Here is a 62,840-nt window from a genome sequence, read left to right as displayed (position 1 = left end):
AGACCAGAGAAGAAGACACTGGACCCCAAAGTCAAAAAAGAAAGAAAGAAGGTTTCTGGAGTTGGCTCGAAGAAAGGCAGGGCAGCAGGTGAAGGGAAAGGGGCTCCTAGTTGATCTAAGGTCCTTCCACTCAACTCCACCTACCACCTCCCTCTGTCCTCCATGTAATTCTTTCTTCAACCTTCCCCATTTAACCACCTCACTTCTCTATCCTCGTCCCATTAGCTCAGCGCCAGATCCATCACTCCTCGTGCTGTATTTCACTTCCCTCCATGCCCCCCTCACCGCCATAACTGTCTCCCCATCCCTCTAACACCCCTCACTGTCCCTCTCATTCACCCTCTTCCATTACTCTAATCCCATAGAAGTCCCCATTCCCACCTGTTTCCTCCTCTTGTACCCTACCATCTACCCCCCCATTCCTACCTCTGTTTGGCCCAATCTTGAACCCTCCTTCTTTACCCCACATTCCATCTGTGTTCCCCTTCCCTCCACACACGGCTGATCCGATTCCCTCTAAACCTCCTCCTCAACGCCCGATGCCTGACTCTTCAACCAGAACCCCACACCATCTCTGTTTCCCCTTACGATCACCCACCCACCCGCACACCATCCCATTGGGGTTTCCCCGGCTACGGTTATCATCACAACCTTTTAAATTCCATGAAAACAAATAAAAAGATAAGAATAAAAGATTGAAAAAATAAATAAACAAATTGTGTGTATATGAATTTAGTCGAATTAAACTTGTAGGTAGTATATTTAAAAGATTTACAATTGTTGTCCTGTTATACAAAGAATCCTTCAATGTGTGAACAGAGATGTGACAGAGAGCTCGTGCAGTCATGGGATTAACAGGATTGGTAGTACATTGTAACTTCGCTCTAGTTCAATACACTGGACCATGCCTCTGGAGTGCTGTGGGTCTCAAAAGTCACCAAGGGACAACTCCTGGTAGAGAGGCAACCACCTGTTAGAGGCACACAACAGGTGAGGGACTCATCCACCTAGCAGCGTCCAAAACCCGACAGCACGAGAATTTAATGGAGCTGTAGCACAGCAGCACATGGCTTAAAACAGAGGCAGGAAATGTTACCATTTGGGCAGAATCGCCTTATGAATCGAGGGCAGTAGGAACAATTCTCCAAAAGTGTCACCTCTGGAGTAGGGAAACAATAACAGCTACTCCATGATCGAACGCCAAACCCACTGCAACACAGGGACAAAAGACAAGACAATAGGAACATCTGGATTAACCACAAGTAGCGAAATGGAGAACAGATGACGAATTTAGAGTGCATTTGTTTGCAATATCTGGTCGAAGTGAACGATGCAAGGTCGCATTGAAAGACCAAACATATCCATCAGAGAGTTGCTCAAGAGAGCAAGCACAAGTAGACAGTAGAGAGACCTAAAAAAGCACCAAGTTATGTCCCATCTCACTACATACAGACCTCCAACAGCAGGTCCACATTCTCCCTTCTCCCATTTCCACCACCTACTTCCAGTCCTTCCCAATATCCATGCGACATCTCATCACCCAGCCTACCTTTCCTCCAGCCCCACCCCGCAAACTGTCGCCCTCTAACAAAACCTACTCCTTTTCATTCTCTCCATACTCAATCTTAGAAGTCCCATTCGAGTTCCCTGTGACCTCTTTTCACCCCTCATTACGTACTCGTTCCCCCCTTATAACCCTTCTTTCCCCCCATTCTCTCTTATACGTCAACCCATTCCCACCTCGTTTCCCCCTAAAACCCCTCTTTCACCCCCATTCCTATCATTACTCTGTACTCTAATCCCCCACAACTCCCCAGCCTGAGGTTTCCCGGTCCTCGGTCACCCACCTTGTAAAGACCATAACATCGACATCTAAAAAAATGTGTGTGCATTCATTTGATTGCTTGTAGGAAATTACGAAATTTTTTTTATAAAGAATCCTTTTAATGTTGAAAGAACGTGTACAGGTCGTGACTATCACGATTACAGATTGTAGTTTATTTGAAAAGTGTGCCTTGTTATCTACTGACGTGTTATGCGATGGCCTATTAAGGACCAAATTACCATAGATAGAGGTCACTTCCTGTTAGGGCCACAACATGTCTAGATATCAATACCATCTCCAAAACTGAAACATATTTAATCAGCTGCAACACAGCACTGCTTAAAACAAGCAGTTGATCATTTGCTACCATGTAGATCGGATGGTGAATGGTAAACCCTCAATTGTAACCTTGATTTATTTAACAAACAAGTCTCAGTAGACAGCAAACAAAACAGTGAAAAAGACAAGATATTAAATCTGATAAATTACACCTCAGACACTGAGATCGATTTGGACTATTGGTTGCATTTAGTTTGATTTTCTTTGTGATGTGAGTAAGCAGGTCGCATAAGACCAGCTATATCCAACAGAGATGCTCCTGCACAAAAGTTTTCTCTTTTGTTCAAATAAAAAACATTACAATTAACCTGAAAAAAGCACCATAAGTTATGTCAATTCTCAAACAGTGCATACAGACCTCAAACAGCAGGCTCCACAGCATTCTTGCTGCCAGATTGTCCACCACTACGTCCAGCCATTCCCAAACCTGGAGGTCTGGCCCAGCCTCCTCGCCAGCCAACCATCCACACCTGCACACAGAACATAGGGGCTCAGGAAAAACCATCATCAACATACTTTGAATTTAAAAGAAGTCATAAATTTGTTGAAGTCCATTTTTTGAAGGCATGATAGGATGCAGCTCGGCCTATTAAAAGTAAACTATACCAAGCACCTTGACTTAGCAGTGAAGTGTTCTACTTTCTTTGTAATAAAATGAATAAAAATAAATAAAAAAACGACAAAAACAAAAATGTAGGCATTAATATTTTGTAAACATATAAACTCCATGACTGAAGAAAACATGCCTTGCTGCTCAGTGCTGACGGACCACTCCCCCTTAGCAGCGAAGATGGAGAGGCTCGAGCTGAGGAAAATGCACACAAGAACACTTTTATATGATGATACTAAGTATTAAATCCTTTACAGGTCGAATCCACTCAGTTTCCTTCTTGAAAAGTGGATCTTTTGTTTAGTGCGTATTATTGCACATGAAAAAAGGCGGAAAAGCTAAATAATAAGGTCCATACGTAGCGCTAAACAATATGTTTGAATATTTCTTCGTCTATAAAATTTTCCCTACACTACATCAGAAGAAACTCTCAGACAGTTACCACAAGGTACTGGGATGTCACATTAAAACAACATAATAAGACCTTATTAAAAGTGATTACATTATAACAAGTGGAAACACAATGAATCAACTGAGAAATATAAATGGACTTATGTGGTTTGACTACATGATAGAGTGTTTTTACAGTCTGATGTTGAAACTTTCTTTTAGTAAAATGTCACAATGCTTCTACCAAAACAGGAGTAAACACTGTGTATTATTTGAGAGGTTGTGCAGTTACAATAATTTAAAAAGTTTTCAAAAACCATGTTATGCTTTGAAACTGTTCAGTTGTCACAACAAATTGGAAAATGTGAACTTACAGCAGGGTCACAATTGCTGCACTTGGTCTTTGCCAAGCATTTTCAAATGTTGATTTGAAAGGTGAGGTAGAAATGAAGATCATTACAAAATTATGAAGTTGTCATAACAGAGGACAAACGCAGCTGGTGTTCATATTTGGGCCCAGAGAGCAAAGATAAGGCCAATCCTGATGTATCGAATCAGACACAAACCATTAGAACACAAGGCAGATGGCAGTCTGACAGCCCTTGAAGTGATAGTAATAACTCTGACCGAGACTCAGACAAATCAAAAATGGCTGTCAAAATAAACACCGTTCTAATCAATGTAATGACACTAAGGTGTCGTTTTGTGTTTATTTCGTAACAGTTCAAAAATTCACAAAAGAAAAATCTTATAACGATTTTTTTTCACCTTACTAAAAACGTAATATATATAGATTTAACTGTAGGTTACAGCATTTTGTCACTTTAAATTGACCACTTCAGCTGTAGAAAGTTCAAGTAAATGTTGCATTTCAGTTAAGAACACCCATGTCGGCCATGTTTAAGAGCAGTGCCTATGGAACCCCTGTTGCTAGCAACATCTTCAAGAGTAACAAGTGAATGTGGCCCTGACATCAAAGGCAAAATAAGTGTGGTCACATGATCGATTAAGGGTCAGATCAAAGGCAAATTGACGACATCACATGATGATCTCATGCTGCAGATTTCTTTATACTAGACCGTCCGCACATTTACTTAACTTGTTCGCATTATCGACTAACGATTAGTGAGACATAAAACTACCTGAGAGAGACTTCGATACTGTCTACATCAGACATCTACAGACTTCAAAAAGAGCGTTTAGCTAATTCTACATTGTCTTTGTTACCCGCATCAATGGCCCAAAGATACAACCCAACCCACAGACAGGATTCTTCAATGACTCCTGAAAATAACACCACCCCCCGATTCTTCGCCTTCACTGGGGACGAAACTGACATCGACATGTCCGTTGAGCAAGTGCGCGATCTGTGGCGCCAACTAAATTCATTGCGCGAGCAGAACGACAGGCTTGTCGCCGAAAAGAACAAGCTCCACAACGACTTCAGCTCCGTCAAGCGCGAGAATGAAAGACTGAAGAGCTGCTGCAGAAGCAGAGAAACACCACAGCCAACGAGCTGATGGTCAAGACACCTTCACGGAGTCACAACACCATGCTGGACAAGCTCCAGATGGAGGTCACCGACCTGAAGAAGGAGCTCAGCCAGAGAGACTCACAAATCCTTCAGAAGGAGAAGGACAGTTTGTCTGAGAGGACAGAGCTGCTGGCTGAGAAAGAAAGTTAGAGGAAGAGAAGAAGGATCTGGAGGAGCAGAAGAAAAAAGTGAGGAAGGAAGAGAGAGAGCTTTTTTCAAGGGAGCAGACAGGCAGGCTCAAGAACTTGAAGAAAAGAATAAGACAATAGAGGGAAAAATAAAGAGCTGGAGGGACTAGAAAGAAATGTTGAAAAACAGACGTGAGATGTGGGAGAAGACGCCGAGATGGAGCAAAGGATGAAAGAATTGGACAACAAGAACAAATACCTGGAGAGGCTAAGAGAGAAAAGGGGCGGAAAATGAAAGCTCTGAAAACCAGAGTGAAGACGTGGAGCGAGAAAACTTAGAGCTGAAGGAAAAGGTTAAACATCTGGAAGACACCGCGAAACAAATGAAAAACAGAAGCGAAAAACTGACAGAGAAGAACGAAAGTTGGAGCGGGAGAAGAACCCACCTGGAGACCAACAATAGAGCAATGGTGGAGAGAAGTGAAGAACTAAACAGTAAGTTGAAAGACTTAACTGAAGGGAAGAAGAAGAGCTGGAGGAGAAAATTAAAGACCTGGAGGAGAGTAGGAACAACATGCAGGAAACAGGTAAGACACCGAAAGAGGGGAACAGTGATTTGGAACAGGAGAAAAAAAGATCTGGAGGAGAATATGAAAGAGAAAATTGAACAAACTGAAGGAGAGGATCGGAGAAGGAAGAGGAAAAGGAAGAAACGGCAGAAGAGGAACAAAGATCTTGAAGTAAAGGAATGACACAGAGAAGGAAGACACTGAGCCCCCAAAGTCAAAAAAGAAAGAAAAGAAGGGTTTCTGGAGTTGGCTGCGAAGAAAGAGCAGAGGCAGCAAGTGAGAGTTGGAAGAGGAGGCTCCTAGTTGTTCAGCAGGTCCTTCCACCTCCACCTCCACCTCCACCCTCCCTCTGTCCTCATGTAACATCCTTTCTGTTCATCCTTCCTACAGTTTCAACCACCCTCACTTCTCTATCTCCTCATCATTAGCTCAGCGACCAATCTCCATCACCCTCCCTGCTCTTTTTTCCAACCGTGTCCTTCCTCAGTGCCAGCCCCCCCCCCGCCATAACTATCATCCCCTTCCTCTAACACAACCACTCACTAACTCTTCTCTATCACCCTCCTTCCATTACTCTAATCCCTTATAGAAGTCCCCATTCCCACCTGTTTCCTCCTCTTGTACCCTCCTTCTTCACCCCCCATTCCTACCTCTGTTTCCCCCTCTTATAACCCTCCTTCTTTACCCCCCCATTCCCACCTCTGTTTCCCCCTCTTATAACCCTCCTTCTTTACCCCCCCATTCCCTCCTCTTATACCCCCCCCATTCCCATCTCTGTTTCCTCCTCTTATACCCCCCCACCCCCCACCCCCACCCACCCCCCCACCCCATCCCTTGTGGGTTTTCCCCGGGTTACTCCGGTTTCATCCCACCTTTTAAATTACCATAAAAACAAATAAAAAAAAAATTAAAAAAAATTAAAAAAAGAAAAAATAAAAAAAAAATAAAAATAAAAAACATGTGTGTTTCTGCTTTTCATTCATTTTTTTGGTTTATTTCATATTATTTACAATTTTGTCCTGTTATACAAAGAATCCTTTTCAATGTGTGAACAGAGAGTGTGACAGAGAGCTCGTGCAGTCATCTGGGATTAACAGGATTGTAGTTACATTTGTAACTTTCGCTCTAGTTCATCCCTACTGACCACTGCCTCTGGAGTGCTGTGGTGTCTCAAATCTCCTCCAAGGGGACCTACATTCCTGGTAGAGAGGCACCTCTCCTGTTAGGGCCACCACACCAGGGCATAGACTCATCCAATCTACCGCGTCCAAAACCCTGACAGCACAGAGATTTATATGGAGCTGTGCAGCACAGCAGCACTGGCTTAAAAACAGAGGCAGGATTGTTACCATTTGCCATGATCGCCTGTATGAATCGAGGGCTGCTGGTGAAGCTGTTCTTCCAACGTTCACCTCTGGTGTTGTGGTTACACACAAACACGCACTACTCCAGTGCAGACACCAGCCAAACCCACTGCAACACAGTGGACAAAAGACAAGACAATATGAACACATCTGTATTAACTCCCCAAGTACGCATGGAGGCCACATTTAGACGTAGTTTGGGTTGCATTTGTTTGCATTTCTTTGGTCGAGTGAACGTAATGCAGGGTCGCATTGAAGACCAGCTATATCCAACAGAGATGCTCAAACATTACAATTACAGTAGAAACCGAAAAAAGCACCATAAGTTATGTCTATTCTTAACAGTGCATACAGACCTCAAACAGCAGGCTCCACAGCACCCTTCTTCCCAGATTGTCCACCACTACGTCCAGCCTTGCCCAAATGCAATCAAATGCCAAGTCTTGAATAATAAAACAATGACACAAAATCATTCATGCATACATTCATTCAATCGTTCATTTGTTCTTTTCACATTGATCAAATGAACAATCTTCAAACTGTCCAACAAAACGATGACCAAAGGACATTTGTATTTGCTGTCCATAAATTTGGAACTCGCCTTTGGTGCTTTGCCCCGCTGTGCCTGTTTTTTCCTCCCTCATACGTCATCGCGTACATTGCATATAACGTTGCTCTTACCCTGTTCATCGTGGAAAAGTCTCTCTCGTACCTGATTGCCTCGTCGTCGAGCGAAAAACCCGTGTCGACCCGAGTCACTGTCATCAGATACGGTGTCGCTGGATCGCGCCAAATGCAGCGAGGAAAGCTCCAGACACAGTGTGCGCACACCTGTGCGTGCGCGCTCGCTCGCTCGCGTGCTATAAGGAAGAGTACAGCTGTTGAGTGGGCTGGCTGGCAGATCAGATGGCAAAGTTATTTATTTATTTATTTTTTCTTGTTAATTAATGGGAAACACTGGTGTCAGTGCTGAGGAAGCCTAGACAAGTCTACAGTCTTTTTTTTTTTTTTCTCAAGGCAAAGGGGAAAGAGGCCTTGGGTGGAGGTCAGCAGGGTCCGTTAACTCAAACGATGCCTATTAAGCAATCAGAAGCTTTTACCATAGATAGTGTATGTTGTGTATGTAGTTGCCCACTGGAATTATGAATTACTGAATTAGAAGTGAAACAATCTGCAACTAGAGGAAACATTATGTGAATCATGAAGCATAAAGTAGACGTCTTAACACACTTTCTAAAAGTAGAGGTTGTTAACATGAGATCTGAGCAGTGGTAAATGGTTTTAACCCACATTTAGGTAAATGGTCTGTGCAATTTTATTTTATTTTTTTGGTATTTCAAGTGTTCGTTTAGAACTAGAAACAAAAACAGGAAAAACAGTCAATTTGATTATCCAATCCTGTAGTTTAATTCAAAAAAAGAGAATGGTCATATTAGAAGCAGCCTCATGGGTGTGGATCATAACAACCATATGTTTCTTGTGGAGAAATGTTTTTGTTTTATTTTAGAGTCTAAAACCAAACTAGAAATACCAAAAAACTGTAATCCCGCATTTTGACCACAAACGAAGCCTTCAACACAATAAAAATGGCAACTAATTTTTGGTCTTTTATTCAACTGCAATTGTCTTAATTTTCAAGTAAAACAATGTGGAATTACAAGTGGATCAAAGGAATGCAACAAAGAGACAAATCAAAAGTAGTAAGACCATCACCAGAAACTACCCCAACCCCCCTCCCCACCCTTGCCATATATATTTATATATATCACCTTTGCTCAAAATAGCTGCTTAGACAAGTCCAAAAGTAAATCGACAATTTACAGTCATCTGGAACTGTACCAGTAATTTTATTCACATATTTTGTCCAAGTATTTGATTTTTTTATTTTTATTTTTTTTACATAAATCAAGAGCAATGAAGTGATGGTGACAAAAAATCAGACAAGAAATAAAAATTTGGTAGCACTGATGCACGGGGTTCTTAATGTTTTGTCGAGGGGAACTGTTTACTTGTTTGGCTTTTTTTTTCTAAACCTTTTCTTTTCTTCTTTTTTTTTTTTTTTAAGTAACAAGAGAAGCTGAACACCCCTGCTCCAGGGCTTCACAAGGCAATCTGAGGTTCAAAACCATTTGGCCAAATAGGCACTCTTTAATTTCACTAACCTGCCCTTGTAATATAAATAACATGACAAAGTGGACTGTCAAGTTTGGGTAATAGATGGATTTTTGTGGCGCAAAGCAAAACGTCAATCATATACTTTTGGAACTCATCAAGAGGAACCAATTAATGGACTTATCCGGATGTACAAACATGTCACTACACTACAATGTAACCAGAAGCCGAGGGCCACATTATTAGATGTGCAAGACTGGATTTGAAATGAATCCAATGAACAAGGAACTGACATGAATAAAGGGGCCCAAGCAAAGACAAGCTCCAGCATAGTGCAGCAAAGATCACATTGACAGATCCATTTTTCTTCCCAATACCCTGGAAGAAATAATAAAATATGCATAACTTATCGACTGACTACAAAGAAACAATAGTCAGGACAGCTGAAAACCAAACTTTCTAAAACCTCCAACTTACAATACAACTGGTCACTCAAAAGGTTTAAATGTCACACAAATGACTTTTCATGTATGACCCTAGCAGAGGGTGCTGTATAATCCCATCTTAACACAGAGGATCTGAGTTCCAGTCTTTAATGGTTACAGTACATAATGTGAACTAACAACTTGCCTTTGTTACCTGTTGCACCTTTATCCCACCCCCCCTTCCCACCCCCCTCATAAGTCCCGGTGGTGAATTTATCCACTGCACCACCACTTTCTGTCCTGTTTACGGACGCACTACGACGGCGCCACTTTCTTTCCGTCAAGCCCAGCATCCCTGAGCCTTCCCCCAGCTGTTGATGGCTGAGCTGGTGAGGGGAACCAGCTCCAGGTAAAAAGGGAGAGGGCCCAAGAGGCGAGGAGGCCTCTGGCCTGTGCAGCACTCAGTTCCCTTGCTTTTCTTAAGAGTGCACTCAAAGCAGCAACCGTGACATGCTCTCGTAATATAACACTTGTTTTTTATTCCCCTTTAGGCGCTCCGGTGATCATGTCTTGTTGTGACGCTGTTGACTAGACGAGGAGCGGGTGCTCGCGGCTGGTGACCGGGCCTGAGCCGCCGCTAGCGCCGCCACGCTTCGCAGCACCCTCTCCTGCGTGCCCTCGGTCCTCGGCCCGCTCGTCACTTCCTGCGAGAGTTTCCGAGACCTCCTGCTGTCCCCTCGGCTCTCTCTCTGCTGGCCCTGCTTGTCTTTCCTGTCTCTTCTGTTGGCCCGGTCTGAGCTGCGGTCCCTTTCGCGCTCGCTGCCGGAGGAAGCGCCGCGGGAGCGAGAGCCCCTGTGCTCCGTGTTCTGGGAGCTGATGCTGTGGGTTCGCTGGCTGCTGTTGCTGCTGCTCCGGCTCCGGCTGCTGCGTCCGCCACAGTCGCCCTCGCCGTCGCTGCTCATGCTGCTGCAGGCGCTGTGGCCTCGCGACGACGTTTCACCCTCTCCTTCCTTCCCCCTCGATGATTTCCTGCTGCCGCTCTCTCTTTCCTCCAATTTGCACCTCTTGTACTCCGCTTCTAGGGGTGGAACCAGAGAACCGGGGCACTGCCTGGTGGATCGGGATGCAGAGCGGCTCATCTGACCGGGTGTTGAAGGTTTGCTGCCACCGGTTTTATTGTTGGTAAGCGTTACAGAGTTGCTCTGAGGGGAGGCTGGCACGCTTTTACTTTTAGGCTTTTGGTTTTTGTCAGAAGAGGAGGAGGAGGAGGTGGTGGTGGAAGAGGTTCCTGCCGCCTTTGTCCCAGAGTCTTTCCGAGTGGTGTGACCCGGGGTGTCCACCCTGCCCTTCATGGCTAGTAGCTTGGCTGCTGCATTGAGTGCCGAGCACCTTTTCCCCAAAACCTCTGGCTCGGGAGGCAACAAGGGAGCACTGTTTGTCTGAGCTTTACTGTCTTGTGAAGGCTGAGATCCCACAGACTTCCTGGTGATCCTGACAGAGGACGTATCGCTGCCCGACTCTCCTCCCGTGGAGGTGTTTGCATTGTTGGATGCATTTCTGTCTGAGCTGCGAGTAGATTTAGTTCCTTTTCTCTCCCTGTTGCCCTTTTCTGTCTCCTGACCTTGCAGCCTACGCTGGGCCGAGCGCGTCAGCCTGTGCTCCTTCCCGCCGTCGTCGTTTCCCGATTCAGAGGACGAGGAGGGAGACCTGGAACGTCTCCTTCGAGAGGAAGCGCCAGTGAGCTCTTCCTCCCTGCCTGCTTCTTTCTTCCCATCCTCTTCCTCGTCCTCCTCCTTCCCTGCGTCCGAGCTGCCGTCTACTCGCCTTCTCTTGGCAGGATGTCTGTTCTCATATGTCCTCTTGTGGTGAGCGTGACGAGTGAGTGTTGATGTAGAGCACCCAGATGACGGTGAAGAGGAGCGCGTGGACTCCTGGCTACTCTGTCGACTCAGAGACCTTTTCTGCTTAGAAGGGATCTGATCTTCAATAGTTTCCTCCTCTTCCTGTTCCCTTGATTCTTCTTTCTCTGTGGTGGCTGTAGTCATCGTTTCTCCTTCACCTGCTTTGTCGCTTCCTGGCTCCAAGTCTTTGGTCTCAGAGGGACTCTCTACCCTTCTCCTCTTAGGCTTACAGACATCCTGCTTTTTATCGTCCTTCTTGTCACTAGTCTTTGCGTCACCCTCCACGCCGTCTACTTCCATTGTTGTCTCGCTGTCTGGGTCTCTTTTAGAGATTTCCTCTGTTGGCTCCAAGGGTTGATTCTCCTGTGAACCACCAATGGAAGCAGAAGTTGGGGTCTGGGATGCGGTTTCAGCATGAGCTGGTGTAGACAGGTCTGTGGAAACACTTGTGGATTCAGAACTTTGGACTTGTGAGGAAACTACTGAATTGTCTTGGGTTGTAGACACAGGAGGGACTGTTGTTGAGGCAGCTGGCGACTCTGAGACTGTTGCTGTTGACACAGAAGTCACTGTGGTGGTGGTGGTGGATACTTGGGCAGTTGCCGTGTTTTCAGTGGCAGGCATAACAGCTTTATCTGGGAATGACGTAGTGGTGGTGACGAATGCTGGAGCTGGTGTAGCGTCTGTGACAGTTGTTACTGGAGATGGAGGCGATTTGACTATTGTTTCTGAAGTTGTTTCAGGGGCAGGAGGAGTAGAGGTGTGTACTCTGGAAGGAGCTTTGACTCCCTCTGTTGATGATGGAGTTGCTGCAACTGTCTTTGCCTCGTCAAGTGTAGCAACACTAGTTGCAATTGGGGTAGGAGAACAGGTTGGACTAGGTGGAGCAACAGATGTTGCAGAGGACTTAACAGGCTGGTCAGATACTTCTGTTGTTGATGATGGGGTTGAGACTGTGTTATTTTTGGCTGGAGAAGGTGGATCTGTATCTGCACCACACGGTGGAGCTGCTGTTACTAGTGGTGTTGTAGAAGCCTCGTCAGACATGTCTGAGTTTGAGTTTAACAAGCTTGTCTGCGGTTCTTCTAGAGGAGTAGTCGTTGCGACTACTGGGCTAGCTTGGACAGTTTTTAGCGGAGGTGTCACAGTTGTATTTAGGGAAATCAGTTTACATGAAACCCGGAACACAGGTGAGGTTGAGGTTACAGAAGCTGTGGTAGACGTCGGAGAGGATTGTAGAAAGTCGTTTACAGCAGTAGTTATATTTGTTGTGAGGGAGTTCACTGCTAACGTAATAGGAGCTGATGTGGTGGATGTGGAAAGTGATGGTTGAACACTTTCGACATGAGCCAAGGCTGCTGACACAGCGGGTTGAGTGGTAGCAACTGGTTTGTCAGCGGAGTTTAGTTCTGCTGTTGTGACATTTGGCTCAATGGCAGCTTCGGAAACTGTCAGAAGTGTTGTTTTCACAGCTGGAAGAGTCGATGAGACGGTGGTGGTGGTGGATGGCAACAAAGTTGTGGCAGTGACTGGGAGAGTGGCACACGAGGAGACTGTAACAGAGGAAACCTGGGTGGATGCAACTTGGGTGGAGACGGATGTGGAGGCAGCCACGGGTAAGGGTGCAGGTGCTGTTGGTGCTTGGTCTGAAGCTGGGACCGGTACGGAAGTCTTTGCTGTGAAGGCTGGATCTGAATCTGTCGGTGAAACTTCAGTCTTAGTGTCTATTTCCTCGGCCTTAGCCGACTGTGAGGCTTGACTTGTGTCCTCAGATGGGACAGTTGGTTCTGTGCTAGTGTCTGGTTTTGATATTGAAGAGTTATGCCCCTCAATAACAGCATCCATCGTTGTTGTGGAGTCTTTGCGGGGTCGTCCCCTCTTGCGTTTAGGGGACAGAGGGGGGTTCCCGTCCTCACGTGCTGACGTGGGCTGCAATGGAGGCGTCACTATGATGTCGCCCTCAGGTAGTCTAGGGGGAGTCTTAGGGGGCCGGCCCCTCTTTCTTTTCAAAGGTGTCACGAATGAATTCATACCGGACTCTGCGGAGGCTGTGGTGGCGTCCTTCCCTGGCGCTGGGTCTGTTTTCTTGAACAAGTTCCCTCCCCTCCCTCTGCCCAGATGTTGCTCTCCCAGCTGAGCAGCCATGCGAGATTCAGTTTCCAACCTGCGGCGCACAGGAAGATTCCTCAGCACGGGCATGTCAGGAGAAAGATGGGGGGGAGAATACGGCGGGTAACCTCTGACAGGCTGCGGGTGCAAAGATGGACTTGGGGTCGAGTCTTGGTCCTGAGGGGATTTGGTTTTGCTGTCGGGGCTTGGTGATGTGTTGTCTTTGTTTGGTTCATCAAGAAACCCAGCAGCATTCTCTTCAGCTGTCGTCTCTTCTGAAGAACCACCGCCCCCAGTGCCGCTGCATCGCCGCCTCCTCCTTCTCGGCTCCTTCTCCTCCACAACTGTGACCAGCCTACCTGGAAGCTTGCGTAGGACTTTGGCTGATGGGGAATCTTCAACTAGACCCCGCAGGACTTCGCCGTCAGCAGACTGGCGCTTGCGAGGCGATCTGGAGCAAGTGGAGGGAGGAGACATGGCGCTGTGCTCTTTACTGTCATCATCTTTTGTCTGATGGTCCTCGTGGCAGCTGGACTCTAGCGATAAGTCAGACACCGTCCTCTCATTCTCCCCTTCCTTCTCCTCTCTTGCGGCTTTGGAGTTCTTGCTGTCAGTCTCTCCAACACACTGCTTCCCTCCAGGGGGAGAGGTTGTAGGAGGGGAAGGCACTGGACTGGGATGGGAACGGTTTGACTGAGTCCTGGTTTTCGCAGACTGGTGATCTCTGGTAGGAGAGGACGCTTTTGAAGATTTGGAGGAATCCTGAAGCCTGCTTGAGGAGGAGGAGGAGGCTTTGTGATGGTCCGTGCGGGACGAGGTGGTAGACACAGTACCCGTGTCTTTGGCAGCTCCTCGTCCTCTCAGACCAATGCGGGGCCTTTCAGGCACTTCTCTAGGGCTCGTGGGCTCAGGCTCGGTGTCCGGTGAGGCCCCACGAAGTCGACCACTGGTCCTTGTGGAGGTGACATTCTTGTCCTTGGGTTTGCGACCCCGGCGGGCTGGAGCCGGCTGAGCCTCAGAGGAAGCTGGTGTCGTCAAAAAGTCGTCATCGTCGTCATCGGATGAAGCGTGGAGCTTGAGGCCCTCCTCCTTGGCCTGGTCCAGGCCCTTCCTCGCGGCCTCCACCTGCTCCTAAACACACAAACGAAACATGTTTCTGATTATTTTTTTTCCAGACTTGAATGTTTTCATATTTTTGTTTTGAGGGTCCTACAATATTTAAGATCATAATACTGCCCATGACAACTATGTTGTTTCTCAAAAATCAGGATTTGTTGCTTTTTCTCTTTAACTGGTTTTCACAGACAATTTTAGATTCGTTTAATGCATTGTTCATTAACAGGGTTGAGCTGGTAACATTTTATTTCATACGAAACTAATCAGTGGTGAAAGAGGTGTTCTTACCTCAGCCTGCTTCAGCTCTTCTTTGCACACATCTTCCAGTGAGGCTTCAAGGAAATTCATGGCGTAGCGTTCGATGGGGGTGAGCTAAAGAGAAGCAGAGAATGTGGTACAAGCTGTGTAATTCTGATAACAACTGACAGATCAACAACAATCTCCTCATTCTGCTAATGTTACATCCTCAGTTTCAAAACTGCATTATTCTTAATATTTACCTGTTCCACTAGAGCAGCTATTTCCTGCTCGGCTTTGGAAAGCTCCTCCACTTCTTCCTGTTCCACTCCGTCATCTAGCGGTATGTTCTCATTGAACTCTGCTAGTTCGGCCACCTGCTCTGCTTTGGCCTGAGAGGCTGCCACAATGTCCTCCTCATCCTCGGCACGACACAGCGCCTGCAGGAATGAAGACGATCAGTTCAACAAGTATTTAGCAAGGATACAATCCAGTTTAAATTTTAAAACAGCATGCTTTTCATAATTAGTAGTCCCTGGTAATAATAGAATAAGAAGAAGTTTGTATGTTACAGGGACGTGATTGTAGTTTATGGCAGAACAAACAAATAAATACACAAAATATCTACAAAAGATCAAGCTTGGCTGCAGCTTGATCAGACGGTTACTCCTGATAACTGATCTGGACATTCATAATAATCACCATAACATAATGGCTGAATTCATAATCACTAACCTGCTCCAGAATGGTGGTGCTCTGTTTGTTTACAGTTTCCTCCTCCTCAGCATGTGGCACCGAAAGCTCAATGGCCACCTCTCTCTTCTCTCCGTCATTCATATCAAACAGCTCTCTGATGGTTTGCTGAGGAACAAAGTGACAGTCAGAGACATTAAGCAAAGGTTAAAAGCATCGATGTGCTCGATGCAAGAAGAAAAACGAGAGGCACTCAAACTGCTTAATGTCACAATCATCAAGTGTCGTTCATGTACAAAAGTAGATCTGAACAAATTAAAGTGAAGGAGACTGATGAGTCAATTATGCATCTCAGTCATCAAGCACAAACCTACATGTTTGTGTCTGGATAAACCCGATGACTCATCAGATCAGCACAGTGATTAATAGGCCAATTATGAAAGATTAGAAAGAAGAGAGAAACTAATGTTAATTCTATGAAGTAGTAAATAAATAACAATTACTTGTTTGAAGAAGGCAGTGGTAAAGTTTCCTCCTTCAATCGCCATATCTCCCAGCATCCTCTTCTGGTTGGCTTTCTTTAAGATGTTCTCCTCCACTGTGCGTTCGCTGATCAACCTGAAGAAGAAGATGAACAAACCAAATGTAAAACCAAAAATGTGATGAGGCGGCCTGACCTGCTGTCAGGAAGCTGCTAAAAGGACAAGAAATAACTGTCACCTGTAGATGTGAACGTCTCTGGTTTGGCCGATGCGATGGCACCGGTCCTGAGCCTGAGCGTCCATGGTGGGGTTCCAGTCGCTGTCGTAGAAGACCACGGTGTCTGCCCCGGTCAGATTCACCCCGACACCTCCACTCCGAGTTGATAGGATGAAGCAGAAGATACGGCGATCAGCGTTGAAGCGCTCCATGAGGGCCTAGAGGAGAGTAAAGGTACAGAGAATAAGAAGAACCAGCAGCTTTCTTTTCTCTCCATGCATGAAGGCAGCTCAGGTAAAGAATATCAGCAAAGCGCCATTGGTACGAACCTGTCTCTGCTCCACACGTGTGCTGCCATCCAGACGGAGGTAAATGTGTCCGTGGTAGTTGAGGAACTGCTCCAGCACATCTAACATGCGCGTCATCTGAGTGAAGATCAGCACTCGGTGGCCTCCTGCCTTCAGCTTCCGGAGCAAAGTGTGGAGAGTCTGAAGTTTACCTTTACGAAGGATGAGACACACAGGGTTAAGTACTGGTCACCATGGAAACAGAGAGATAAACTAGAGGAGCGTACGATATAAAACTAATTAGAATAGTTGGAAAGTCATCAAGAGGAAAAGCATCTTGATGGGAAAGCAGAATATTTGATGTGATTGAAATTTTAAGTGTTATTTTCACATCTACCACTACAATTGTAGTAGTAGTTTTTAAATGAGTCATTTTGATATTTACTGCTTTATTTCAACAATGTCAACCATGAAAACTATTGCTAGGGCTGTGTTTGAATAAATAAATGAATCTTGATTTCAGTATCGATTAATAGGGAGATTCAAAACACGACAGAAGCTCCAACTTTGCGATTTAAAAAGTATGATGACAGGTTGAACTGGACAAAAGCAAAGACACATGAGGGATGTAAAAACTGGAGGAAGATTTGTGGAAATATCACAAATCTCTGGAACCACTGACAACATTTTTTGACAAGTAAAAAAATATATCAAAATATAAATGAATTGATATTGAATCAAAATTGAATAAATTCAGGAAACTAGTGGTGATACCCAGTCGAATTTATCTTGTAATTTGAAATAAAAAGATTGTTTATAGGTGCGTAAAATAAAGTGGAGCTCTGAAACCACTGACAGCAATAGTTTTGTGAATTTTTTTGTGAAAAACATGGCAGTAGATAAAACAGGAGACCACAGACCTGATCATGTCAAACGTCTTATCTAATCATTATGTCATCGTTACGTGAAATGTTTTATACGTGCGAATCATTTCTGCGTCTCGACTACTCACCACAGTCGTACTGTATGAGCCTCAGGTCGGGGAACTGAGTCCTCATGTTGCACTGGATGCGGTGGAGGCTGCGAGTGAGCGGAATGACCTGAGTTGACAACATGGAGGCGAAGACTGTCTGCTTGTGGCTCAGAGACGGAGGAGGATGGCAGCAGTGCATGGAGACCGGAGGAGCCTCCACTGGAGGAATCGCAAACGTAAATCTAAACAGACACAAGGAAAAACAAAACAAGAGTTGGCTCATGAATATTTCTGAAAGATTTTGTATGATGTCAAATAACAAACAAATCAAAATCAACTGCACAGATATGTACCCGTCTATGATATCACTGAGCAGCTCCGCCCGCTCCTCGATGCTGTGTATGGCTTCTCTTACAGCGTCGCTCTGAAACCAGTAGTCAGACTTGTTCTGCCACTGTGCGTACAGACAGCTGCTGTGGCCCGAGCGGCCCCATTCGCCCCCATTAGAGTTCAGGGCGGCTGGTGATGGACGGGGACCAGGGAGGAAAGTCAGAAAGTCCAAAACCTCGTAGCCGTACACTGGCTTTGCCCCGCAGTGGCGCTCGTTGACTCGAAAGATGAAGTCCAGTCGGCTGTCGCGCTGCTGTTTCAGACTGTCTGCCAGCCATGACTGTTAAGACAGAGGGATATAAATGCACAGGTGAGGAATCAGAGCACCTAACAGACCATTACAAACAGAAAAAGAGATGTAAATGACTGTTACAACCCTGACTGTTTAGGTGTATTAGCGGCTGCACAAACACAAAGTCTCATGTTCGGCCTCCTACAAACTATCTGCACAGACGTCGTCTATACGTTCTGTGCAGAGTGAAGAAAAATGTAACTCAACACATCAAATAACAGAACAATACCAACACACACAGGCAGAAATGCTTTCACCAGCTTAGCACCCTATACTTTTTTTATACTTTTTACTATTCAAACCAATCTTCATCAGATATCGAGTCAGTTTGGCCAGAAAACAGATCCAAAACATGACAGGAGCAGCAACTCTGCCACCCTCAACTCAGCTGAGGTTTGTTGACGATCACACCAACGCGCTTACCATATGGAAAGGAGAGCGAGGAGGTGGACGGGGCAACTTCCTGGGTGGAGGGTAAGCTCTCGCACCCAGACTGGGCCTCGATGTTGTGGTAGATTGTGTTTGATTGCTGCTGATAGTGTCCTGAGGTGTTGCTGAAGCCTTGGAAACAGACGACGAGGTGGTCACCTGAGCTGGAGCTGAAGAGAGGGCAGAGGAGAACCAATACACCATGAATAAGCTGATAATTAATATCATTGTTGGTGGGATTGGGATGATATGGTGGGAAAAATACTAATGATTAGCTGCAGTGCACGCTGACAGCGCCGCAGAGAGACAAACAGCTCAAGCTCGTTCTCTCACCTGGTTGCTCTGTGCTCGGTGGAGGGGGCTGCACTACTTTGAGGACAGGACGAAGGGGTTGGGGCTGGTTTGGGGTTGAGCTAGGGTGTCTGGGAGGCGCTATGGTGTAGTGGGCGGTAGCGGGGCCGGGTGTGCGCTGGGCAGTTTGCAGTGGAGCAGTGTTCCTGACAGGGGTCGTGTTGGCGTGGGGTTGCAGGGAAGGGGATGATGGAGGAGCTACACGGGGGGAAGGGGCCACTGCCAGGGTGGGCACAGGCCCGCCCTCCTTGCCTGTTGACTGACGCACTACGATCTTCACGACTCCAGGGCTGCTCACTATGGACGAGGCCACTGGAAAATAACGGATTATAGAAAATTATAAAGACAATACTTATACGTCATAGGATTTCAAGGAATCAAGGCTTGAAATAAATGATAAGGACGAAGGATTAAATACCCTGAGCGGTGGTGTTGTGCGGCAGTCGATTTCCAGGAGAGGGCGTGTTAGCAGCGGCCGTGCCCTGGACAGACACCTGGGCCGGTTGGGTGATGAGGTGATGCTGCACCCCACTGGACACCAGGTGCATCACATTACCTGAAGAGGGACAGTGAGTCAGACGTGCTTCCAGAAACCACATTATGAAATATAATCACCTACAAAGATTATAAATCTCATTAAGAGATTTAGTTCAGTATGATAAATTCAAGATGAGGCTGCAGAGAAATGATTTGATTCACTAAAGAAAATTAACATGTTTTAATTTAGGGATTAAACTAATTTCATAGTGCTTAATTTTTTTTGAGTCGTTCTTAAAGAAGCAGCAACATCTTCGATTAAAGGATTCCTCTAAATTCTGCATTTAAAAGCAGACAGACAAATACATCAATACACACACAAATCAGCCATAAAATTATGACCAGGTAAACAAACAGGCAAAGTAAGGTGGGTGGGATATATAAGGCAACAAGAGAATATTTTGTCCTCAAACTTGATGTTAGAAGCAATTGGAAGAAATTGTGTGACATTCACAAGGGACGAATTTTGACGGCTGGGTCAGAACATCTCCAAAACAGCAGCACATGTGGGATGTTCCTGGTCAGCAGCAGTCAGTACGGAAGGAAAAGAATCAAAGACTGAACCATGATTTGTTTTCTATGGGACTGCGTTGCACTGTCCACTGACAAAAGCTCCTAAAGTGGACATGTGAGAAGCAGAACTGGACCACATGGACATAGAAGAAGGTGGTCTGCTCTGATGAGGATTCTTTCGTTTATCCCGTGTATCAGTGTTTCTCAATTGCCGTCCTCAGGACCCACTGCCCTGCATGTTTTCGATATTTACTTCCACCACCACCACCACCACCACCACACCTGATTTAAATGATCAGCTCGTCATCAAGCTCTACAGTGGCCTGAAAAAGAGCCATTCATTTGAATCAGGTGTGTTGGAGGAGAGAAACATCGAAAGAGAGAAACATTCTCAATTGTGGTCCTGAGGACCACAATTGAGAAACACTGACGTAGATAACCAAGTGGGTCACTCACCTGGGGGACATGATGCAAGGAAGCATTGCTGCTTCATCTACAACAATGTTCAGGTGGTGGTACATATCAAAGTAACAGATGTTACATGGTAATGAGATCATCCATGTTATTCACTTCAAACGGTGGTGGTTTTAATGTTTTGGCTGATTAGTGTATAGAAGATAAGATAATCGTTTAATCCTTTGTCATGGTCTACTTAAGGTAGAATGTCTAAGCAGTAAACTAATAAATTTATGACTAATTTAAAAACAAGAACAAACATAAACCTTGAACTGGGCGTTGGGTTGCTGCTGGGACCTGGTGGATCTGGGCTCCAGACAGAGTCAGCTTGTTGCCCTGAAGCTGGAAGGTGACAGGTTTACTGCCCTGGCATGATGACGCGGGTCGTCCCGCCAAGGAGGCCAGCTGGGCTATGCTCACTACCTCACCAGCTGAGAAAGGTCAACAAAAAACATGTTAGTTCACTATAAACTATGGCTGCCAATAGATTCAAATATTTAACCATGATTAACTGTATGATTGAGAAGCATTAATGATAATTAAAGGATATTTTTCACATTTGTGTAACTCTTTGCAACATCTCAGCTGCTCAGAAAGCTGCTCAGGTCACATCAACAACAACAGGGAATACTACTGCCCTCCACAGGATGAAACCATTTACTACTATTTACCACACTTCTCACTGGTTTAACAAAAACAGAATCTGCACACTAAAAAGAACCGGGATTAATGCACATGTTTCTGCAGCCATGCTATAAACTGAGCCATTATTTATTTGAGTTGAGGACAATCTAGTCTTTATAGTTTTATAAAGAGCTTGTACTCAACATTCATTTATCTTGGTCATGAATGTACTGGTTTGGTGCTCATGTGGATATTGTGCACATTTCATTCTGTCAGTATTCTCTCCAGTGGACAGAATCTTTCCATGTTTTAAACCCAAAAAACACAGGATCATGCTGTGATTCATTTTTTTCTGTAAATGGTGCGACTACATACTACAATCCCCACAAGCCTCTGCAGCTGTTGTCATGGAGACAGTTCAAAGTGAACCGATTTGAGCTGCAGAGTGCACTTTCAGATTTCTCAGCAGCACAGTCTTCTTCTACCTGCAGTAAGCAGATCTAGAAACAGAATTTGGTTGGATATGCATCTTCTCCCCTTGAATATTTTATGTGCACAAGTGTTTTATCTTCAACTTTTTAACAAAAAAAAAGCTGATAGTTAGTGGTGGAGTTGCTCATCTTTTGGACTTGTAAGATATTAAATGGAGATTTAAGGTTTTGACAGATGCTAACGGTTCTGAAACCACGCCACAGTAAAGTATTTACTCACATGGTAGCCTAGCTTGCATATCCGGACTGAGCAGCACCCTCTGGGGCAGGACTGTGCCAGGGTTTGGACTTGGGTGAGCTGGAACGCTGGCTGTGCAGGGAGCACCAGGAGGACGTACTGTCAGCACAGGCTTGGGAGCGGTTGATCTGACCGCAGTTTGGGCGGTGGGATGCATCGACGGACGAGGAGGAGGTGTTGTTGCAACTGTACATACCACTAAAAAAAATTAAATAAATAAAATAAGGCATTAGAGAGGACATGAGTAGCAGTCATACTCATGTTTTTGTGTTTGTTTTTTTATTTCACTTGCCTTGCTGAACGACAGGAGCAGGTGGAGCAGGCGAGGCGACTTCAGTGACTGGAGAAGGTTTGGGGGTCTGAGCCGCAGGGGGAACGGAGCAGGTAGGTTTGTTCATCAGCAGGACTGGTCGGTTATCACCTTTAGGAGGAGGTTGGAACATCCTAAAACAGACACACAAACCAAGGCTTAAACAAGCAGTTCTTCACCTCCTCATCGAGTCTTCTTGTTAAGCTCCGGGTCCCCTCTAATATTTGGTCAGGAAACTTTAGGTACTAAGGTGCCAGAGGGGTAACAAATCCTGAACCTGGTCTGGAGGCTATTCGTTAGGAACCGATTAAGCTCTAGCTACGTAGTCATACATGGCATTAGTGTTACCAAACTTACATTCTGTTAAGAGTTTGCACTACACCAGGCTAACAAATAAATAAATACAACAACTCTGAACCGTAGTTAGTACCTGTTGACTTTCATGCGGACCGGTCTGGGTCTTGGAGGGGGTTCTGGGGACTCAGTGATCTCCTGGATTAATTGGCGGCTGACTTTGTGGCGCGGCAGGAAGACATCTGCCTGGTAACGTGACACTCGTCTCTCCAAACCAACCAGGTCAAACATAGAAAGATCGCAGCGCTGAGGAAGCAAAAACATAACATTTTTCAAGGTTTTTTTCGTTTTTCTTTTTGTTCAAAGTATTTTATAGGTTCTTAAGAATAAATAAAATGCAGTGTTCACAATTGTGGTTACACCGACACAACGTCCAACCCCCGTTCCCGTAACATTACTCCACCATTAGGTCAGCATTTTTTTTTTTTTTGACCAAATTGAAGTTTTTTGAGTTTCATTTAATGCTGACCTTCAACGGAGAAACATCCAGTACGTCTTGCACCAGGGAGGATGTATAGAAAACAATAGGATTTGTAATGAAGGGGGACTGGATGGGCCGAGGGTCAAACAGGTTGGGGTGGTTGCACACTTTGCGGAGCTGCATGAGGATGTTGATCACAGACATGAAGTGACCACTGGCCAGTGTTTCCCTGGTCCTGTAAATCAAACAGAGAAACCAGTGAGTACGGAGAACATTTATGGCTAAAAACACACAAGGCCAAACATCTTCCTGCTGAGTCTCATTTTCCCTTTATTTATCATTTAGTAACTTACGAGGCCTGTGCCATGAAGTCGTCGTAGAGGAACCTCTGTCTTTTGGAGAGGCGGCAGCGCACCACATGCTCGTATTTCTTGGGCATCTGCTTCTCCACATCAACCTTGATCCTCCTGAGCAGGAAAGGCCTCAGCACCTTGTGGAGCCTCTTGACCAGGCCTTCGTTGTACTCCTGACTGCCTTCGATCATTCCTGTTAGCGGGTTAGAGAACCACTCCTTGAACTCGCGGTGCGACTGGAAGACGTGGGGCATCAGGAAGTGCATGAGAGACCAAAGCTCCATCAGGCTGTTCTGGAGAGGGGTTCCTGTCAGCAGCAGTCGCCGGTGGCTGCATTTGATTAGAGGTTAGAGGAGAGGTTTATAAACATCCCAGCATAAAGGTTTCAAATTGCAATAAACAGCTCATGTGTGTCTGCAAAAAGAAACTGCATGTATGCATAATGTGTCCATATTTGTAGATCCACTAACTATTTGTTAAGCTCCTTCACTGTGCACAGGCTCTACTGACCTGTTAAAGTTCAGCAGGCTCTGCCAGCGCTGAGACTTGAAGTTCTTGATGTTCTGTGCCTCGTCTAGGATCAGATACCTCCAGGATTTCCGCCTGAAGGCCTGGTGATCCTGCAGCACCAGCTTGTATGAGGTGATGCACACGTGGAACGCATTAGGCTTCGTCCAGCCCTAAGAAAAGGAGAGCAAACACAGTGTGATTTCCATTTTTCAGACTTTTTCCCGGTTATATATTTTACAAAACCAGCCGTTCAATCAATCAGCCATAACATTATATAGTGTAGGTCCCCCAAAACAGCCCGACCCATTGAGGCATGGACTCCTCTAGATCTCTGAAGCTGTGCTGTGGTGGCACCAAGAAGTTCAGATTGGTTGGTTCAGACTTGTTTGTCCAGACAGATGTGGGATTTGATTTAGAGGCCAAGTCAACATCTCAAACTTGCGCTGTTCCTCAAACCATTCCTGAAGCAAGGAGCATTATCCTACTGACCAAACCAGCATGCTGCCTCCACTGGTTTGTATTCTTCATAATGCGTCCTGATGCATTCATTGTGTTCCCCAGTTAAACGAGGCAATCACATCAGTTACAGAAAGCGTGCTTCACTTGTCTGTTGGAGCAGCTTTTATCAGTGATGGGAGACCACTGCAGACCAGGAACACTCCACAAGAGCTGCATTTTTGATAGATCCTCTGAGCCACTTGTCTCTACATCACAGTCCGATCCTTGTCAAAGTCTCTGAAATCTTTCCACTTGAACGTTTTTCTTTCTTTTAACATCAACTTTGAAGACAAAGTGTTAGCTTACCGCCTGATCTGTGTCTCCCACTGACGGGAGTCATGATAATGAGATAATCAGTATCAGTCACTATATGGCTGATGTATATTTAATAAAGAACCTCCACAACCATTTAACGTGTTACCTGTCTCTTCAGCTTTCTTTCCTTTTGGCTGCCAAAGTAGGTGAGGATTTTAAAGCCTGGACACCAGCGCTTCAGCTCCATCTCCCAGTTCAACATCACACTGGTTGGCACGATGATGAGGTGAGGGCCCCAGTTACCTAAACACGACAGATAAACCAACAAACTATCAGCACCTGAAAATAAATCTTAAACTGCGGCATGGACTAAAAAGAACTACACCACTGAAGCACCATCTGTTACCTTTTTCACAGGCGAGGTGAGCTAGCAGAGCGATAGTCTGGATGGTTTTGCCCAGACCCATCTCATCAGCCAGGATGCCATTTAACTTCTTCTCATACATGGTGACCAGCCAGTCGAGTCCGATGTGCTGGTACTCTCGTAATGTGCCGTCAAGCAGAAAAGGAATGGGGGTCTTGACCTTATGATGGAAAAAGGGAAGAGGGAAATTACGGCCCAGAAATGCTCAGAAGAAAGAATTAACACTGATGTTTGAAGGGAGACTTACTAAAAAGGAGCTTTGGTTTTCATCGTCTAACAGAAAGGAAAACTCGTTATATTCGCAACTGACCTTTGTGGTCGCCAAAGTGTAGCCTTTAGGCTGCAGGCTCTCTGCAGTAGCAGCAATGTGGCTGATCTCTTTCTTTGGCCGTGAGCTGGAGGGAGGCGGGCTGTTGTCTCCCTCCTTTAGCAAAACCTCCATCCCTTCATCTCCCCCGTCATCGTCATCCTCTTCCTCTTCACTCTCGTCTTCTTCTGCACTGTCTCCTGGCGAATCTAAGAGAGGCACAGTTCAAAGATGAAGTCATTTAATATGAAATTTAAGTAGCAAAAGAAGGAAACACTTCCTAAACTCTCTTCTCCTTTTTGCTCGTTAAGAGTTGAATCAGATAAAGTATTCACACAGGATTATTCAGATTCTCTATGAGCAGGATAATACCTGAGGAAGAAGTGTTGCTTTCCACATCACTCTCATCTTCTTCGGTCTCCACCTCCTCGTCCCCAGACACCTCCGAATCTGAGCTCTCTTTAGAGCCAGAAGCAGAGGGGGCCTCGAAGTCTGAGGCATATGCTCCTTTGTACTTCTCCAGCAGCTCCTCCATGCTCATATCGCCTAGAAAAGATTTGTCAGAGTTAATTAAATTTTCCATGTCATTAATAATAAAAGAAACTCTACAACCACGGGGAAAACATTCTCAACCTGAGTGGGTCCTTTTTTTTTCTTTTCTTATCAAGAATATAAATGAAAATAAATTAAAAAAAAAAAAGTTCTTACCCTCCTTGGCTAATTCATCAAGTTCCTCTGTGTGATCTACATTTCCTTCTACCTTCTCCTGGGCTGCTATGGTGTCCTCCTCATCCTCAGCTGAAAACAGAAATTTTATTTCAGGGGCATTTAAAGAGGATACAATGTCATATCCCTACGTGAGTGAAATACTGGAGACAGTTCGTACCATCTTCTTCATTGGCAGTGAATTCTCCATCTTCCTCTTCTTCCTCCGACGATGAAGAGGTTTCGTCTGAGCATTCGTCGTCTGAGCCAGAGTCCTGCACAATCCAGTGATTCAGTGGTTACAGAAAATGCGAACAGCTGTTGTCCGTAGCGAAAATGCTCAAAAAAAAAAAAAATTAGTTGCACTGAGTCATGAAAGCAAATACGTCTTCAGTCAAATGAAATCATCTAATCATCGCTACGGATGAGTACAACCAATTTAAGGTCTATTGGGAATTTACAAAAAACTGTCTGGGTACTGGATCATTTTGATTTTTTTTTTTTTTTCCCAAACTCTGCACCAGAACCTGTTGCCACCTGTCCCTTGTTATCCGACAACAGTTACTGTTAATTTGGCCCACTGATTTGTCACACTCAGTTCACAGGCGTAGCCGTGATGCACAGGCAATGACGAAAACCAACGAGTGGTACAAGATTGTCTCAAGATTAAAACATCCTCCGTCAAATCTGAAGGGACAAATTACTTGCTCATGTTGTAAAGAGGGTTAGCAAAATCTAAAGAGTGAGGAAGGATGCTGCTTTTGATATTTGTGTTGAACGGGGGATGTAAAACCAGTCTGATTTCTGGATGTATACAGTGCTATGTTAAGACGCACCTGTGGCAGTTTGAGGGTGCTGAGGAGTTGATCGAGGGGCAACATGCCCTCTTCCTTCAGCAGTTCAATCTCCCTCCGATGGCTCTCTGCATCATTACCCTCCTGCTGTTCCTCCACTTCTATGGTCTCCTCATCATCCTCCTCTTCACACGGAGGCTCAAAGTCTCGGTCTGCATTAAGATGAGAGGTTGTGAGAGGTACTGAAAAACACTCGTTACCCAACTACACTGATGTAAAAACCACAACAACAACAACATTTGCTGATATCTCAGATGTACTTTGTGTCTCATATTTTCACTGGCTGATCCATATTGTACCACGCAGAAGTTTGGCTGCATGGTTTAAAGGAAAGAAGCGCTTTAGGAAACCATCTCGCCAATTTATTCTAGTGAAATTTTAAGTTTCAGTTACATGAAAATCCTGATGGCTAAGCAAACTGTACTTTAGCACCACAAAACCCAGTCAGGAGGTAATAAATTGAAGGTGGGACTAGACGACTGATGCAACAGCACAGAAATGCTGCCAAGTCTGCTCTTCCTTCGGCTGAGTAAGCGCTTCAAATTAAGTCGCTGTTCACCTTCCACGGTCTTAGGAATCAGATGCCACCGCTAACATGGCAGCAGACTGGTCTGACAGGTTTGAGAGGTTTCAAATTTGACGGTTGCCAAGTAGCAACAGAGATATAGTACGATGGATGCACCAAAAAAAAAATAATGAAAAATTCTACTGACAAATATTGGGACTTCTCGTTATCTTAAATCAAGCCAAAGTACATTTGAGTTCAGGTAGTCTGGGATTGTCACACATGCTCTACAAAAGATGCAGCGACCTTGATGGTGAAGAACAAGCTATCAAAAGACACCGTCTTCCGTTTGTAGTCATGACAACGCTCCTGTCCAAGCCAATGAAACAGCTCTGAAAGCTGCCTCCGCTCTCCAACAGTTTATCAGAATTTTATTCACGGAGAAACTTCTCACCGTCCTCGTCGACGGGAGCTGGCAGAGATTTTTGCTGAGTCGGGACAGGTTCAACAGGCTTGCTGGGTGCCAGAGACTTGCTGAGGAGGTCTGAGTATTTCTCTGTCTGGCCAACGATGAAGTCCAACTGTAGGTCCAAAGCCTTCTTCCGCTTTTCCTCCAGTCTGGACTGTTGCTTGTACTGAACCACCTGCAGGGACAAAACCCAAAACGTGACAAATCGTTAAAAAAAGAAGACTTTTACTTGAATTTTATCATTGGTTTAAAAAATAAAAATAATAATACACAGATGATGGTTGTTCATATACAACACTGAACCGGTTTCTGGGAATCATCTGTACCTTCTCAACGCTGCTCCAGAAAGCCCGCACTTCTTTAGCAATAGAAGAGGCAACTCTTCTGATTTTAGCGTGCTCGTCTCTCTTGGCCCTTTCTTCTTTTTGCCTCAGCTCCTCGTGGTGTCGCATGACCATTCGCACCACCTAACATCAACAGAGCACATATAGAACATTATGCAGCAAACTACATCAGAAATACACTTAAACAGCTCTAACACACAGACACACTCATTTCCCAAACAGATTTGATTGAGGTTCACAAGATCCTGCATAGGTCCTTGCTTGCGTTGCCACACTTTTTAATTCCACTCATCTTTCATGCTTGTCAGTGCTCTCGGAGATGTAATTTGTCATGTTTTGGATCTCCCTCACACATGGACTAATGGTGGCCGTCTTGAAACCTTGTAAAAGTTCTGATTAGAGAACCCAAGAAAATTAAACCCATCGATTGCTCCGTGGTCCAGTTCTGAACCAACTTTTTGAGCAATGTGAGCTACAGTCTCCTCTCCCCACATGCATCTATGAGTCCTGGTCATCCATGACCACGTCTCTGGTTCTTTCCTTTCTTTGCATCACTTTGATAAGTACTGACAGCTGCAGACCAGTAACACCTCATATTTAAACTCGAGGAAAAGTGTAGGAATTACAACAGTACTTCCAGGGACTCGAAAGAGACAGGCAGGACAAAAAACCCCAAGTATAAAACATCCCCCCATTGGGATCAGTGTTTTTTTTAGTTTCTGCCTCAGACCAGATCACACATATACATATGGACCTAAACATGTGTGAGCGGCCAGCACACCTGTATAATAATAAACATGTCCTACCTTTCTAGCCACCCCTCTTTTCCAGCGCCTCTCTTGCGCAAAGTCGGCAGAAAGCCACTGCATCTCCTCACACAGGTAGTCCCAGTGAACTTTGGGTCGCGGTGGCTCCGTCAGGCGGGTGAGACGCTTCATCGACCAGAAGCCTTCTCGCTTCAGCGCCTGGGTTCGATGCTCGATGTCCGCTTCCTGTAGGACACAGAAGACAGACCAGTCGGTGAATCCTGCTAAGACATTAATAGACTGCGAGGGTTTCTCAAAAATTGTGAGCCAGAATTAAATCATCACAAAGAGATCCATTGATTTTTGAGATATCACTAGTTACTTATGTCATGTTCATGAAACGAAACAGAAAAAATTGAAAAACTCAAACGCTGTCCGTGAAAAGCAAGTGTTTGAGCACATTTTGGGTTTAATGGCTTTTCAACAGAACAAACAAGACCGGCAGACCCACGCATATTGCAGCACTTCACCAAACAACTCTCATCAGCAAAGGGAAAATAACTGTAGCTGTCCTGGGTAAACAGGATGTTCCCCACTGCTGTCAAACTTGGATTTTATTGTGCTCATTCAGGTAGAACATTGAAACATGCTTTCAAATAAATGTAGGTTTTATTTTGTTTGTCAGACAGTGACATTCACCAGAACCACTCAGCTTAAAACTATGCGTCATCCGTTTCTCGATATATAAACAAAAATTTGTTAGGATTTGGTGTCCTGGAGAACTGATTCTAATCCTCGAGCATCCGTAGTAGAACCCATCAATAAAATGATGACAAGTCAAAAAGATGAAAAAAAGTGTTCATCCTCCCGATTATCTCCGATTATTGTTTGTAGATGTGTTACAAAATAATAAATACCAGATTACTTGACTGACACAGCATCAAATTAAGAATGAAAAATGTGTTTTTAAGGAGCCGACTTAAATTTTTCAAAGGTTTACGAGGTTTAAATTTCCAGCATTTGAGTGGAATGTTTACATTTCAAACTCCGAGAGCAGCCTATTCAAGGAAATACACAAAAATAACAGGTAGCACTGAATCATATCTATTTTTTTTAAATGGCCACTTTTCAACCCCATGTCACACTGACAGCATTTTGTGGTGCATAAAACTACCTAAAAATATCTGACCAGAGGCAGTTTCCACAGCAGACATCACCACTTATCACAATAGGAAAAGAATATATGCAGAACGCATTTTCACCATCAACTCAGTCGTCTTCTCTCAGTGAGTAGTTCAACATTTATTAGCTCCAACTCTAACATTAACCCCGACTTCCAGTTAAAGAAACTCAACGTAGTGGCACAGAAATCTCACCACCAGCTGGCATTTAAAAGATGTAATTACAGACTTATGCCGACACTTGTGGGCAACTTACGTAAGCTACGATTCAGACTGTGCGTACACGTGTTGCAGAAATATAAATCAAGCTTTGCTTTCCATCGCAAATCATTCTTGGCGTCCTAAATGACATGTCTCATGGCTCACTCACATGTTTCGCCAGCTCTGCCATGTCCGTGTGGCGCTCTCCGCGGGACCGCTGAGGGGTCGCCTGGTCCGGCGTGGAAAAGGAGGAACTATAGCCGCCGACCGACGACGGAGAGACGAACTTGCCGTGAGGACCCCGGAGAGGTGAGGGTCTCTCCCGGCGCGGCGTGGACCAGTCAGCGGTGGCTGAGGGGCCGGGGTAGGAGCAAGAAGAGGAGGTGGATGGAGAAACTGGGGATGAGTTCACCGTGACTCTGTCTGCGATCCACTGGCGTACCTAAGAGGCAAGGGACAAGGATGGAGAGGAAATAATCTTTAACAAGTATAAAGATTTACAAAGACAAAAGCAAAAAGACAGGCTCAACTGGTCATCAGCGACTTCCCGTCAGCCTCATGTAGTCATAAATTAGCTCAGGTTAAACACACGTCCCTTTGAATTAAAATCCTCCACGTGATTAACACTGACAGTGCCTGACTAGGATGTGCTTCTGGATGCCCTGCTAAATAGTGAGCCTATCTGTGTGACTGACAACCAGCGCTTACCTTCAGGAACAGTGCCTTTATGTCTGTCCTGCTCTGTCCATGCTGGAAAACACACATGGCTTAGCATGTGGTCAACTTAAAAGATATAAATCACTACATGATAATAGTACTACAATGATAACAGCAAAAACATGCAGGCATACATGAACACAGTGTGATAATACCTTTTGTTTTTATCCAAGATAAAATGTTAACATTGCTTTTTATAGGTTTAGGGAATTTATAACGAGTGTTGCTTATCACTGCAGCCTAAAAAGCTTCAGTTCTACCCAGTAAAGATGATAAAGGGAGTCTGATAACTGATGTAGGTACACTTTATGTGTGTGCTTAGTTAGATAAAATAAAAATCAGCTGACATATTTCATAGGTTCCAATTAGTTTTGATTATTTACATCTCAGCCTCCTGGGGTAGCCTATTGGAAAACAATAAGATGCACAAAATACAATTCGTGGATGCTCAGATATTGTTGGACAGGAGCATAGAGTTACGGCCTTGTTTAGCTGTGTTTGACACAAAAAGCTTACCTTGACTCTTTCGGCATAATGAGGCTAAAAGCTTCACCATTATGTTGCCCTACATGTGATGAAGCACTCTCCCTTTCCAAGACGCCTCTCTTTAAACTACTGCAGCTAGAACGGATTTCAATGAATATACCTTGTGTGGTGAGCTGGGTGTGTTCATCTCGCTTCTGTCCGTGTCAGGTTCTTCGTCGCTACCTTCCTCCGGACTGCTAACCTGTCCCGAGGTGACCTCCTGGCCTTCGGTCTCTCCCGGCGGCTCATCCTCGCTATCGTCCTCCGCGAGGAGGCAGTCGAGCTGGCCAAAAGCGGCGTTGGGGCTGGCGGACGCCGCGTCTGTACATTCCTTTTCCACTGATGCCATGTGAATGTCAAGGGTGTGAGGTGTAGCGAGTGGGGTGGCATTGGTAGGTGCGACAACACCGTGACGTGCAGGATCTGCTTTGTTTGGTAATGTTTTAGTAACGGATAAGGCCTCGGATTTGCTTGTTGAAGTCGTCTGTTGGAGCTGAAGGGAAACATCGCGGCTCGCTGTAGGCTGCTGTACTTTGATGTGAGCTGCTGCCACTAGAGTTTTATTGACAGAGCACTGCGTCTGATCTTTGTGGCTGCTAAGAGCCACTGACGCACACAAAGAGTCTGCTGCTGAGATAGTTTGGGGAAGGCACTCCTCAGACACCGTGCCAGAACAAGAGCTGTGGGCATTGGCCAACTTGCCGGCCACACCGAGTTGCTTGGACACCTGTGCCAAAAGGGAGGGTGGGTGTTTCAGGAGAGGAGTTTCTCCTTGTTTAAGAATGAGCAGCTTTGGGTTTATAAGACCAGAGGAGCCAGTGATGCAGTAAGCCTCCGGTTCGGTTTCTGTGGACACAATAATTTTCTGAATACTCTGTGATGAAGTCTCTGTCAAAGCAGAAGTTTCTTTGGTCCCTTCACAAGAAGAAACACAGACCTCAGGCTTCGTGGCACTTACAACAGTGACTCCTGTGGTCTGATTTAGAGAGGGCTGGTTTCCAACATGAGAAGCATGTACTGAAACAACAGCAGGCGAATGCATCCCCACACCGACACCGGTAACAGTAACAGTAACCACTGGGGATGAGAGGGATAGTGAACCAACTGCTGCTTCTGCTTCCTGTTTTGGGGGAACTGTTTGAATTATAGCAGAATCACTAACCTCTGTTTGTTCCGACTCGGCTAAACTCACCTCCGAACAATGTGTCTGAATTTGTGCACTGGCGTTTGTCTGTTCAACAATGAATGAGTCAGATGCAAGGGTAGCTACTTCAACTAAACAAACTTCACTGGAGTGTGCCACCTCGACAACTTGGTTACCATCTAAAACCAAATGCTGTCCGACCGCAGCCACTCCCGCGTTTTGTATCGACAATGTGTGGGAATTACTGTCAGAGCAAGTCTGTATTTGAGCTAGACCACTAGATGAGGGCAAGGGCTGCTGGGAAATTATGATGGTGTCACTTTCATTAACTGTGTGAATAGATGGTACCATGTCCTCTTTGATGGTGTACTCGTCAGAGTTTTCTAATAATGCGTTGAATAGGTTCACCTCGTATCCTGGGGAGGGCGGCATCTGTGCGCTACTAGTGGCACAGACCGTCTCCTCAGCAACCTCCTCTACAAGGCTGCAAAACTGATACACCTCCACAGGTTGCGAGCCCAACTCCATCTCCGCCTGAACGCTTCCTTCATACAGCTTTGGTTCAGAATTCAGCTCGTTAACAATGGCAGCTTCACAGACGCTGCCGTCTTCTCGTTGTAGGAGGTAATTCTGATTCAGGTGCATGTTGGACCAGTCCCCGCTGATGTGAGCCTCCTCTCTGACCACCACAATTTCTTGAGCTTCAGTAGAATGCACAAACTCAGCAATTAGTGACGCCTCCGTTGTGGGGACTTGATCAGAGGTTTGAGAAACAACTATGCCAGTGTCACAGAGGGGGGACTTGGCCGATGGCACTGAGGAACTATCCTGCGAGAAGGAGCTCTCTGGCAGCACTGTGAAGTCAGATAAGGAGGCGGTCGTGTCAGTTTGTTCTTCCCTCGCGTTGCTCTCCACCGGCTCTCCTTCAAAGGGATTGTTGCCCTCGTTGCTGTTGGACACTGAGCTCCGTTCTCCAGGAGAAGAGTATAATCCAGGAAGCAATTCACTTGCCTGTGGGGTCTCAAGTATTTCAGCTGAATGAGGCTGTGTTTCAACAAGTGCTTCAACATGCTCCAAGGTCTCAACTGATTCCAAAGAATTTTCTTTCTGCATTTCTCTGGCATCAATTGAGATCTCCTTGATGATTTTAGGTTGTGTTTTTGACAAGCCAATTTGTGTAATCTCTGTACTATCATCTGAAAACAGAGGGAGCGTAGACAATTTTGAGTCCTGGTGACCACCTGCTTGCTCCGCAGCACCTGATGGCGATATATGGCTGCCTTGATTAGCTTGGACAAGTGGGTCCCTGTCAAACTGCTCCACAGACCCAACACTTGATTGTGAGACAGAGGAAGATGAGACTGTGAAACAGACTTGAGACTGGGGTTGTGGGGGAATATTTCCGTCTGTGTGCTCCTTTCCACCGAGTTCCATATTTGTTGCAGTCTCTTTATATTCCAACCCTTTCTCCTTTGTCCCCGCGCTAACCACAAGTCCAGCAGCCTCTCTCGGTGGCTGAATCTGGTTTGTTGGACGATTTGAGTGTTTGCAAGTTTGTGACCTGTATTGCAGCTCTTGCACTGTGCTGTCAAGCTGTGGGGTGAGAGGAGGACATAGGGGAGCTGGAAGCCTTTGCATCTCAGCAGAGGTATTACAGTCCTCTGAGAGGGGTGATGGCAAGGATCCCGCGACTTCGGCAGCACCCTCCTCGGCGTGGACTTCTTTTGAGATGCCACTAATTGGGGCAGCCTCGAGCAAGGTTGTTGGAGCGGCGCTCTCGGCGGCAGGGAACGTCGAACTCTCCGGCAATGGCACAGTGGATGGATCGGGGAACAGAGGGACTGGGCGGGGGGCAGCTGCGACCGGCTGCGGGGCATGCTGAGGCGACTCCCCAGCCACATTCTGTGCAGCCTGGGGGTTGCCACCCAGCACATCCACAGCCGGAGAGGTGTGCTGCCGCACCGCCTCCTCCCCAGAGCTTCCTTCCTCTGTGCTATCCCGGCTACACACTGCACCTGCAAACGATACAGGTTGTTAACACAAAAAGCGATCTTTCATTTGCATACAGAGAATTGTATTCTCATCACCCACCAGCTGTCTGGCTCACTAACTTAATCAGGAGTCAAAACAATCAGTTATTATAAACAAAGTAATTGTCGAAAGACAAAGCACGCTCCTTAAGAGAGTCATAATTGAAGGCTGGGCATAATACACTCACTTTCAAGTTCATTAGGTCCACTAGTGATATCAATTGCCTTCTAATGTAACAGTCCTTCATTAAATCTTATCTTTGTTATTTTCAACAAGTGCAGAATACCAGAACTTTTACAGAGAGCTGTTGATTCAACTGTGTTTTCATTGTGGAGGCTGTGGTTTGCAGTACTATTTTTACTGTATTGTATCGATATGATTGTATTATTTTGAAATTTTGGTCAAATAAATAACAGAAACACTTTACTATTTAATACGATCCAGTTTAACAGCATCACAAAACACATCCTCCAAAATGATGATCCGGGTGAATGTGACCACCTTTCTGACACCGTTTCAGAATAAAGTGACCAACAGAGACTTTTATATACGAATGCATTTGTTTTCACTGGTGTATCTAATGAACTGGCAAGCGAGTGTAAAAGTTAAATTTGAGTACTGGAGTTAAAAACAAATCAAGTAAAAGCAGAGTTTAGGTCCAAGTAATCAAAAAATATTACGCATAAAATAATATGCATGAAAAAAAAAAAACAAGAAAGAAAAACAAAAGATGAGACTCGAGCAGTGGAGCAGACCATCAAACAACACAGCAATATAGTATCACCTGTCTGTGGTGTGAGACACAGATCTTCTGTGCTTTCTACTTCCAGGATGCTGAATTAGGGTCCCCTCCACATATTCTGTGGAATGCAGAAAACAGAAAATGTATTCATTAAATTAGATCGGCAGCTACATTTCTCTCTTTGCACAAAACAAGCTAAACTCGGTCTCACTATCTCTCTGATTTTAAACCCATGTTAGGAGTGCAGCACACAGTGTGCTAGGCTAGCCAGCAGTCGCTATGGCTGTAGCTGGTGTGTAAGGCTGTGTCTGAGTGGGTTATCTTGCAGCAGTAATACGAGGAAAATACCCCCACTGAGCTAGCAGTTGTTAGCTACCTCCAAGTTGCATTTTGCTGCAGTCAGTCGCCCACAGGAAGATGCTAGGGATCCTGCAGCACGCGCTCTCAAGCTAAAAGCCGGTGACCAAGCGCGCGGGCCTCCAGTCATTCAATCAATACTTAAAATGTTAATGTCGCCACATGGACTTGGACATATGATGAATTATTTCTTTATTCAGTAGCCGTGTGTGTGCGTGTGCGGGCTGGGTGGAAGATGTAGAATAAGACTTCTCATTTGAGAGTAGCAACGATAGCAGAAGCTCGGGCAGTTTTTTTTTCCTTCATAAAAAAACAGCACAATTTAAGAGGTTAACGCCTAACGTTGCCGGTTTGGCTATTGTGGTTAGCTGGCTAACGTTAGCCCCCACAATAACACTAGATGGGGAGCTAACTAGCAAGCTAGAAGAGTTAGTAGGGTGCGTTCATTTGATGCGCAGGCGCCCCCCATCCCACCCCGCAGTTATGTAATGCTCCGGCTTCCAAAGGGGCCCGTTTATGCCGACACATTTCATAAGTTACTTCGCGGAGGGACCAAAAACAAATGAAAAGTCGCATTAAACCCCTCTTCTGCATGCACTACAGAGGGGGACAATCACTCGTGACGTCACTGCGTGGGGTCAAATCTCGTTTTAAAAAAAAAAATCCGTATAAATTATTTCATTTCAAGCACCTCCGACGACTGTTTTCCACTTGAAAACACAAAATATGGAAAAAACAATGTTATAAAGTTCCATATAAATTTTGCAATGATTATACGGGGGATTTAGGGGGCGCATCAACGTCCCACAGCCGGCACTTGCGAAGCGACGGCTCGGAAATACGGCTTCAATAGTATTTTAATTCTCTAAGAACCGTTCAAATTTAAGTATGTTTTGTTGTATGACTTAGTGTTTCTGTGTCCCGTCTCACTTCAGTACACTGTCAGGGGATTTCAATGCAGCCCGCTCAATAAAACCGACCAAGTAACATGCAGTCCGATTGTCTCCTTTCGTTTGTCGGAACCCTCCTTAAGCCCCCCAATACTTCCTCCTAGCCCCCCTCCCTCTCAAGGCCGCCATCTTAAGTTCCCACCTACCTGAAATCTCCGACCAATTTACTTTTACTAAATTCTCGCTGAAGGAGTCGTCATCCGCGTAAAATCGCACTCAATCCGTGATGCCAGTAATCCAAACTGTCTCCCGGTACCCAACGAGGTACCACTAGGTCTGTGGGAAGAAGTTAAAATACGGACCGGGAGAGACTGGGTTTCGGCGCAGAATGTAGCGGTCGCGGGGAGGAGACTTTACGCAGCGAAATGGTGGCGCAGCGCTGACAAAGTACACAACACCGCGAAATCTCGCGAGATATCCTCAAGCGCGCCACTTGAAATGTTGACGCTTTTGATAGTTTACATGTGTTTTACCGGTGTTGGTGAGTGACTAATAAATATTAACATTGTACTGTTTGTTTATTAGAATGTAGTGTTACAAGTCGCAGTGGGTATTGTATCCACATTAACGGTTAGGGTACGGATTTGTTTTCTTGTCGCCCTGAGTTTGTGTTGTTTTTGCGTGTTAAGTGAACCGAATATGTATCTCGTTTTATACCCAAATAACAAACGGATACACTTCGTTTATATTTCTAGATGTATTTATTTCAGGACATTTAAATTTAAGTAATGTTTATGTAGAAAAAAAAAGAACGGGGAATAATACGTGGACCCCTTTTTCTTTTTATGTATAATTAATATTGTGACCCGTTTATATGTTCAAGTAAATAAAATAAGTAAGTAATAATTAAGTCCTCATGTAATAATAATGTGTCAGATAGTTTATAAAAGGTACCTCATCTTGGGCATTAATGCTTAACAAAGTGGAAAAGATTAATGGACAAAACATAAAAAAAAGGTGGAAAGTAGATAATGTGAGTTTTTCACAAATCATGTTGTGGAAAAAAAACAAGATTTTTCACTATTTTCGTACAAGTTCGAGAATAAACAGTCATATTAACCTAAAATAAAACGGCTTCTTTCACCAATATTTAAAGTTTTGGAATAAAATGACCCACACAACAGAGTAAACAACAATTCATTTAATAATTAATCTTTGTGGTCTCTAGGGGAGGGGTTTGAAAGGTATAAAATGGTCATATTAAAATAATCGACCCAGTCTTTTCCCTCTCAGGATACCCACTGTCTAGTTGTCTTTTCACAGAAGTCCTTATATTTTTTTTTTTTTTTCAGTTCTTCAGCAGATGTCCCACCTATCCGTGTACATGTATATAACTTATTTTTGTTGATCAAACAACTCGACAGTTCAATGTACAATGCTCCCGCAGTCCCAAATGGATATAACACACAACCAATGACACACGGGCAAACCTCTCCTCTCGGCATAATAGTCATCGATGAGATCCTTGAAGAGGCCAGAGGTTGCGATGGGTACGGCTCAATGTTCACAAGCATTAAAAAGTTTTCCGTGAAGCAAGCCTTTTTGTTTTATGCATGATTTGAAACATTACAACCTGGGGAGAGAGACTGGTTGATACCTGAAACAATGACAAATAACATAACAGTGAATATATTTATTATTATAGAAGATAATTAATGTTAAGAATTATAATTACAAAGGCAATTTCTCTAGACTACTATAATCTGGTCCTGCTCGTATAGTCAAGAGGAGACTGGGAAACAGAGGAAGCTCTAAAAACACTGTCATCACGCACAGTGTCTCACAGTTCATTTCGCCATTCATCCTTTGAAAACAAAAACAAGCCAAAAGAAAGGTTGAATCTCTTTAGAAGTGAAGCGGAGGGTTTGGAGTTAAGATTTTTGGGTAAAGCAGGGAACTGAGGTACGATGCTTACTGATCTTAATTTAATGGTCTCATCAGTAATCTGTCTTTTCACAATGACAAAAAGACACAAAAACAGAACAGAAAACACCACTTTACCACTGTATTTCTAACAACTCTCATTCTCAACACCTAAACAGGGTCGATTCATGTGATATCCCATAAGTTAACCAAGCTGAGGACGAACCCCGGTCAGGTTTTCTAGGCGTCCATCCCTCTGGAAATTGTTTCCAATCCACCCGGAAAAAGCCTTGCTTAAAATTATGGATCATAATTCTTCTGACGAATGAAAAAGCTGCCCTCTGCCTCTTCTTACAGGTTTCAAACAGAGCACTGTGATAACCAACAGCCAGTATAAAATAAAAATACACCAAGGATGCACAGAAACCATGTACCTTTAAATTGCACTGATAGAACCATTGGGCATATTCCGAGTCTTGCATTTCCCTCCCTTCCATCGCCTCCAGCCAGTAATGGTTACCCCCTTTTTTTTTTTGGAAGGGGGCAGTGGACTGGAGCTGGGGTGGTCGCGTAACCGGGAGGACAGGGTTTAGTAGTCCGCAAGAGGAAAAGGGAGCAGGTTGAGAGCAGCACAGTGATCCTGACATTTCCCTTAATCTCCTCCAGTGTTGTCCCTGTACTATCTGGACTCTCCATCTTTGTGGGCGCTGTACAGTGCCAGCTCGCCTGGCCCAAGTCTAGAACCGCGGGGGGGAGTGGACGACCGGTTGGTGACGGACGGAATGAGCGGCGGCGGTGCCCCCACTGACAGAGCTCCCACCAAGCCTGCAGTGGTCTTCGCCAGGATGCCGTTGGGCACTTGGTGTGGGTTGAGGTGGCCTAGACGGGAGAAGAGGCCTGCGTGGTGCTGGGAGGCGGCCGAGGCTCCTGGAGGGAGATGGCTGAGGTGGAGCTGCTCCAGGTGAGCGGCGGTAGCATTGTGAGAGGGGCTCGAGAGGTGAGAGCCGTGAGGGAGGTGTGCGTGCATGCCGAAGTAGTGTGCTCGCTCAAAGTCTTCCCTCAGGAACTGGGCGCGCTGCTCCTCCTCCATTAGCCTGCCGCCTGGGGGTCCGAGCTGATGAGGGCGTTCGAAGTGGTGGGCCATCAGGCTGAACTCCGGGCGCACACCAGAGGAGGAGGCGGTGGAGGTAGAAGTCGGAGGGTGGTGAGGGGCTGCCGCAGCTGCAGCCGCGGCCCTCTCTACCTCCATGAAGCGTTGCTGCTGCTGAAACAGCACCGCTGAACGAAGTGCCAGAGCTTCCCTGCGATGCTGATGTTGATGCTGAGCCGCCAGCTCCCTCCAGGGGTCCCAGGTGAAGCTGTGCGGACCCTGCGGCTGTCCTTGATGCGGACCGTGGGTGAAGCGTTCTCCCGCGCCCACCACCAACCCCGCAGCACCCGCCGGGCTTCCCAGGAACGCTTCGATGGCCCTTGAGTGGTCCAGGAGGGAAAGGTGTTGGTGGGCAGAGGGGTTTGGAGTCGGTGGTGGGAAAGAAACGCCGGGAGTGGAAGTCAGTGACAAAGAGGAAGAGGAAGGGGTGCCAGAACGGTGGTGGTGTGGATGGCTGTTGGGGCGGTCGAAGCTGTGGCCGGGTGCCGAGGGAGGGAGGGTGATGGGGATGAGCTCCGGCTCCTCTTTCCGCTCCTCCTTGACTTTAACCGGTGTGAGCAGCAGGGGAGGTTTGGAGACGGGCGTCGTGGTCCGGTCGGACTTCTTGGCCTGAGACAAAGACGAAGCAGAGCCAGAAGCTGCAGAGGAAGCAGGGAGGTTACCGTCCCTTTGGGAGTGCGAAGGTTCACTGTGGAGGCTGTGCGCCGTCGGGCCCAGCGAGCGAGGGTAAAGGTCCAAAGGAGACTGGGCTGAGCGGTTGGAGGGTGGGGGCGTGGTGAGCACAGAAGATGATGAAGATCGCGGTCGGTCTCTGTCTGCTACTAAAGATGACGGAGGCCCCCTTGAAGACACAGATGGCCCTGGCCTTTTGTCCCCATCTCTGTCTCGCTCACGCTCTCTGTCTCTGTCTCTGCTTAGGCTGCGTGTCAGGTCCTCAATGGGTCCAGTGCTTCCCCCCAGGGCACTGCTGTGGCCATTAATTTGGGAGACTGGGGTGCTACTTCTGGGCTTGAAGGAAGGGGCAACTGGAGACATTCTCACAGGTGGTCGACCGTACAGCATATTGTCTCTGCAAAACATAATGTGCACACATCAGGCTGTGATACATGTACAACTGTCAGAAGATATGGCATAGACATTTAGAGAAAAGCAATTAAGACGCTTTTGGTTTGTGTGTTAGTTGAAACAATTTAACGTTTGTTTTTAATGTTACTGTGAGAATATTATTGGTGCAGGAATGATGTTTTTACTAAACCTCATCAGCTTCATTTGACAAACAGAGCCGGCCTCTGCTGAATCGTGCTGATCAGCTGTTCTACAATTTATTTATTCTAGATGATCAACTACTGGTGTCAATGGTGCCAGACATGCCACAGAAGTAGGTCATAAGACACTCACAGATGTCCTGACTCTAGCGAACACCCATACCTGTCCTTTTCATCCTTGATGTGGGGGATGTCCCTCCTTTCTGCATCCTTCACGCGATCCCTCTCGTCCTTCCTGTCGGACCCTTTAGCCCAGTTGGGGCCAGGAGGGAACCCGGACGGGCCACCGTGCAGACGGTTCCACGGGTCGTGGCGGTTTGGCGGCGGCAAGCCCCCAACGACGCCGGCTGGGGAGTCTTTAGGGCCAAATACAGATCCTGCTGCGGGTAAAGAAGATTGTGTCAGGAAAAACAATGTTGCTGTTGCACAAAAGAAAAACAGCCACTGCCACGTAAGAAACGCATGCATTAAATCAGGTTATAACGATATAGTATGATTATTAACAGTTCAAGATTAAAAGTATTAAGTTACCTCTTAACAACCTCTACAGCATGTACACAAGAAATCCTGATCAAAATATGTCGGACCTTCAATTAATATAGTTCAGTGTTGGGTATTTTAATCATCTCCCCAAGCTTTATCTAGTTTTCCCAAACACAACGAAACAATGGGACCACCTCCCATAACTACGATTTCTCCAGTTGTTTTGATGGCAGAGTTTGGACTGTTTCCAGTCCTGATGGCTACTCAAGTTAATGCATCCAACCTTGTATTGTATATTAATGACAAAGCCCAGTACAGCCATCCACAGCATGTCTTAGCTGTGCTATGAGACAGAACAGAAAAGACATTAAGAGGGGAGAAAAGCAGAGAGAAATAACAGACAAGCACCTCTGTCAACGCTGAGATATGTTTATCTGCAACTGAGTGATTGGTCAGGTTCTAATGTACCTAAAACTGACCAAATTAGTGCAGATAATGAGGTGTTAACGGTATTTGTATTGAGTCGATGGTTGCCATGTATCACACACCTGCTATGTTTGTGCAGGGAATCAGTTGTTGTCTGAAAGCAATAATATGCTCACACAGTTATCCATTAAAGTTGATAAGAGGCGGCTTCAAGGCTACAATATTACACAACGCGTTTAAATCGGTACGCGTGAAACAACCGGGGCTCGCGCTTAACGTAGACAACAAAACTTTGTGCCGTCGTAAAGCACAAAGTTGTTGTAAAGGAATCGACTTCTGGCTTTAAAGGTTAACTTCAGTTATTTTTTTAATATTTGTGATGGTCATATTTGACACAAAAATGTTATTTAATGCGTTTTTTTTTGTTTTCTAACCCGACGAAAAGAAAAAAGCCCAATAATGATCTCAAAGCCAAGGTAAATACAGAACTATGAAAACTGTGAGCTGTTAAGCACCTTTTCTATATCACCCATTTAATAATTCAAGTAAATTAGCATAAATTAAAGTTATCAACCCATCTTCAAAACATCTTTATCACCGTCAAAAACGCCCCGCTTCAGTTAACAGTCTCACACCTTGCTAGTATGTTGAACCGATAGTGATAGTAAAGGCACGTAAGTATGCGCTCAAACCCAAATATCACTTCCACATCAAATATCTAGCGGCTTCGGGGGAAGGTAACAAGCCGCAGTCATCACACTGACATGCTATGGTGAATGTTTATCAGTTTCTCTACAATCATACACCTTTCCACTTCCCGCTTTCAATATTGGAGCTCCACACACACAATGTCGTTTCCCTCTCTCTGCTCTGATGGTCACAGTCGACCAGGACACTTGAGACGAAAACAGAACGAGCTCATGTTCGTGTCCCATTAAAAGAGTAAATGTGTAAATCTGTTCCACAAGACGCCCCCAAACTCAAAATAATGTTTAGTTGAAACAAAAACATAGTTCCACGCAGACGAGAGAATCGTTTTAATGCCCGCGTGCTCCAAACATACAAATAAATGTTAAAATAACACCAACAGCAAACAACAGATGGGTAAATATACTCCACGTAGCATTAACTCTAAAGTCAGAGCTCTTACATCGGGACGGTCTGTCTGAATTCAGTGCTCACGCTCCAAATGTACGCGGATTTATTGGCTAATTTATTTATTCCTTCGGTACATACCGGCCATCAAATGATCTCTTCTAGGCACCTCTTATAAAAGATTGGAGGAAAAGCTCAAAAGTGTATCTGAAGCAAACATAACAGCTCAGCTGTTCGCATCAGACAAGCAGGTCAAATATCTTAATATAAGTTGGTGCTCCCCCCCCAAATTGTATTTCCTTATCAAGGTGCATGGGCGAGATCGGTACTGATACAAAACACCTGTGGGGTGAAGACAACCATTTGATTTGACTACATCAGACTGCTGAAGTGTTACAAGTGTATCTGGTCGCCCATTTCTTCCCGAGGGTCGAGTTAATGAGGGATTTTTTTGTGCTGCAGCGACGGATGAAATGCGCCGTTGGGTCAAGAGATTTACAGCAAAGAAGATGAATGAAACTCCACTTTGTGTCATCTCCACAGCACTGGTCAACTAAATGGCTCCAATTCTATTCCGTGTGGCGTGTTGATGTTTGTGTAAGAGATCAGATTGCATCAAGGTTCAAGTGTGCGGGAGAAAATTAAATTTGAAAACCCGCATAGGCTCGATGTCCATGTGACTAAAGTGAAGACTGTGTCAATGCAGATTAGAGAAGCGGAGGAGAAGCGTCCTTTAATTATGTTTGTTTTAAGGGTAGACATACTGTAAGACCGACCCAAAGTTGGGCTGCCGAGTCCTCCAAAGGCACCAGAACCCAGGGCTCCCAGCGGGGGGAAGGGCGGAGATCGTCCATACGGATCTAAAACACACAAAAATAACACAAACACATTAGGATTTCTAATTGACTAATTTCTGAGGGTTTCAAATTGATTGCAATAACACGAAGCAAACAATGTACAGTCATGCAGTGAATTGGTATCATTTCCTTTATGTTTGTAGTGAAATTAAAATAAATATTACGTTTGAAGCTGCCCGTACCCAAGTGTGCGGTCGATGCTAGGAACGAGGAGTGTGGCGCTGACGGAGAGATGAAAGGAGATGAGGACGGATTGACTGGACCTGAGGGAAACATGTCACAAAACAAACAAAAGAAGGAAAAAAAAAAAACATAAAATCAGTCAAATCTAGATCAGGTTACTCACACACCAAACATGTTGGAAAATGCTACAGGAGCCGTGAACGATTAAGGGACAGAATAAACGAACGCAAGTAAGGAATAAACAGCACTGATGATTCGTATTAACCACGTGGATTTCTGACAGATTGTACCTGTAGCCGAGAACAGGCTCGGAGGTCTGGTCAGGTCGTGAGTGGGCGGCAGGGCCCCTCCCATTGGCCCCAGCTGACCCAGTCCTCCGCCTCCAGGGAAACGGGCGAGCAGGTCGTTGCGGAAGTCCAGCTTGTGAGGATCAGCCTGTATCAACGGAGAAATAAGCAGTTATTCATTGTGCGCGGCCATAAAGACGTCAATTATTTCAGCGAGATGAAAACTCACCTTTAATTTTTTCTGATGGCTTAGAATCATCCAGGCCACATGTACATGCATAGCACACCACTTTCCTGGTTTCTGCACAACAAAAACACACAGATTACTTTGTTATAGCATAAATATTTCATGCACAACTTTACAGCCTTTGCACACAGAGTCAGATGTTCTTCCTGTCGTTCAGAAATTGTCTAGACTCTAAACAAAGTTGGGGTTTTGCAGCTGGACGTAAGTACTCGCTAAGGCTTGATATAAGTTTGGACGTCGATGAAAATAAAAGAGCAAGGGGGAAAATGCACGAGGAGGGACGCAAGAAAAATAACAACCACATACAGTGGATAAAACGTGAGATCGTTTCTGGGTCTGAAATATCTAACTGGGTGTGCAAGGGCAGAGGATAAGACCAGTGGTGGCCACGGTTGCAAGTGAAGATTAGTGCAAAGAGTGAGTGAAGTAGTGAAACAGTGAAACAGGCTGAAAAGTTTAAGTAAGCCAAGGGATTCAAAAGCATCTGTTTTTGCTTACATTACTGATTTTCAACGATGTCCCAAATGGATCAGTTAGCTACAAGAGAACAGAAGTGCAAGACCACTTTTAATCAACACATCTCACTCTCTATGAAGAGTCAAAGTTTTGCACTCTTTAACTGCGCTGACTAGGCCCTTGTTGCTGCACATCCTAACACAAACTGACTATGAATATTTTTTTTTAAAATATGCAAACACAAGAGTAAGTATGCAAACTTGAAGATAAGACATTTAAATGAAGAACGATGTCCTTACCCTGGGGTCTTTGGGCTGCAGGTGGTGAGGCACAACCCCAAGTCGTGCTGTTATTTCAGGACCCGTTCCCTGAGGGACAAGAGGCTGTCACACACACAGCACAACACATGAGCCACAACCTACTGACCTACAAGCCTACAAAGGATTAGCATGTGGAATAATATGTTGTGTTTTAGTTCAAGTGTGCATGTGTTTCAGTGTAGCTGCCTGGGAGACTGTTATTATGAAGACTTGTGCCTAAGCTGATAAGGGGTCTAATTAATTTCTAGTGCTAAATGTTACGAGTCGAGACAAAAATCCGACCAGGTAACGTGAGATGAGACGGCGTGTCTTTCCTCACCTTTGGCTGAAATGCTCCTTGCAAGGAGCTGAAAGGCCCGGTAGGAGGAATCCCAGGCTGAATACTCGGCACTGAGGGCGGCGGGTACTGTGGGAAGAACTAACACAGAAAAACACAGATTAGCAGCACGTAAACAGTGGAACATGACAATTAAATTAGCTTTAGTTTTGTTACTGTTTAATACCTAAACTGTTAAGTCTCACTCAGACTTGTTGTTTTGTCATTTAATAATGTACCATAAAAAAAAAAACTCACAGGGTGTCTGTACAGCCCGTCCATTTTGCCTGGATATTTCTCGAACTGGAAGAAAAAAAAAAAAAGCGGCGTTAGGGTTCAAATCATCGCATAAGATCTGAATGCAGCGACCACAGCGCAGATAAAGAGCAGAGAGCGTCTCACCAGAGGCGGCGCGGTCGGTGTGGGGTGGAGGAAGGGCGTGAAGTGTTGGTGCGTGTGCGTGTGTTGGTGCTGGTGGTTGTGCTGATGGAACTGGAAGGCCAGCGGCGGGATGCTCGAGTTCTGGGACGTCCGGCCCGACGAGCCCGGCGTGGAGTTCGATGCCGACGGACCTCCGGGAGTGGAGCGGCCCGCTGCTGCTGCCGCCGCTGCCGCGTCAGCCCCTGGGACGCTGCGTCTGCCCTCGCGCTCTGGTGAAATCAAGGAATTGAATTGGAATTTAATTTTTGAGGGAGTAACTTTTAGATCACTAGACACTTGGGTTATAAGGAGAATTTTAAATACGGAAAATAAAACGCTCCTTACGTTAAATCCATAACACAGAGTGGCTATAAAGCACACTAACAACGTACTCACTGGTCAAATTATTAAAGAAAACACATATATTTAAATATTTGTCTATTATTATAGTATTCGGCTTTTGTTTAACCCTTTAAAGCCTGAACGTATTGGCGACGATCCATTAAAGGGCGTCGTTTATGAATTACCGTAAGTCACAGTGTTTTGCGCTTGACAATATTCAAAGTGTGGCTTAACATTGGGAAGTTGTTCTTTTTGTCTGGAAGACTTTCGTGACATCTCAAGGTTATAAATAGCTATGTTTTTACCGACAAATTCCTCCACAAAAACAACTCTCTCTTCCTGGGGCACCCTGGTCTTGTTTCGCTCCCCAACCTGAAGCCGACAGCAGCGCTACGTCATCGTTACCGTAATGGCAGCTTTTATTTTTTTCCCCCAGAAAGCACGACTTCCCCACATTGTTTTGTCCATGTGTTACGGTAATTCAAATACTGCAAGCATTTATTTATTTTTTTTATGCACAGTCGGATGTTCAGTTCTTAAAGAGTTAAAATAACAGAGAGCTGCGGATTTGACCATGTTTTCATTTTGGAGGCTGTGGTTTAAAGTACCACTGAACTATATTGCACCAACACATGTTGCTGTTATTTTGAATATTATTATTTTAGTTAGTGGACCAGACTAAATAACAGAAAAACAACTCTTTCCAGTTAAACAGCAACACAAACTAAATCCTCCAAAAGGATCATTCATGTGAATCACCACCTCTCTGACACTGTTTCAACAGTCATGAAGGAGGATTTGCAGCAGGACCGTCACATCAAAATGCATTCACTAGTGTACCTAATGAACTGGCAGTTATTTTTATTGTATTACAGCCCAATATCAGCTTCAGCTTTACAAAAAAAAAAGAGAACGCAACACCTGCTGCTTGCTGCTGGTGTGATCAGACCATTAACTTCCTCAACAACCCAGACAACCATCAGAGGAAGTCTGGGTTTGGGTTTAATTTTGTAACAGTTTATTCATAACGTTCCCACGAAACAAGTGAAACAGACTGTAACAGCATTTCTGCTGACCGTACCTCCTTCCGTTGCGGGGGTAGGAACTTGAAACAGGGGAGGAGGGGGAGGCAAACCGGCTCCGGGGTTGACCCGGGACGGGGGTCTGTGGGGCCCTGAGGATCCTGAGCCCCTGTAGGGCAGAGACACACTGGTGGAGGGAGTTTGGGGACGCATGGAGGATGAGGAAGACGCGACAGATGAAGCAGATGATTGAGGTTTGGCTGGGTTGCTGCTCCACAGAGAGAGAGAGAGAAAAAAAATAATCATTTAAAAATAAAAACAATGACTTATGTCACCGACACTGAAAACTCTCGATATGACGCAAGTCACAGACCTGTTGGGGAAGTAGTGAGGTCGCCCAGGCAAAGTGAGGAAGGGCTTGGGTTTGGAGAGTGGGGGGCTGCCGTTGTGGTGGCGGCCGCCGTTGCCGTTGACCGGGTTGGGTCGCGGGACCGCGCCCGAGGCGGCGACTGGCGAGTGGGAAGGCAGGCAAGAAGAGGTAGAAGAAGGAACGGGTTCTGGGAAGTGCGGCTCCAGGCTTTTCTCCTGACTCCGCTCCAGGCCGGACACCCGCGGGGTCACCATCAACCGAGACGCCGCGCCGCAGCGGGCCGGCAGGGGCGGGCAGCTTTTCCCCATGGACGTGCCCATGTTTGAAGCTGCAGGATCCACAACTGGAAAAAGGAAAGAACGTCGGTCACAGGTTTGCCTTCCCTGCGCGCCACGTTTCCAATTTTCCGCCTGAGAGTGGTCTGGTTTGTACCGACAGAGACTCTTAAGGAACCTGAGTTACACATAGTTTAACAGGTCTCAAATAACTGTTCTGGTTGTCCTGTTTTACCCCATTGCTCCCTCAAAGCATCTCTCTCCACGATTTAGACACTCTCACCCAGTCAGAGGCTCACGCTGCACATGTTAAGGATAGATAAGTCACGTATATATGTATTTTACTACTGATTTCTTGAATCAATTCTATTCTGATTTTCATCATCAGTTCATTTAAAGATGTTTCAGTTTCTTAACTAGGGATCGGTACTGACACTCGGTATCATAATGGCACCAGTGCAAACGGAAGAAATGATACCGAAAAGCAACGCAGACTTCGGTGCCTCATTTTGGTGCCACAGAGTTTTTAATTACCACCCGCTTCGCTTTTTTGCTGTGCAGGCGCTACACGTGATGTCAGTCAAAAACATTTTTGCAGAAAAACTGCTGAAAGTTAAAAGTTTTATTGAAGTCATTTGAAAGTGTAAAATCTTTTTTGCCATGTTTTCTGTATGTTCTGTATTGTTGCTGGTTTCAATACACTGCTGTTGTTATTATGATAATTATGACAGTTTGTTGTGACTTTTATTTTATATTGGTTAACATATTCCTTAGTCTTAGTTGCATTTATCTTATTTAAATTAATATTTTCTTTAACATGTGCGTCACAAAATGCCTTAAAAATAAAAAGGCACCGTTTCTGAACAAAGTTTGTATGTTTTTCATTCTTTAAGCACCGGCACCGTTTCAAAACTACCGGTTTGGCACCACTATCGGATAAAACCTCAATTATACTATACTACTATTTTTAACTATTTTACTTAAAACTAATGTCGTCATTGATCAGTGAGATCTGTGGTAGTTTCGCAACATTTTACCTCTAGTTTCACACCTTGCATATGGCTTTGTTTTAGCGTAATAAATTAATTATTAAAGACACTCTGAACCCGAAGCAACAGAAAATAGCAGAAATGATTCAGTTTTCGTTTTTTTAATCAACACCTTTAAAACCCTCTTTTGAGAGAACTTGGTGAGCCTGTGAACACCTCTCCGGTGCCTTTAATTTAAGTCAATATTAGTTCATCTTTAATTACAAATCACGTTCTTGTTCTATCCTTGACGCCTCTCATTTTACTGCCTGCAGTTAATGGATTCAATTTAGGTGTCACTGTGTCACTTTGAATCAACATCTGATGATAAAAGAAGGACAACGGCCCTTTTCAGCGAAGGTCTAAATATAGCTTTGTGACTGACGCGACGGTTAATCGATCCGTGAATCTGCAGAAATTAAATGGCAGTACTAAATTTCTCAAACCTTTGGTGACTGTGAACACTGGATCCATGTCGTTGTCGGAGGCCTACCCGGGAACACAAAACAAGGATTTCATTAAAACTAGACTCCATTTCAACACACTAATGAGAAATCTAGTACCACAACAACAACAAATCAAAACAGGCATTTGGCAATTATTTCACTCCATGTTTATGTTTTAGAATTAAAGACAACTGGTGTTTTCGCTCAATGGAAACCACAAAAGAGTAACGCAAACTGTGCTGTGTCACGCGACCATTACCTAATGATAAAAGCCTGCACTGAATATTGATAAGATTTCAAGTACAACAGTACACACCTTGTCTCCTGTGTCACTCTCCGTGTCACACTGAAAGAAGATAGAGGGGGAGAAACACATTCAGATTTGCATCTATTGAAATATTTATGTGTGTACGCTAACATCGCTACAATATTAAAAAAGAAACTTACAATATAGCCAGTCTCCAAATGGTGCCCCTAAGAAAATATATATATATATGTATATATTAGCTACAATTAGCTTCAGTTGGATCTTATTATTTATAGTGATTAAAATAATATATGTATAACTATAATTGTTTTGCCTGTATCATTTTAGAAACACCATGAATTATAGGTGTGTGTAAACCAGTTCTTCTAGCTCACAGTCTATAACAGGATATACAGGTCATTAGAAATGTAAACATAGCTGTTTGATTTAGAATTAGTTCATGATCTAACACGACAAGTTGACAGTGGAATCAGGACACTCACCTCTATCTTTCTTCTTTTGTTTCTACTCTTGTTCCTGCAGCTGCTGGAGTAGCTGTGCGGGGCTCCTTCCTCCGGCTCCGACAGCGGCCCTCCGCCGTTCTCGTCGGGCCCCCTCTTCCCCTTGTTCCTCCGTCCCAGCATGTCGCTGCGCTGGCTGGGCTTCAGGGAGCAGTCCATCTGAGGAGGAAGGGGGGGAAATAAACGTTTAAATATCTACAAATGAGCGTAAGGGTGTGCACCTGAAGCCAAAACCAAACAGTACACGCGGATTAATGTCCTGACGGACCCGTTTTCTGCATAGTTTCTACGGGAAGGGAATGCAAAAATAGAAAGAGTGATGTAACGCAACGGAGCTTACTTGAGAACGTCGTGCTTACGTGAGACTATTACTTCAGCTGTTTGTGTGTAAACTAAATTACAGGATGTGTATTCGGACTGTACTTTGTGGCTTGTTGGCTTTTATCTCATTTGTTTGCACTGTTCGGTCAACCCCACCTTTAAAAACAAAATAAAAACTACTTAAAATCTAAAAACCGATCAAACGGTGGAATCAGTACCTATATCCAAAAGCAATATTTGAGACTATTTATTTAACTCACCCACTTATCTACACCAGTGGTCAGAAGACAGAAGTGAGACGATTACCATGTTACAAAAGAGGAAGAAAAGCATCTCTGTTACACAAAATGCTTTTTTGGTCCTTTCCCCCCATTTGACATCTTGACTCACTATAGAATTAGTAAAGGCAACAAAACTCAAAAGCTGCCTTTTGACTTTGCCTGATGAAAACGATGTAAAGCTTCACACGGCCACTGTTTGAGCTTGGCGGACGTATCTGGTTGGTGCTTCAAACTTATTTAGCTTGATGGAATAAAACTGTGCTCATCGGTCCAACTCTAGAGACCATTCGTTTTTATATTTTAAAGAATAACTGCTAACAATTGATATCGCAAATAAACCCAGACAGGAAGCTTAACAAAGGAAATGGTGAACCAGAGTATTTTAGCTGGTCTGTTTTAAATTTTTGGGTTGTAACCAAACATCCATTTTGTAAATCCCTGGCTCATTTGACTGTAAAATCTGGTAACCCAAGGGAACAGTGGAGCTGTGTCATGTCTGTGCGCCAACACGTCGACAGATAATTTAGTTTCTCATCTTGATGAAGACGCCACAACCAAACGTTGTAATATTTTAGATTATTTTTGACTGCAGTAAACCTTAGTTGCACAAGTCCACATGAATTAAGCAATCGTATCCATTTAAACAAGATGTGGGAACCTCTGTCTTTTTAATTGCCTGTCATTTCCTGATGGATAGACATCTGACTTGAGCAAGTTTTAACAAAACTGTCCAAGTAATTTGACAGCAAAAAGCTTAACAGCGGGGTAAAAACTCATTTACACCAATTTATTCTTCCTTTCCTTCACTAAAAAAAAGAAAGAAAATCATTTGGCAGCTCAGCAACACCTCACACAATTAGAGCATGAATAATTGAGGCCTCTCCAAAAACCCATCAGAGAGATGCCTTCGGGTCTGGAGTCGGCCCGGGCGGATCATTTCCACCTACCAAGGAATGGTGTCACAGTTTAAGAGGTCAAGGGAGGGGAGGAGGGAAGAGGTGATTTTATGTGATGGAGTGGAGTAAATAGTAAAAGGATTCTCCTCACAACTCCATTCAGTTTAAATGAAATACAGCAGATTGTGCCAACTACCTGCCAGGCTGCATTAAAGGGACATAGATCAGTGTTTATATTACCAAGGAAAATAGATAATTGACAGCTGATTGTGTGTGTGTGTGTGTAAGTGTAACACCTGATCGAGACATTTACCTCCAGTGCCTCCAAGCTGATGAAGCTCGCAATAGCGAAGCCATCGATGATGTCCTCCTCGCAGGACACCGACTCTCTCTTCCTCCGACGCGGAGGCCTGTGTCTCCCAAATCCAGGCCGACATTCCCTCCCACCGGGTCCCAGGACACTGTTCGTCCCACAAGCCTCCCGGTCGGAGCCCGAGGACAGGGAGGTGGTCCGCCCCTCGCCCAGGTCCACTCTCCTCCGCCGCCGCTCCCTGTCCCTCTGGGAACGGGACCGTCGGCTCGGCTGCTTGAATCCAGTGCTCATGTTCAAACGCCACCTCTTTCAGCTACTCCAGTGAGACCAAAGGCACTTTTATCCGAGTCCTGGTCCGGTGGAAGGCACCGAACCGCAAATAAAACCACCACCACCACACAGGGCCTTTGCAGGGAGCCCCTGTTAAAATGGCGTTAATGGAACCAGTGGCTATTATTTACCGTCCTCAGATAACAGTCTCTTGGCATCAGTGCCTTTCTTGCGGCGAAATTTTAGTGTCATTTCAATGAATCTGAACACGGATTTAGATCCACATGGGAGATTTAAAACGGCCACGATTTAACACAAATCGTCAGGACATCCCTGATTGTGTCTCGTAGGAGGCTAACAGCGAGCTAGCCAAAAATACGACAGATAACCACAAGTTATAAGCATGTAAACAAAAAAGACAAGACTAGACGCGTCAGAGACAAAGCAGACTCCGCCGCCTCGACGCGGATGGTGAAGTGAAAATCGCACAATTTTTTTAATTGCTTAACACACAACAAATGGTTACGCGTAGGATTTCCCTAATTTCTGCACACGCTGACAAAATTATTTGCCTGTTAGCTAGTTAGCGAGGCCAATAACCTAGATATCCGACATTAGCACAGCTGTGACCATGACATTATTTCACATTAATGTGAAGTCCGACGTGTTAATGTTGCCAGTTTATGCAAATTATAACCTAACGAGTAAATGTAACTACCTAGTTGAGTTCACGTACTAAATGCTACTGCTAGTCAGTGTTGACTCCAGCCAATTAGCTCATTTGTTAGCACACACGGCTAACTCAATACATTACAACATATTCAGCCGGCAACACAAGAATACAATTAGATTCTTAAAACGTGTCCGTGACATGTGACGGACCGAACAGTAAACTGTTCAGCTAACTAATATCCCGAAGCCAATAGGAGAAATTTTCCTCCAGCCTAAATGTTGATGATGGCCGATGGTAATGGTTGAATTCGTATCACATCAAAAGAAAGACGTAACGTTAGCACTCCGGCTAGCTGTTAGCCAGCTAAGCCACAAACAAGAGCCTCTCAATATTTAAAGGAAGCAGAAAAAACACGGAAGCTCTTTGTTTTCTACAATTCGCTCGTCTACTACCAATAATAATAATATCTCGGTTATTTACACGCAGCTCTTCTTTCCTTCCGCTTCTACCACGAAGAAAAAATTCAAGGCCCGAATATGAAAGCCTCGGTGTCGATTTCCATAAACGAGGGTGTCGGCCGAGCCCCCGTCGGGCTGGGCAGCTCCTTCATGCAGCTTGTGTAATCCAATGTTTAGGAGGAGTTGGGATCGCTCGCCGACGTTTCCGGTCAACGATATCGTTTTCTCGCCAAATCCAGTGTGGAAATACATATAGAGAGGGTGCGAATGGCTCCACTGCTTCCCCCTCACAAGTTTCCACTGAATTGGAAATTTATCGTGAAAATCAGGGAGACACAACCCTTGTCAGCCGTGCAGTGCATTGTGTGCGCCACTCTTCTTCCTCAGTTATTTGGCTGGCTGCTCGGCAGCTTTGCGTGTGCCTACTGCCACCATGTGGAAATGGTATATTTTTGACAGATATCAAGTTTTTCATGGGTTGTCTTGAAAACAAATACACACAATGACATGCGGTATGGCTGGTTATTTTTTTTTTTTTTAAAAAGTTAGCATCATAAATACAATAAATTGCCAAAAGTATGCGGACATCTTTCTTTTTTTTCCCTTCAATTAACACCGGAATATACTTTGTGGATTCTTCCTGGGTTCTGTCACACATACTGTTCAGTCATGCATACACTAAATGTAACCAACAAAACAACACAATTCGTTTTTTTTAGATGCACTGTGAGCTCCAGAATCTTCTCAGACAGACTGTGTTAATTTAATGATGCGGGCTATGTATGTGATTTAATGTTGACGGAACATGTATTTGCTCATGCGGGTGGATAAGGGGATGAGTTGGCTGTTTGTCCAGTTGTAGAAGGAAAGAAAGTAATTTTTTTTAACTTTTTAATTTTTTTTTACCTTGTTCTTATGTCTGTCAGGCTTCATCCAGGCAGATTTAGGCCCCTGACTGGTGATGCTTCATAGAGCAACAATATCCCCTAAAAAGGTTCTAGGATTAAACACCTATCTAAAAGTAGCACACCTCGAAATTCATTAAATACACCAGTGAAAATTAATGCATTTAATATAACAATCTTGAGACAGACAGACAACTCTAACACTTTTCAAACCACAGCTGTACCATTTCTCTCCAACTCCAGAATAAATCTTTACCACCTCAGACATGTTGACACATCACAACAGCTGAGGTGTATCAACGGCGGCTGCATTCCATTCAGGGGAGGTAATCTGTGCATGCTGGTGTACTTGTCATGGTTTACTGGGACAGTAAATGGACATGAATCATTGATTATGTTTTTACTGCTATCAAGAGTCAAGATCTGTGCCACGATGAAGGTCAAAATAGCAAATAAAAGAACAGCATATATACCCATATGTGTCAAAGTTTGAAGCTATGGTGGGATGAGACACTAAGGATTTTAAATTCATGACATGACAGGTAATGGACGCCATTCTTCTCAAATATTTGGACTCGTGACCACTGCCTTTGAATCGTAACTGATGAGTCCTAATTTTCCATCCAAACTTGTGATAATCCACAAAAAAAAAAAAGTAAAACTGTCAAATCTATCATCTAACAATCAAAGGTGAAACAGAGGCAACCCTTCTTGTCGCGTTTCCTCAAACATGCTTTAACTGACTGATGAGGCATTAAGGTTTTAATGTGAAACAACTGGGAGTGGTGTCCACCTGAAACTCGCAGGGCTACGGTCTATTACCACCGAGACACTGGCGGGCTGTGAGAGGGTGTTAGTTGAACAAAGAAGCCATTTGGATGATACTGAGAACTAAAACGAGTCCGGCAGCCTCTGTCATAGTTGTGCTTTCAGATCCGCCGTGACCACGGTGACTAATCTAGCAATAAGGACTCTAAGAATAAACAAATAAAACAATAAAAAAATCAACTCACCGTGACATTTACGTACAGCTGTATAAATTCCCAGTGTCCTCACAGTAAACTATCGAACACTCGAACTGACACGTTGCTCAAGTATAAATTCTTTAAGTGTAAAATGTTTAGTGAGCAGTTTGTTGAATTTTGTGGGTGAGAAGCATTTTAGCAGATAAAACTGGGGAAATTCCATATTTTTCTTCATTTTAACAAATCTGATTAGAAGACGACTTTCAAATTCCTGTCGTTTTCTGAGGCACTCAGCAATAGGCACGATATTTTATGCTCAAGGCTAAATTCTTTATAAACAGATCAGAAATATATCGAAGTTATTTATTTTGAAAGTTTTGTGATTTGCTACTAATAACTGGGCACTGAGTAAACAGGACTATTTTTAGCTGTGGGTTGATACACATTTGGTGCTCTGTGGTGTGTTTGTGGCTTTGGGATGGTGCACGTGCATGTGGGTTCAAAGCAAATAAATGCATGTGTAACCATGGTAATGGGGTGTTTTTATTGGTTTTGGACACGTTCTGAGCTCTTTTGCAGCGAGGAATACGATGCATACAAAGTTTGTTCTTTTCAGTACAGAATAAAAAGACCTTCTGAAGATTACAGTAACAAAATGAATCTGAACGTTTGGATCCGTTGGCTAATCCTCTGAACTATTTACGCGGTCGTGATCTGGTTGAACGACCGGAGGACATCAGAGAGTGCAGCAGGATCCCTGTAGCCACAGAGACGTTGAGGGACTCGATGCCGGGGAACAGCTCCCTGCCAGCCGGGATGGTGAGCAGGGTTTGGCACAGCGAGCGCAGCTCCTGGGACAGTCCTTCCCCCTCACTTCCCATTAACAACAACGTGGGTCTGGTCATTTTGAAGTCCGAACACCGAGTCACGGGGACGCGGGCCTCCCCCGCTTCCGGTCCCACTGTGCCAACCACCTGCCAGCCCTGCGCAACCTTCACCTTCAACATATCTTCAAGCCTTTTATATCCATACACGCCCATCACCTCCATGACACCTGAGCTGGCTTTGCTGACCACTGGAGACAGTGGGCAGCTGTGGTGAAGGCTGCTGGCGACTCTGTCCACCCCAAGGAAGTAAGCAGAGCGCAGGATGGCTCCGAGATTCATCGGGTCCTGGATTCTCTCCAGAACGAGCCACAGAGGGGTGCCGGTGTCTTTTCCGCTGGGCGCCGGGTCCTCCGTGAGGTAGCTCAGTGGACTGGCTTGCAGACACACTCCCTGATGTACTCCCCCAGACGACATCTTGTCCATATCCCTCTTGCTGACCCGATGGATTTGTACTCCTCGCAGGTGAGCCTCTTCGCACACCTTCACCACAGACGCCCTGCTTGAGGTCTCGCCGTCTTTGACAAACAGCTTTTGGGTCTTCCTTCTACCCTGGGTCAGGGCCATGAGACAGGGAGCGATGCCAAAAACAATCTCAAAGTTCTCTGCTCTCGAGTCAAGTGCTGACTTATGCCTGTCCTGTCTCTCCCTCTCGTCGGGGAAATCGTCCAGACACAGTTTCCTGAGTTCGGACGACATTTTGCTGTCCCGTCCTCTCTTATGGTTCTGCCCCTGCAACAGTGGGATCTCAGGCTGGTGGAATTTATTCTGAACCGACCTCTCACGTTGTTGCCATCCTTCAGTTACACCAGGCTTCTGCTGGACACTAAAGGATTTGAGGCGTCTCTTCACTGCAGTTTTTCTGCTGCTGTCCTCTGGACAAAGGTGAGCTGCTGTGACATGGTAAGATGCAGCCACTCTTGAAACCGATGAAGGCGCATACAATCTCATACTCCAACCACGTAGCAGCTTGTACTGAGATGCAACGTTAAATCCCATCTTACTTAGATAGTTGGAAATATATGTCCCAGAGAAACTTGTATCAGCTGCCTGTTGACTCCATTAATCCGCAAAAACGTCCGGTGATTTAATTGAAAGATCTATCATAATTAATTAAGTCCTAACTCAGGTTTAAGCATCTATTGTCCTCTACAACAGACACTTCCTGGCCTTCTGTAAGGTACGCACATGTGCAATCCAGCGGGATCAAGCAACCTACGTTATCACCGGATGTTGTGTACTTTACCCTACAAAATAAAAGCCAAACATTAAAAAGAAAAAAAAAGAACTTGGACAAAACGGCCTAACTGGATCATTTGAATACAACACCACGAAAGCGCATTGCTGCCACGCCAGAAAAACAAAAGAGGACTTTAGACTTTATCACGTGACCATTGTGTAAAAATATTAAAACTAGTTTAAATGTTTTATTCTCCTGAGATTTTCATTTTAAGGCAATACCCTGTTCTAATTCATTTTTTATGTACAAGTGTACAATCTGAATGAATGTGGTCAAAATATAATGTAACCAGCATGCATTATAAACACCACTATTCCCGACAGCAACCATGCATTTATTATGAAAGCAATAATATCAAAATGGGCGTCTGTGTGATTTAATCTTTTATATTTTGATGGGGAAACACCTCTCTTTTTAGTTCATTTTTCCAGTACATAAACACTACAAATGTTTAATTGAGTGCTTAAAAAGTCATAGTACCACGAATTCGGATTTTATTTTGAAAGGTCGAAAAAAGTCCCTAACTCGTGACACGTGTGACGTAATGGTAAATATGACGCCTATGCGTATTGTCTCATGCGCATACGTCATTTCCCGGAAGTGAAACGGTCGCAACACGGAAGTGTAGGAAAGAAAACAAATAATCGTTTAATTTTGTGTCGGAGAAGACGCCCTAAGCTTCGTTTACCTTCTGGAATATCGTCTTTTTGCCGACGAGTCGGGTACACGGTGAGAGTTACACACTGTAGGCCGAGTTTGAGGTGGTCCCTGGTCGTGCCACTAGCTCGGTAGTCGTCATGAAAGATGTTGAGACAGATTTTAGGCTGAATTTAGACTTCAGGCCGCTGGTCACATAACTACCTGATGAGTGATAGAGTGGGGGTCACTGACGGGTTTAAAATAGCTCAAAGAAATAGAAATATTCGTAAAAACTGTCACTGTTATTTACTTTTAAGTGTAGGTTTTACTATTCGGAGAGACGGAACAGTTCGAATAAATGTCATACAATTACAACTTTTTATTCATTTATTTTTACGACAATTGACTATTACTTAGATTAATTGCGTATTGTTACTCACACCAGGCTCAGGTGATATCTTCTAATGTCATGTTTTCTCAGTGAAAAAAAAAAATATTGTGAAACAAGTGTGATAATGACAATACTCAAGATTGAGAAGCTGGAAACAGCAAATCTTTGACATTTGTTTTGCTTGAACGATGATTAACATTATTAGTTGGTCATCAGAGTGGTTGGCGATTGACTTTTAGTTCATCAACCTATATATGTACTGAGTTATTGACTGTTGATCAGTCAAAACAGGACATTTGAAGATGTCAGCTTAGATTCTGACAAGTTGTTACACTTTATATTCCAAATGTTTGATCTAGGAGTGTTAATTATTGATGATGATTGATTCATTATTTTATATAACTCCAGAAAAGAGTGGCCATCACTATTTCTTAGGGAAGGGGACTCACAGATATTGAATTTATACTGAAGATGGTTGGAAAAATCATGTTTCCGTTCCCAGAGTCCAGTTTAATGGTGTCATACTTCGTCCAATCAACTGTGATAATAATAATAATAATTGTGGTAAACTGTGGTAAATCAGTCTTATTCTCGAAAGCCCCAGATATGTTTGACTGTAGGGTCTCTGACAATCTGCTTTTGGTATCTTGAACCAGATGGAGTTCCTGTTTGGGAAGAGGAAGACTCCGGAGGAGATGCTGAGGCAGAACCAGCGAGCGCTCAACCGAGCCATGAGGGAACTGGACAGAGAGCGAATGAAACTGGAACAACAGGAGAAGAAGATCATTGCTGACATTAAGAAAATGGCCAAACAGGGGCAAATGGTGAGACAAAAAGAGTTCGCCCGCACGGAAGACATTTGTCTGGGACGAAAGAGCAGCTGTGATGCGTGTTGTGTTTCGATCTTTTCAGGACGCCGTCAAGATCATGGCCAAGGACTTGGTCCGCACGCGGCGCTACGTTAAAAAGTTCATCATGATGAAGGCGAACATTCAGGCCGTCAGTCTAAAAATACAGACGCTCAAGTCCAACAACAGCATGGCGCAGGCTATGAAGGGCGTAACCAAAGCCATGGCTACCATGAACAGACAGGTCCGTATCATGTTCACTGACACGTAATGCAAAGAAATTATTCCCTTCTGCCTGTTAACATGTTTGTTTTCCCCCCAAAGCTGAAACTGCCTCAGATTCAGAAGATCATGATGGAGTTTGAACGGCAGAGTGAAATGATGGACATGAAAGAGGAGATGATGAATGACGCCATTGACGACGCAATGGGTGACGAGGATGATGAGGACGAGAGGTAAGTGTTTTTATTGTGACGCAATGTGTTATTCCATATTTGGGCTCATTTCCTCACGCCACTGCAAATCAAATGTGTGTGTTTGCATAACAAAATATTTTCAGGTTCCAGGTTTTGGTTAATGCCGCTAACACCACTAAAAAAAAGACGTATTCATCAGATTTATGAAAGAATAGCTTAGAGGAATTGTTATGATGTTGAAGAAAACACAGATTGAAACATGAATAAACATAAATATATTAAGGGTGTAGAAGAAGAAATAACTTGCTCCTGTTGTCCTACATGGAAATATGTCTCATGCACCCAGGAAGTGCAGGGGTTTACGCGCTTTGCTTAACTTCAACGAGTGATGCTTCTAAAGCCATTAGGCCCGGACTGCATTGGAAAAACGCAGCACTAAAAGTCCCCATGAGATCACTCCCCTGATATAACGAACCCAACTTGCAGTTTGTGATTGTGTCTCTGCTTTCGCCTGCAGTGATGCCATCGTGTCCCAAGTGCTGGACGAGCTGGGTCTGAATCTGTCCGACGAACTGTCAAGTAAGACGAAAATCCCACACTTCACCTCATTTAAGAGACCCTTGCGTGCTTTCCCCTCGTCTCTTGGGGGGAGTTTCACTCAACGCCGCACTCTCTCACTTGGTCGTTTCAGATCTTCCGAGCACAGGAGGAAGCCTGTCCGTGGCCGGGGGAAAGAAGGCCGAGCCGCAGGCCGCCCTGGCCGACGCCGACGCGGATCTGGAGGAGCGTCTGAACAACCTCCGGAGAGACTGAACACACCGGACAAGTGCACTGTGGCAGGGTCTTAATACAGATACAAGCATACTCGAATCTCCGTGTCTAGATTGTTTTGAAGGTGTAACCGGCGGGCTGTTCCAGCTTTCAGACCGCGTTATACAGGTGTATGGCTTTCTGTTTGAGGTGTTTTCATTAATGTATACTGTATTTTATCAGCAACAACAAAAACAAAAAACAAAATTCATGGGGGGATCATTATCCTTCATAGGTCTAGCAAATTCTTCTCATTTAAGATTCTGCCAAACGACACAAATTGTCTTTTAAGTGACCATTTACTTCACAGTTTGTGTAAATACTAACTCCTCGAGGCATGATGCTTTCACAGAATAAGTAAACACTAATTACAAATGTTTAAATGAATCCAAATGGAGGCTGGTTATATTACAAAAGGTGACATTTTATATAGTTGACATTTAGAAATGTCGGCACTTTTGTACATCGGGCTGGTTTTTAGTTCTTTATATAATCATCATCATAAAAGCGTAGTTTAAGTCCCCGATACATTTGATTGTGTTTATTTGTCGGAGTTGACGGCTGAAGAGGGTTTACGTCAGCATCTTTTTTTTCTTCTCCAAATAATATTTGACAGGTGATGTTCAGCCGACTCTTGCAGAGTGAAAAACACTCCTTTATACTGCGTGTTAAGGGTTTCTGAGATCATCTTTTTTTTTTTTTTTTTTTTTCAACCAAAACAATAATAAGGTGGTGTTTATTTTTGAGAAACTTTTTTTTCTTTATTCAATAAACCTTTGTTTTTCAGATTTATCTGACTGGTTGTGTGATTAACGTATTATTCAAGCATTTCTTAACAGGAACCTTGAGCAGAAGCAAAGCCCATTTGATTGAGTCTGGCTCGGTAGAGAAAACTCTAGGGAGGGAGGCTGGAAAGAAGAGAAGGGAGGTAAACTCGGATAAACTCATACATGCCCCTGGATTAAGCATAAACAAGAGTACATGAGCCTATGTGCTGTATAATTCATGGGAGATTTATAATGAGCATGTATTCAAGTATTGTGGGCTCCTAAAGTCACTGTTACAGGGGAAAAAAAGTTTTTGATTATAGTAGTAATATTAAAAGGTGTATGTCAGCTGCTGTAATGTATGAATTTAAAAGTATCATTAGCAGGTTGGACAGAACCTCAGATCAAAAACATGGAGCTCAACTAAGGAAGAGGAGTCTGCAAAATACAATCCTGCTCACCATTATTGGCACCCCTTCATTTTTTGCATAACTTCTACAATATCTTCAGAAATAAATGGAAATGTACCGAATTTATATCAGAATCTTTTAATTGGAGGTCCGAAGTAATTTAACAAAGAAATAGTTTTTCAGCTTACATATTGTTATTTCAAAGAAGAAACAGAAAAAAATAGCCTGTGCAGCAACAATTGCACCCCTCTTTAATATTTGGTTGCACACACTTTGGCAGTGATGACAGCCTCCAAACGTTTCTTGTAGCCGTCTATAAGCTTCTTGCACGTCTCAGCTGGTATTTTCTCACACTCTTTCTTTGCAAATTGTTCAAGCTCTTGAACGTTTGCAGGTTTCTTTTCCCCAATGTCAGTTTTCAGCTCATACCAAAGATTTTCAATCAGACTGAGATCAGGACTCATTGCTGGCCATTTTAAAAACATCCACTTTTTTCCTCTTCAACCTCTCCCACGTGCTTTTGGATGTGTGCTTTGGGTCTTTGTCTTGCTGGAGGACCCATGATCTTCGACTCAAACCAAGTTTTCTTACACTGGGTTGGACATTTCACTCTAAAATCTTTTGATAATTCTCCGATTTCATGAGTCCTGTGATATGTTTAAGGCCTCCAGTACCAGATGCAGCAAAGCAGCCCCACAGCACTATGGATCCTCCACCATGCTTAACTGTTGGTAGGGTGTTCTTTTCCTCATAGGCTTCATTGCGGCGTCTGTAAACAAACTGTTGGGGTACTTTGCCGAAAAGCTCTATTTTTGTTTCATCTGTCCACAGATCATTTTCTCAGAAGAATCGTGGTCTGTCCAGGTACTCTTTGGCAAAGATTAGTCGTTCCTTCTTTATGTCTTTTCCTCAGCAAAGGTGTGTGCCTTGGCCTTCACCCATGAAGCCCTGTTTGGTTAAGTGTGCGGCGTATGGTACCCGTCGACTGTTTCAGGTTGACCTGCAGGTCTGACGTGGTGTTTTTTCCACCATTCGCACCAACCTTCGAAGATTTCTCTCATCAATCCCCCCCCCATGTCCAGGGAGGTTCTTGACAGTTCCACGCTTGGCAAACTTCTCAATAACATTACACACTATTGAAACAGGGATATCAGGGTCTTTGGACATGGTTTTATACCCTTTGGAGGTCTTGTGTTTGC

The 62,840-nt window shown here is 44.6% G+C and overlaps 4 protein-coding genes across 14 annotated transcripts; 1 reads left to right on the top strand and 3 right to left on the bottom strand.

The window, feature by feature from the left end:
• Positions 1-8,353: 8,353 nt before the first annotated feature.
• Positions 8,354-36,905, bottom strand: LOC125022184 (Snf2-related CREBBP activator protein). The gene is made up of 33 exons (XM_047608591.1): positions 36,682-36,905; positions 35,271-35,346; positions 31,433-34,470; positions 30,239-30,511; positions 28,748-28,933; positions 27,924-28,064; positions 27,583-27,772; positions 26,606-26,775; positions 25,951-26,044; positions 25,773-25,862; positions 25,437-25,610; positions 25,068-25,273; positions 24,740-24,917; positions 24,500-24,636; positions 23,581-23,750; positions 23,071-23,400; positions 22,766-22,952; positions 22,373-22,542; positions 21,925-22,076; positions 21,615-21,830; positions 20,546-20,710; positions 19,192-19,329; positions 18,756-19,085; positions 18,417-18,592; positions 17,665-17,981; positions 17,351-17,553; positions 16,381-16,550; positions 16,073-16,269; positions 15,856-15,970; positions 15,395-15,520; positions 14,923-15,099; positions 14,711-14,794; positions 8,354-14,437 (listed from the first exon to the last, which is right to left on the bottom strand). Exons 3-33 carry the CDS (start codon positions 34,091-34,093, stop codon positions 9,860-9,862), a joined length of 12,501 nt encoding a protein of 4,166 aa, XP_047464547.1. The 5' UTR covers positions 34,094-34,470; positions 35,271-35,346; positions 36,682-36,905; the 3' UTR covers positions 8,354-9,859.
• Positions 36,906-37,661: 756 nt separating this feature from the next.
• On the bottom strand, positions 37,662-53,742 carry fbrs (fibrosin). 11 transcript variants are annotated; one of them, XM_047608592.1, is made up of 18 exons: positions 51,966-53,742; positions 50,137-50,313; positions 49,834-49,860; positions 49,703-49,732; positions 49,387-49,429; positions 47,641-47,980; positions 47,327-47,535; positions 45,886-46,133; positions 45,742-45,786; positions 45,487-45,585; positions 45,147-45,230; positions 44,890-44,928; positions 44,374-44,445; positions 44,148-44,292; positions 43,839-43,937; positions 43,582-43,677; positions 40,977-41,193; positions 37,662-40,617 (listed from the first exon to the last, which is right to left on the bottom strand). In XM_047608592.1, exons 1-18 carry the CDS (start codon positions 52,254-52,256, stop codon positions 39,078-39,080), a joined length of 3,801 nt encoding a protein of 1,266 aa, XP_047464548.1. In that variant the 5' UTR covers positions 52,257-53,742; the 3' UTR covers positions 37,662-39,077. The 11 variants fall into 11 exon arrangements, with proteins under 11 accessions (XP_047464548.1, XP_047464549.1, XP_047464550.1 ...); XM_047608593.1 differs by having other exon boundaries at positions 40,977-41,190; XM_047608594.1 differs by having other exon boundaries at positions 43,594-43,677.
• A 2,015-nt stretch (positions 53,743-55,757) lies between these two features.
• Positions 55,758-57,333, bottom strand: mrm1 (mitochondrial rRNA methyltransferase 1 homolog (S. cerevisiae)). The gene has a single exon (XM_047608180.1). It carries the CDS (start codon positions 57,117-57,119, stop codon positions 55,932-55,934), a length of 1,188 nt encoding a protein of 395 aa, XP_047464136.1. The 5' UTR covers positions 57,120-57,333; the 3' UTR covers positions 55,758-55,931.
• A 594-nt stretch (positions 57,334-57,927) lies between these two features.
• chmp2a (charged multivesicular body protein 2A) lies at positions 57,928-61,172 on the top strand. Its single transcript, XM_047609900.1, has 6 exons — positions 57,928-58,089; positions 59,047-59,214; positions 59,303-59,482; positions 59,563-59,693; positions 60,172-60,233; positions 60,346-61,172. Exons 1-6 carry the CDS (start codon positions 57,937-57,939, stop codon positions 60,465-60,467), a joined length of 816 nt encoding a protein of 271 aa, XP_047465856.1. The 5' UTR covers positions 57,928-57,936; the 3' UTR covers positions 60,468-61,172.
• The last annotated feature ends 1,668 nt before the right edge of the window (positions 61,173-62,840 follow it).

The sequence above is a fragment of the Mugil cephalus genome, chromosome 16 (assembly GCF_022458985.1).
Source record: "Mugil cephalus isolate CIBA_MC_2020 chromosome 16, CIBA_Mcephalus_1.1, whole genome shotgun sequence".
Classification (NCBI taxonomy): domain Eukaryota; kingdom Metazoa; phylum Chordata; class Actinopteri; order Mugiliformes; family Mugilidae; genus Mugil; species Mugil cephalus.
This window is presented reverse-complemented; position numbering and strand designations above follow the sequence as displayed.

Bases quoted from the DNA above. Each gene is read 5' to 3' on its own strand.
- fbrs (XM_047608592.1), bottom strand. From the start codon at position 52,256: ATGAGCACTGGATTCAAGCAGCCGAGCCGACGGTCCCGTTCCCAGAGG. The intron at 50,314-51,965 runs GTAAATGTCTCG...CTTCCTCCTCAG, and splicing joins TCAGCTTGGAGGCACTGGAG to ATGGACTGCTCCCTGAAGCC. The intron at 43,938-44,147 runs GTACAATCTGTC...TGTTTCCCTCAG, and splicing joins GAGCCTGTTCTCGGCTACAG to GTCCAGTCAATCCGTCCTCA.
- mrm1 (XM_047608180.1), bottom strand. From the start codon at position 57,119: ATGGGATTTAACGTTGCATCTCAGTACAAGCTGCTACGTGGTTGGAGT.
- chmp2a (XM_047609900.1), top strand. From the start codon at position 57,937: ATGCGCATACGTCATTTCCCGGAAGTGAAACGGTCGCAACACGGAAGT. The intron at 58,090-59,046 runs GTGAGAGTTACA...ATCTTGAACCAG, and splicing joins GCCGACGAGTCGGGTACACG to ATGGAGTTCCTGTTTGGGAA. The intron at 59,694-60,171 runs GTAAGTGTTTTT...TTTCGCCTGCAG, and splicing joins GAGGATGATGAGGACGAGAG to TGATGCCATCGTGTCCCAAG.
- LOC125022184 (XM_047608591.1), bottom strand. From the start codon at position 34,093: ATGCAAAGGCTTCCAGCTCCCCTATGTCCTCCTCTCACCCCACAGCTT. The intron at 25,274-25,436 runs GTATTATCCTGC...TGCCTCTCTTAG, and splicing joins AAGCAACACTTCTTCCTCAG to ATTCGCCAGGAGACAGTGCA. The intron at 24,637-24,739 runs GTAACAGATGGT...TGTCGTGTTTAG, and splicing joins TCACCTCGCCTGTGAAAAAG to GTAACTGGGGCCCTCACCTC.